The sequence below is a fragment of the Aquila chrysaetos genome, chromosome 11 (assembly GCF_900496995.4).
Source record: "Aquila chrysaetos chrysaetos chromosome 11, bAquChr1.4, whole genome shotgun sequence".
Taxonomy (NCBI): domain Eukaryota; kingdom Metazoa; phylum Chordata; class Aves; order Accipitriformes; family Accipitridae; genus Aquila; species Aquila chrysaetos.
Genome location: NC_044014.1, coordinates 4,695,855 through 4,767,943, shown reverse-complemented (window position 1 = coordinate 4,767,943; position 72,089 = coordinate 4,695,855). Strand labels below are relative to the sequence as shown.

The 72,089-nt window shown below is 41.7% G+C and overlaps 1 protein-coding gene and 1 long non-coding RNA gene across 3 annotated transcripts; both read right to left on the bottom strand.

The window, feature by feature from the left end:
* Positions 1-12,843: 12,843 nt before the first annotated feature.
* CHST15 (carbohydrate sulfotransferase 15) lies at positions 12,844-61,564 on the bottom strand. 2 transcript variants are annotated; one of them, XM_030030791.2, is made up of 8 exons: positions 61,476-61,564; positions 32,276-33,358; positions 31,178-31,517; positions 27,140-27,286; positions 22,115-22,271; positions 17,879-18,035; positions 14,690-14,837; positions 12,844-13,475 (listed from the first exon to the last, which is right to left on the bottom strand). In XM_030030791.2, exons 2-8 carry the CDS (start codon positions 32,861-32,863, stop codon positions 13,285-13,287), a joined length of 1,728 nt encoding a protein of 575 aa, XP_029886651.1. In that variant the 5' UTR covers positions 32,864-33,358; positions 61,476-61,564; the 3' UTR covers positions 12,844-13,284. The 2 variants fall into 2 exon arrangements, with proteins under 2 accessions (XP_029886651.1, XP_040983346.1); XM_041127412.1 differs by lacking the exon at positions 61,476-61,564 and adding an exon at positions 35,929-35,949.
* A 1,339-nt stretch (positions 61,565-62,903) lies between these two features.
* On the bottom strand, positions 62,904-67,842 carry LOC115348252. Its single transcript, XR_003925775.1, has 3 exons — positions 67,768-67,842; positions 67,383-67,541; positions 62,904-63,169 (listed from the first exon to the last, which is right to left on the bottom strand). It is a non-coding gene; the product is annotated as an uncharacterized LOC115348252 (long non-coding RNA).
* Positions 67,843-72,089: the final 4,247 nt, after the last annotated feature.

The following is a 72,089-nucleotide window of genomic DNA, read 5'->3' as shown; positions in this document are numbered from 1 at the left end:
TTGCTGGCAGGTAAGAACAAGTTTCTGCTGTGAGAAATGCCCCTCCGGCAGCAGCCAAGCACCTTCCCACTCACCAGACGGCTCCCAGCAGATGTGTTGGATGCTCATCTGTTTGCTCAGGACCTGCTGAGCTGTGACCTTCGCTGGGCGCGTGGTGGGACCACCGCCGAGGAAACGCCTCCCCCAGCTGGGACTTTCTGCTCCCGCAAAGAGCCAGGTCCCTGCAGACCGAGGGAGCGGGCTTCGTGCCATCCCACCCTCGCACAGCGGTAGAGAAGAAAGAAAGTCTCTTTTCACCAAAAGAAATACCTGGAGGAGGCCCGGGTCAGAGCTTTGGAGAGCTTCCCAGGAGCTTCTGTTGTTGTCTCCACGGATGATTTTGGCACTCCCGCACCTTCTCCTGCCGTCCCTGTGCAGCCACCCCGCACACCCCGTGGTGCACATCTGGGATTTATCTCCGAAAGGGATCTGCACGCTGATGGGAAGCAATGCAGCGGCACCCTCTCTTACCCAACGTGGGACTTGCGCATATATAACACCCAGGTTGACAGCCACGGAGGAGTACTGCAGCTCCGGCTCCTAGTCCTTGGAAACCCACCGTCTGGTTCTGCCTGCCGGGTTTTACCAGCCTGTGCTCAGAAGGGGCAGAGGAGGATTTTATTCCTTTCAGTGGATTGCCAGTAGAATTATTTCCTAAGCAATAATTCCAGGGCCAAGAAGATACATCTCCACAAAGCGCATCCCAGCGTGCATAAATGTGTCAGAGGGCAGAAACAGACTCTGCAGATCTTGGCCCTTCACTACGGCTTGTGTCTGTAGGGGTAGCATGTAGAAGAATCGTCTTTTTCCTTGTTTTACTGTGACTGCAGTACATCTTTTCATTTTGCGGTGCACGCTCTGCAATGTTACTTTGTGTAGCCTTTATTTTCAGAATGGAAGTTCAAGCGGTTGCAGCTGAAATACTGTCTTGTGATTTTGATTGAATTTTTGTTTAATCCTTAGCCAGTAAGAAATCCTTTGAAGTAACAGAACTATGCTTCTCTGCAGGTTGATCTGGACACGCAGCATTCAGAGACAGATAGCAGGCGAAGGTACCGGAGCAGAAATCACAGATTTGCTGCTAGGTCCCTGACAGCTCCAGGTAGATACTCTGCTTTAGTTTTGCTTGCTTCCCTCTTGCTTCAAAGAGAGGGGTAATAGAGAGAGGACCTCACTCCATTAAGTCCCCACTACTACTGGCCTCAGACCAAGCAACAAAATCCTTACTACAAGGGCTGCCGACCAGCCGAGTCGGGGTTTTGTCTGCACAGAGCCCTGCTCCAAAGCATTTCCACAGCTCACTGCTGTCGGAAACCTTCCTACTACTCTCCCCCTCCCCAAAAGAGCTCCGGGCCGGGACCGTCAGAGCAAGAACCAGCTCCACTCAGCCCTCGCTGTCCCCAGGTCCCACTTCTCTCTCCACCAGTGGGGGTAGGGGTTGGCAAGCATTTAACTGGAGCAGCATGTGCAAACGGAGAGGAGAAAATCAGCTCGAGGTGCGTAAGCCTCAGCTGTGGCTGCAGGGCGGCAGCTAATGTGGTTAGGATCCACGACGGGATCGACCGGCGGCGTGCTCCGTATCGGCCGCCTCTCCTAAGAGTGCCTTGAAACCCAACCGTCCGTTACACAAGTGCCGTAAAGCCTGCAAACGCAAAAGCACGACAAATAGCTGGCGCTTTGAGGAAACGACACCGGCCAAATGGATTTTCCCTTCGCTGAGAGAAAAAACTCGCAGCAAAGGGACTGTTTGGATTAGGGGAGCAGCCTGAAAGTAACGGCTCTTCTCTCGTTTCCATCCCTCGCTGAGGAGCACGGTGCCCATCACGCGGGAGGATGCAAGGTGGTTTTGCGCTTCCCTTGGGCTGCCTTGCACACCTCAAGGAGGAGAAAGTTTCCCACGTGCAAACCAGCTCGCTGCAATGCAGAGGAGAGTGCAGGGCTTCAGCTCCGCTGTGCAGGGATGGGTTTCACCTAATTTTCACGCTGGAACAACCTGAAAACAATTCTTCTCCCAAATATATTCAATAGATTATAAAAATGAGGTAGTAGATGTTGGAAATAAGTGTTGCTGCCCCTTACAGTCCTATTCAAATTGACTTTAAGCATGTGAAATGATTTTTAAACTGCAGTGAACATAACTACATGTACATTTTAGGCATCTAAGTTTCCTATTGTGACTCACTCAGAGATGCTTTTCTTGTGTAATATTCTCTGGGCTTGCAAATCAATGTATACATTTTCCTTATCCTAAACACGGAATAACTTTGAAATACTGTAATTCAGGGAAAAAATATTTATACTTTAATATTCTTCCTGATGTGTTACAGAGTGCAGGAAAAGACTTTGGCATTAAAACATGCTGTGCGGTAGCAAATCCAGGTCCCCATCCAGGCATCCAGCCTGGCTGTCTCGCAGCCGTGCTGGCACTGTCGGGAGTCTTCACATTCACCTTTGGGCTCAGTAATCTTGGGTTTGTGTTTAAAGAGAGTTTACACTTTATTTAGGGGATATTCATCATACTGAAGATTTCTTCAAGTGGCATCTTGAAGAAAGGCATGGTGCAAGTATTTGCACCAGCCTAATCTGCAAACCTGAGCCAATGTTATTTGTGTTACATGTGTTCATCAAAACTGGGCTAGTGTGAGAATGCTTTGAGGATAACCAGGAACCAGCTCAGCTTATTCTGGGGACTTGTGTGAGCTCCAGAGCAGAAAATCTGCAGCATCGGTCTAGAAATCAGTCGCTCTGAGGAAAAGTAGGACAAACCTGTTAGGAAAACCAGGCCTGAATGGGGCTAAATAAAAATGTGATATTTCTTCATGGTAAGACTGACAATATGTTGTAAAATCCTCTAGTAAATTAAGTTTTTTTCTTTGTAAGCACATGGTAGATAGCGTAGCATCATGTCAACTGAAAGGCCTCTTAAAGGACTGCATAACATAATGCTGAAAGCTCCTGTATCTATGTTAATATTGCACAGTATCTACGTTAATATTGCAAAGATGTCACAGAGAAAACTTGAGGTGCTGCACTGGTAACTGATGCTGTTAATCACAGCACTAACTCTGCTATCCAAAAGCCTGGACCTCGGTATGGAAACTGTTTCAGAGCTTTGCGTTCTTTATAGATTTCTGGTCTTCTCCACTATTCATGCAGAAAATTCCCCCTTTTTTTGCCATAGACCCAGTGCGATAGCAGACATTTATTTTTGAAATGCAGTGAGGACCTAGTTCAACTGTTTATCAGTCACAGGAAAAAGAGGGGAAGGGAATGGCTGTAGGGGAGAAGCACACAAAATTATACTTCCTAAACAATGTGCATGTTTCCAAGTATAGAAAATAATAACACACACACACACACCAATGTTTTCTTAGTTCTTGGATTTAGAGACAACCAGGTTTTGGCTACCTACACAAAGCTTTATAAAAAGCTCCGTGTATTAAAAAATCTCAGGATATTGTTCAAGCTACTTATTCTAATCAGTTACATTCCTCATATTCCCTTTTGCCTTGTCCTTTTAAAGCAACCAGTCAAGCAAATACCAGGCTAGTGCCTTGCAGCAGAGCAATTTCTCTCCGTGCTTGTAGGCAAGAACTGCCGAGCTCTCTAGACTATCCTTCACCATTCTCACCCAGAGCTACGTGTGGTCTCCTGCCCAGCCACAGGCTGGGTTTCCTAAGTAGCCTTCTATTTTTCTTCCAGTGCTAGGTTACCTCATGAGACAAGGAATTTTTGGTGACCTTTTCCTCTCAGGGCGAATATTAGTTTAGGCGTAAATGCCAAGCCAATGTGGCTGGTTTGCCTCCTGATGTTTGCCAGGCAAGGTGAGCCCAGGTCTATCCTGTTAGAGGTTTCCTCCAGGTCTGATGGGGGTCTGGGGATGACACGGTCATTAAAATCTTCTGAGTCCCAGGGAAGGGCATTAGCTGCAAGATCATCTTCTTTTCCTTTAGGTTTGACGACTACAACAGTGAGCTGGGTATTTTATTGTCTGGGGCAAATCCTTGATGCAGCATTCTTGAAAGTAAAGGAAAAAGTAAATAATATGCAACTCTTCAAAAAAGTAGTCTTAAGAGCAGCAAGAGATTTTTTAAACACCCACAGCTGAGGGCACTTCAAATTTTAAACATTTACAGTCTAAAATTTCTTAGATACCTGCCAAGACAACAGTGAACATTTCTCTCTAGTTCATTCCTTTTACAGTTGGAGGACCAAATCACTCTGGCACAAGCCACAGTTTCTCTAAAATAAATCAACTTATCCCCACCCCTGCTAGGGCTGCACTTGGAGCCTTTCATCTCTCTCTGCCCCAACTTCTCCAGTTCTCCAGCACTTCAGTTCCTGAACTTCAGTGTTAAAATTCCCAATTTCCTGGCTCTGCCAGCAGTTAACTTTAGCAAATCCTGCCTCCTGCGGTGCTGGACACCTACAGCTTCTGCCTCCTGAGGTTTTATCATACTCATGCTAGTATACTTATGCTAGTCCAAGTGCTTTGAACCTTTTGGCTTCAGAAGCTCAGGATTTTGATTGCTTGCTGAATTGTTCTGATTCAAATACCTGTCTTAGCTCATGCTGTGCTGCTTTCAGCCCCCCCCCAGCCTTTAATTATACAGCAACGCGTACCTACCGGGGTGTTCATTAAGTAATATACACTTCTGTAGCACATATAGAAGAAAGGAAAACTATTGAAAAGCAGCTCAATGTAAATGTATAAATTCAGTACTTCTCAAATACAGTATTACAAAAGCTCAGCCACAGTTAGGACAGGACTACTCTGCAGCACCATCTGCTGAAATGAAATACACTTTGTAATCCAGTTTCAGAAAGGCACACAGTCACTCTTGAATCAGGCCAGACATCATGCACGCTTAGCTTTCGGTTGGGAAAAAATGTTCCAGGATTCACCATGGGCCATATGACACAGCACCGTCAAGGACTGACTCATATGCACCTGTTTGGAAGGTGTTACTTAAATATAGGGTTTCTAAGAAACTTTTTTTCTTGTTTTGATAGTACTACAGAAGCAAAAGATGCTTCAACACCATTCAGTTTGGTAAAATCACTGCGAGGCAACACAGAACTTAGCAAATGTTGTTTAATGATGCAGTAAATATTGACCTGACTGGACTGCTTAGTGTGCAAGTCTCACAGAAGGATTTTTCAGTGGGGGTGAATTGTTTGTATGTCCTTTTCATGATATACCATGCTACAGGATAAGTAAATAATGCACTGAAATATTAAACTTAAAGAAGTTGGGCTTATTTTTGCCCATTGCAATAAGGAAGTGGGATTTTCACTTGGTACTTTCAAAATCCATATTAGCTGCATTGAGGTTTGAGAAGGGATTTGTATTGGGCAGCATGGATCAGAGTGATTTTGAAGGTGTGGGACTACTGCAGTCCTGGTAGGCTCATGCAGGAGAGAGAAGGGGGATCATGATGCCGATGACTCTATGTAAATAGCATTGCTGCCATGCTGCATGTAAATTGTACTGCTGGGCATGGTTCGGTCCTTTTGCTCCCAGTGCTCTTTTTGTTATATTGAGCTATGTTGAGTTATTTATGAGTTATATTGAGCTATGTTGAGTTATCTATGAGTTATACTGAGCTATGTTGAGTTATGTTGAGTTACATATGAGTTGTTATGTTGAGTTATTTATGCATTTGTGCCATGTAGCATGAGAACCGCTTTCCCTCCACCGCTCGGTGCGATTCTGGGGAAATCTCTGATAAAAGCTTTTTGTGAGAGGACCGCTGGTAGTCTGCGAGCCAAGGCAGCAGGCTTTGCCCACCTGGCTGCAGTCACCATCAGACATGTCCCTCCTTTCCCCCCGGGTTTCTTTTGCTCCCTCCCGGGTGTCCTTCGCTGTGGCTGTGCTGCAGGGCAGCGGAGCTGGGTCTGGCCATTGCGCACCAGCTTTTCCAGCTGCAGCTGAATTTCCAGATATGCCCTGCCCTCTTGTGGTATGCTGCTGGCCTCATCACGCCTCATTTCTTCCCGGTCCTACCTACACCCCTGGAAAATAAATGCTTGGTGACCCCTCAAAGCTGCAGCCGGAGGGGATGGGGTGGCAATGTGCAGGCAGCTGGGTTTCGGCAAGTGTCGTGCTGCACCCCACCTCTCTGCTCCTGCCCCACATTGCTTCCATCAGCATCATCACACCCCGCCACTTAAAATCACCGACATGGTTTCCCACAAACAGAGCCACAAAAAAAAAAAAAAAAAAGGCAGAATATAGTTTTGCCATCTGTTACACACCCTCTGGACCAGAGTCCTGCTCTCGGATGGGTCCTCCCATCTAGAGCCTGCACACAGGGACGGAGGATGCCTGACAACTCTCCTAATGCCAGCCCTTTTCTCTTCTTAGCTATAAATGCAGCATTTAGCCTCTCTTTCAGACTCTTAATCCAGTCAAGTAGCTCCCGTTCTTATTTTAGCCCTTTCCCCTCAATAATTGTTCTATTCCCTTTAATGTAGTTTGCTCCTTCCCAAGCCTAAATGAAGCGTTGGACTCTGTTGTATGAGCCGGGCAGAGGGAGGTGAGGAACCCGTTTCTGTGGATCCCATCCCCGTTCCTCCTGATGCTGAAGTTAGACCTCCCAGTGCAACACACAACAAAAGCCAAGTCTCCAGTGGGCTCAGCTGATACCTTTCCAGCCAAGCCAACATAGTTTCTCCACTTTATCATTATTTTCCTTTCCTAAGCCTTTTCAGATGGTCAAAAATAGCCATTTTTTTTTTCTTTTCATCTGATAGCCATACATCTCTTTCTGCTTATTTCTCTGTCCAATTTCTTCTATTTTTTGCCTACCTTGCTTGGGTTTACTTTCTTCCATGCAATTTTGCCCAATCGATTTGTCTCACCGCTCCAGGATTTCATTTGACTCAACTGCAGGATTTCTTCCTTATTTCCCCCGCCTTCTCCCTCCCTTTCTGTAGGTGTTGTATCTCAGCCTTTGCCTCCTTGCCCTGCTGTAGGGCCACGCTGCCCGGGTGCCCTGCTTGTACCAATGGAGAGAAATTTTCATTGCTTTCTATCTCTGATTTCAACATGTTAGAGAAGAGCTAACGTGTAGACCCAATTAACCACCCAGGTAATTGGGGCCACGTGGGCAGCACAGCACAAAGGGCAACCCTTGGCTTCTTCCAGGCCTGGGATAGCTTGGCTGGAGGTATCCGAGTGTATTTCTGCTTTAACGCCTATTTACTGGCAGTGTGACTGTTCCCTGAGTGGGGAGCTGGTAATCGCTCTTCTCATAGAAGACCCGAGAAAGAAATAGTCACTTAAATGAAGTCAGTTCAGGCCCGGAGTAGTACCTACAAATAAATATACACATGCTGTGTGTCACCATGAGGGCTGAGCTGGGAAGACAGAAAATCTGTGAATGATCTAAATTATATTGTGCACTTGTCTGCCTTACAGATGTGTTCAGCAAGTCTATAAAACCAAGAAAAATTTAAACACTTTTTTTTTTTTCCTACAAACTCTTTTTTTCAAATTTTCACTGTGGAAGAAGACCCAGGTTGCTTGGTGAAACTGCGAGCAGTCACTGATGAATGACATCTCACTACATGTGTGATGCAGACAGCCCCAAATGGTCTCTGAGAAACCCAACATTTTCAATAATCAGGATGCACTGGGTTTAGCTTCCTCAAAAGCTAAACCCCAAGTTATTTGCAAGTCATCTGTGACTTAGGCCTCTGTAGCTTAAAATAAATAAAGTTTTGGGAGGTGCTCTGAGGCTGTTCTTCCACTGCAATCCTCTGAGTACCAGCACAACCCTTCCCTTTCCTCATTCCCATTCATTAGTAGGGGAAAAGATTATTTGTAAGTGTGCGGGACATACCCAAACTGAGGAAAGAACTGTGAATTATTCTGTCCCTCCTTTTGATAGTAAATGACAGTGCTTGCCTATGTTTTCCTCGGGGAAGATGTCCTGTGCAGCAGATTTGCAGTACCACCACTGCTGTGCAATAAGTTATTACCGCAGCAACTGCTACTTCAGTAACTCAACAGCAATTTTAAAGCTCTTAGAGTCGTATTTTCAGCATTTTTCCTCTAGATCTTCCATGCCTGTGACCCATAGCCGAAGGAGAGCGAGTGGGTGGGGAGGCAGGGAACGGGGAGCGTCGCGGCGTGTGGGATCCTGCCGCTGGCTTGGGGATTCAAACAGAAGATGAAGGACGTGAGTCTTCTGGAGGTCGGGAGCCAGGTACCAGCTGCACTCCCATCACCCGTTGGGGCTTCTTTCTCCGGGGACTGGGACTTCTCACCCCTGCGAGCATCAGAGGAGTCATCGCGGTACAGATGTGCGCACAAATCTTACCGCCTCTTCCTGCAGCCGTCGTTGGAGAAAAGTACGTTTGGTGGGTGATACCAGGAGAAGGCAGACGGACACCTCGGGAGCCCAGTGTGCCCAGTGCCCCTCTGCCCTGGCACAGCCCGGGGGTGCGAGCAGCCGCTGCCCCTGCCAGCCCAACACACCTACACCCGCTCGAAGGGGCAGCTCTTTCACCGAGCAAAGGGATGCTCGGAAACGACGAGGGTGAGGGACAGCAAGGGTGTCTTTCCTCTGAAATGTGATACGCTGATTACTATTTTTGTCTCTTCCAAACCTTATTTCCTGCTAACCGTGGCTTAATTCGTACACAGCAGGCCTCTAATGTTCAACGGCAGCTTTCAGCCCGGCAGTCCATTAAGCCCCTGCCACGCCGGCAATCATTTTAAGGGCCTTTCTATTGACTGAGGGAGCACAGAGAGCTGGCAGAATTTTCACAGAAGCTGTGACTTAGAAGCAGGGGTCTCCAGTAGGACCCTGCCGTAATCATCAGAGGTGAACATCTCCCCGGCCTCAGCAGCTGATGACATCATTCCCCCGACGCAAGCAGAGAGCTGGTATGGATCAAAGCCCTTGGTAGCATCTCTGCAAACTGGGATTCCCAGGCCACCGCCTGAGAGCGGTTTGGCAGGTGCTCTGAGCTGACTACTTATTAGTAACTAGAAGTACTACTGCAATAAAGTGACCCAACAAATTCCCTCGGTGCAGAGGTTAAGTGCTCACGATGGTCTGTGCTGGTGCTGGTGAATCCCTGGGGGAAACTGCAGCACACGCAGGACCCCGCGGCAGCTCCCCGGGAGGGACCGCAAGGATGAGGTTGTGGTGAGGTGGGATCCCAAGTAACAAGCGACAGGACAAGAGGAAACGGCCTCAAGTTATGCCAGGGGACGTTTAGATTGGATATTTGGAAAAATTCCTTCACTAAAAGGGCTGTCAAGCATTGGAAGAGGCTGCCCAGGGAAGCGGTGGAGTCACCATCCCTGGAAGTATTTAAAAGGCGGCTAGATGTGGTGCTTAGGGACATGGTTTGGTGGTGGACTGGGCAGTGTTACATTAACAGTTGGCCTCAATGATCTTAAAGGTCTTTTCCAACCTAAACGATTCTATGATGCTGGGGCTATGCAGAGTCAGTGCTTCTCTGTTGAGTCCCTAACTCCTGGGCTGCACTGGAAGTTTTATTCCTGTGGGCATCTGAAAAGAAGTGGAAATTATTTTTTTCTTTTTGCACCTGCCTTTTTTCAATGTCGAAAAAAATCCATGCATGTCCACCGCACAAAGTATTGCCCGTCTTGACCACAAGATGGTACTGCAACACAAGCATTTTTGTTCGAAACCACAGCTGCTCATGAAATGTCTCATTTGACGTGCCTGTGTCAGGGGTACCTACCAGCAGTAGCATTTCGTGACACTGTTGTGCCTTGTCTTTAATAAAAGAGCGTTTGGCTTAGTTGGAAGATGGATTAATTTCTTGGCAGAAAGATATATTCAGAACTGTGACAACTTCACTGTTTATCTTCAGTTTATTAAGCTGAAGCATACAAGCCAGTGAGTGCACTGGACTCAACAGATAACAACATACCATTTTCCATGTAAACCAGTGCTTGTTTTTCTTAGCAGGAGATCCTTTGTTTTTACTGTGCTTCTTCCAGCCAGCCAAGATGCTTGGCCCAAACACACAAGGTCTTACAGAAAACACATTTCACATTCTTCTGCAGTAGCAGTGAGAATATTTGGAAACGACCCTTTCCTCAGTGCCTTTGCACTCAGGAAAGCTGCACCTTCGCCTGATTACTTCTGTTCAGCAGAGATAAGAGTAAAAACACAGTATGAGACACACATTTTCTGTGGTCTTTGCAATGAGCCACTGCCACACTTTGGCAAACATGAAAATACGTTGTCTTGATAGTAAGTCCAATTTCTTAGCAAAATACTGTTCTGGGGATATAGGTCCACTCAGTGCTACAGTGAATAATAACAATAATACTGAATTCTTTCACAGCTAGAATTGTCAACAGAAAGGTAAAGGGAACTGGAAGAACTTGGGGGTGAGCCTTATCCTATGTAGAGATTTGCTGGGAGACTGGAGTGAAGCCACTGAATGGCAGTGGTACACGGCTCTGTGGCTGAGGAAGAGGGGTCTGACACCCAGCGCTGCCACATCACTCAAGAAAATCAAATGCTATTTTATTCTGAGTCAACAGATCAATACTATTTTTACGGTCTGGACTAGAGAGCAGCATCCTTACCTCCAAGATGCCCTCTTGACAGTAAACGTGCTACTTTTTGATATTTAGTCAGGCCACAACCCGACAGTATAAGGTTGCAATGTGTTAAATCAAGAGATCGTATTTTGGAGACATAAAAGCAGCCTCACTGGAGACTTCACTTTCAGAAGGACCACGGGCTTCTAACTACAGCTATAGCCCCTTCCCCGAGTGTTCCTGTGCTACAACACAACATGATGACACTCAGTGGACCACCAGCTCTCTCTTTGATCTCAACCACCCTTGGGCACATGTGGTCACCACTGTCCATCTTTGTACAGGGAACCTTCAACTTTTCTCCTTCCTCTGAGTCAGAACTAGGCAAGGTCTTGATCTAGCAGGGTGGTGGGTATGAGTCAACCTAAAACAGAAATTTTGACCGTGAAGAATGTTTTGATTTAGATTATATACATAGACAAAGGGCAGAGAGAATCTCCCTGAACAGTGGTGGGCTGCTGAAGTCTGCAGGCAGAAATTAAGAGTTCAGCACCATACATCAGGGTGGCACAAACTAGTGTGTGTGTGATTTGTTCACGGAATTAATGTTCACACTAAATGATAATGGCAGATACATTCATTAGCTTTTAGGGCTGGTAAGATATTATCATTGGGTCATGGTTTTAGCTGATAACTAAATGGAAATATTTGACCACGGCAGATCAGGTTAGCAAACATTCTGTATAGTTATCCTGACCACACAGTGTTGACTCTAATTCAGAGCACAGCTGGCAGAAGTCTTTAGTTAAATAAATTGTTGACTGAAAATTTTACATTTGCAAACAGTGGTGAATTCTTTCTGATTTTCTGATTCGTGCTGCCACGATACTTTTTTTTGTATTGCTAAAATAGTCCATTCTCAGTTCTCTAACCATTTTTGGTCTGTAAGCATTTCTGAACTAGAACTAATCTGTTCTGGTTGTCTAGAACTACTTCCCTAAATTACGTATTTTAGGCTTTCCAAACACCAGACTGAATCCTTTTTAAACAGCTCATTGCTAGTTGGCAAAGGACCTAGAAAGGGACTTCTGTTACAAAAATCTCCCATCATCCATCATATTTGTGTGTGAAATGTTCAGGATTCACAGAGTTTTCAGCATTACTTCTCAATTTAGAAACACAGGAGGTGAATAACGTGTCCCCATGGAGGAGGATGGTGAATAGTTACCCTTTAGTATTTCTAAATGTATTTGTGAATCTGTCAGTAAGCTGTATTGTGGGGTCCAGCATAAAGGTTGAAAGGGCACATGAAGCCAGTTAGAGATGATTCTTTGGGCTTTTGATACCTGCTAACTAGATACCAGCTTCATTTGACCCACTCAACATGCATGCAGGGAAGAAACGATCAGTTTAGCCCTTGAAAGGAAATTATCAACATGCAGCATTTTCATTTGTCTCTTAAAAAAGTCCCTAGTTTATGTAGACAGGCTGGCCAGTTCCACCTGCAGGAAGACTGCAGACTGTAGCTGACAGTCCCCCTAACCAGGTGTGTTTGAAATCAAATACTGAATTACTGTGCGTTTATATAGAAATCCGGCTGTTTTAGTCAAATAAAAAACTTGCAGATAGACCAAAGTTTCTCTATAACTTTTAAAATGTTTTTTTCTCAAGTCTGCATATCTCAACTGTTTTAACTAGATGTAGACATCTTTCCTGAAGAGGGTAACACATAATGTGCAACTAATTCATTAGGTAACACATCCTTTCAATGAGGATACAAGATACTTTGCATCCTGTCCATTTAATAACAAGATTTCATATTGATTTTAAAATGCATATTTCTTTGCAATGGAGAAGAGTAATTGTGTAGGACCTAAGACAAAACTCCGTAAAAGCTCTCCATGGCCAGCAATGGACTTTACATCAAGCCCATTAGTCGTTTCCTGGGAAAAAGGTGTGAATGATATGAATAAATGATACGTATTCAAATTTACATGAACAAAATATGTAAGACAATGGATTTGTTATACTAAACACTAAATGTGGCCTGTTGTTTAGATTTCAATCATCCATTCTTACCTGGAATATAAAATTTTCTTTTACAAGAACTGTGCCTATTTATCTTGATGATATAAATTAGACTTGGAAATTTATGTAAATGCGATTATCCCTTATCTTCATTTCAGAATTAAGGAAACATTAAAACCTTAGTGTGAGTGAAGACCATTTGTGAATATGCTGACAAAAAGAAACAAAATTTTAGGTTGAATTCAATTAAAAATTTTAATGACTAAATGACATTGATAGTTTGAAAAAATGAATGAATAACGTATACTGAAAATGAGATTATAAGCGTAATTGTAGGAAACTGATGCTAATTCTGTGTTGCAGCATCTTAGAGAAGGTTAAACTTCAACATCCCCGTGGAGAGTGTAAGACATCATCTTTGTACTAATGCTTTTCCACTCTACTCTTTTGCCGGGGTAAAAGAAGTTGCAATAAACTGATAAACAAGATGCTTTACATTCTCACAAGGAAAATGTGGTATAACTGTCGTGAAGTGTGCTGACTGAAGGTGAGACTCTCAGCTCATCAATTGGCTTCTCTTTGGAATGGGAAAAAATGTAAATATCCACGCACAAAAATAGAATTTAAAAAAATAAAAACTCCTTTAAGCACTGTATTTGTGGCACTAAATTTACATATTATGTCCTCTTCCATAAAAAAGCATCATCAAAAAGAACTTGTGCCAGTTTTGTATTAAAAGGCCTATAGAAATCTCTTAAAATTGCCTTCGTTGTTGGTAGCATAGGTCCCAGGCTTCTGTCTTCAGGTCGTCTAGTGTTTGATGCAGGACTCTTTGTAATCAGAGCTTCTTGTTTCTCACTTAAAGGTCCTGTGGAAAAACAGAGTATTACCTTAAAATATTTCACCAAAAATGCCCATGCTAAAGAAGACAAATGACTAAATCAGAAGGTTTGCCAAGGGAAGACAAATGGGATTTGTGTTGGCAGTGATGATGTTTCAGAATATTGAATACAGGCTTAGATTAGTAAAATAAATCACTGTTAGTAAATATGGAAATAATACATTTTCCTTTCACGTTAATTAATCGTCTTTACAACAAGCAGCATAAATCATTTCTGGCGGAAAAAAATTGTTTTTAGAAAACAACTATGACATTGAATATACCTTCCTGTCCATTTTGGAGTTACAATTATTTTATACTGTTACTTCATTTTATGATGCGAGTTGTTTAATACCTGGTAGAAACTCCACAAGCCTCCCTCATGTAAGCCCTTTTGTTTGTTTGTTTTTGAGGTTGTCAGTAGGATCAAAGTGCTAGACAGATATAGTGGTGCCCCTATTCCAGGAATAAATGTAAGCCCTTGACAATGTACTTCAGCAAGATAAAAATCCACAGACTTTTCCAGCATAAACCATATTCAGGAAGAAGATGCCAAGCTCTTCATCTGCTCAATCTGCTACATTCAAAACTTTCTCATCATCTAGACCAGTGTTTGGACCAGCCAGACTATTTTGCAGCCATATTTTCATCCTCTTGCTACTGTCAAATCAACATTGGGCAACATTTTGTCTGCCAGCGTTTCTCTGAGGATTAGCAACAGATGTCTCAATCAACACAGCAAAAACACAATTTCCCCCTTCTCCCCGGCTAGAAATGCAACCTTTCATCATACTCAGATTTAGACTCTGGATTGGTGCACGCTGGCAACAGCATGCACATCACAGCAGCACTTCCATTTGTTTAAATTGCGTGGGATAGCTCTTGCACCTATGCAAGCCCACGACAAACAAGCCCCGACCGCCTTCAGAAGCAGGACTGGCTTCCGTGTGGTAAGATATATCCCTACATTCTGAATGGGTTTGATTTTTTTCTTGATGTAGTCTTATTAAGTTCTTCTAACGCCAGCCTTTCTATGGGACTTTGGGAATTTTAGTTTTGCTTGACTCCAGGCAACAAGATTAATGCATCCTTCAAGATGATCCCCATGCTTCTACTTCATGTCTTAATAAAGCAAAAATGACATAGAAGGAGGATAATAATGATTTTTCACACTTTTCTCAAAACAGCCAGAAGACACCTACCCAGGTCCAGAAACTGGAATACCATGTGCATGGTGTATTTCACATTTGATGCATGATCCTCCAAGCGAAGAACGAGTATCTGATCTTTGTCAAAAACTGTCAGCCAGTCCAAAAGATACACAACATAGAGTCCAACCTGTAACCTTACCTGTAAGCACAAAACCCCCAAAACAAATAAAAATTAATTCATCTTACAACCTTCTAGCAGTAACAAACCAACACTCATCTCCGCCTTCTGGGCAAAAATCCCAAATATGTGCTGTCGAGGAACCATAAAAAGACAATATCTGAATATTTTTTAATCTTCCTCTTGTTTCCAGCGCAGCTTAAGGAAGTCTTTGCAAATGGCCTCTCTGCTGGTTAAAGATGTGATTTTTACTAAGGGCTTGGCCATGCGCTTGCTGCTTCGGCCACAGGTCTGCGTAAAAGCACAGAGACGAGCGCACGCAGAAGGATGCTCGGCCACCTCACGTCTGCGCTCCTCCGTGCTTGGGATGACCCAGCCTTCAGAGAGAACCTGGGGGCTTTCAGCCCCTGCCTGAACAGCCGTGGAAGGGGAGATGCTCAGTCCTGCTGCCTTCTCCAGGTCCTAAGGCTGCTTATTTCACCTTGACTATATCAGCTGCGCCAGATCACACTGCCGTGAGTAGTACAAATACTCCGATTTAGTGTCAGGAATTAGATTTGGGTGTATTTGCTTTATCCTCTGATTGCAATCATCAGATTTAGATATAAGCTGCAGTAGCAGCGGCTGCTAGACGGTGTCTGAGTACGCAATGAGAGCGCCAGGCTACGTTAGACCAGAGATGTGAAAAGGCAGTTTTTCAGCCTGTCCTGACCTAATCTCTTGTTTTTCTTCCCTCCTCAATTTTACATAACAATTTGAAACATAAAAAGGGTAGTCTGGTGTTCTGAAAACTCCAACCTCCGACTGCACTTATAAATATTTTTCTAAATCCCTTCAGGCTCAGAAGAGAGAAACATGAATCCCAAGTCATAAGCATCTTTCATAAAAGAGACTTAACATCTTCAAGTCGCATTACCGCAGAACCAATGAAGTCAGATAACAATAGACTCTTTCGCTTCTTACACTGACTCGTGACGTACATTGACACTTAAATTCCAGTAAAATAAGCTATATTTTGAATTATTGCTAAGTCATTATTATCATAATGTATGATTCTGATGTGTGTCTTTGGCTGCTTATAACAATAAGCCTCCATATTTAGCAGACTTCTTTATACATGTGCTACAGAAGAATTTGAAAGGTCTTATTTGATTAAAACACCAGCCTAACATGTAATAATACTGGCAGGGCAGCACTCCAGCCCTCAGTCAATGCCCCAGTTCACGAAACACTGGGGCAAACGTGCAGCTTAGTGATGGGTTTTGCTTTTCTTTCTCCTGGGAGATGGAGATGAGGGAAAGGCAAGCATCAGCTGCGTGCTATAGTTTGGGATTGCAGCGCTTTCCCACACGGGCTTACAATCTTTTTTAAAGCTTTTCACCAGAAAAAGGAATTTAACTAGTATGTCCCCGTAATCTTAACTAATATGTCCCCGAAATTTTCGGTTTTCTTGTGATCAGCAAGACTCTTGATTTTCTTCCCTATACACTGTGTTGTACTGACTTCTTCTTCATCGCTGTTCTTTGGAACCAGATTGTCTCCTTCCATAAAGCTCCAGTGCTTCCCCCTATACATCAAAGGTATCGGTAGAGTTTCCCAAGCCATTCTCCCCTCAACAATATCCATTTTTGCACTTTCAGTTTGATGACCCTGGCTCCGCATGCCTTTCTCTGTGTAATATACTTTTCACTGATTCTAAGTGAGGATAAGCTGACGAACACCACTTTCTTTACAGGTTAGCGTCTATCAGCAGCGACAATGTCTATGACAGCTCTCCTTTTTCAGGAATATATTAACAAAATAAAATTCTTCTGGCGTAGTCGCACAATTAGCAATCTAATGAGCTCGCCAGGGAAAATAACCCCTACCTTTTCTGTATGGAGCAAACCATGCACATAACAGACTTTAGCAACTCGGCTGAAGAAACAGCTAAAAAAGCCCGTTGAGGAGCACAGTTAGCATTTGTGTTTTATTATGAACACCTGCTTGTGGCTCTTTGGAAAGAGGCATCCTCTGCTCATTTTCAAAAGTATCTTTTTCAGAGGGCTGCCTAAGACAACAAATGAAGATTAGTTCTGCACCCTAGGGATGAAGATAAAGAGGACAAACTTTCCTTCTGGTTTTCTCTCTGCCTTTCTCTCCCCACACTGAAAGAAATGCATTTGTGCAAGCAGATGGCTGGAAAGTACTGTGATACCACCCGGCAGCAACCGGTGTCTGTGGAGGTCCTGGAGGCTATCATCAAAGACGAGGAGCTCCACTCTACCTGCCAAGGTAAGTAAGAGGAATGTCCTGTTTGCCCTGCTGCTGCGGGGCTCAAGCCTGTGCGATACACTCTTTTATGGCTATTTTATCGAGTGGAGGAGGCAATTAACTTCACCTCGGAGACAAAGGAGGGAAGTATTCCCTCTGAGTCCTTTACAGCCTGAGCAAATAAAATAGGATTGAATGGCAAACCGGCCCGACACGATACTTCAAGTCAACCTCTTCCATATTATTCTCCGCCCTCAAGCAAAATCTGAAGTCAGTTCTACACAAAAGATGTGAATTTTGGAATAGTGAGCCTGTAATACTTCTCCACTCCCCTGCCAGCAGTTTCTGTATTTCCTTTTCTCATTTTCTGATGTGCACAGTTTAAAAAAGAGAAAGGTTTTATCTAGTTATTGGTAGTCTTTTCTTGAGAAAGAATACATAATTTATTCTGATTTTGAGGCAATTCTACACCACAAAGATCCTTGCCAGAGCTACTTTTTGGAGAGATCTGCAAAAAGCTTACACATTAAACTGTAATCTTCACTAAATGTGCTCTCCATACGCTTGCACAATAGAAAGACTGTATTATTACTATTGGCATTCATCGGGGAACAGACGGAGGAGACAGCTGAGCCAGTACATCAGCTTTTACATGCTTACATATATATGTATGTCATCTGCTTTACAAATGAAAAGGGAAAAAGTTTTATTTCTTGATGCTTATTTGCACAGTATTTTGGTATTTTAATAACCTTGACACAACGTACCATTAAACAAGCAAGGAATCAAATGTTCTTGGAAATACGTACGGGCATGGCATTGTTCAGGGTGTTGTTGTAGACACAGGCTCTCAGTGAGTAATCCAGCATGCAATTTTCAAACAGCTGCAGTGATTCTGCCACTTTTTCATGGAAATCTTCCACAGATTTATTAGCACTTGCAAAGTACAGATAATCGGAGTACAATCTGCGAATGGGATACGTGTAAGTAAAGGACAGAGGAAATGAAAGAAGATTTATTTACATGACAATGGCAATCAGTTAAGTGAATCGAGGGAAAGGGTGCATGTGTGTCACATTGCCCCACGGACAGCCTGTTCAGCCAGTGACACATTTGCTATTCATTTTGGTGGGTTTTGGCTCAGAGGAATGGAGTTGCTAAACATCACCCCTGCTTTCAAGGTCAGCATCCCTTGGGAACCTGACCCTAATAATTGTGCGAGCCACTATTTTCTCCTGAAGGTAAATTTTTCAAGTGTAAATACTTTAAATTTGTGTTACCTACGAACAGTAGGACTGGTCTCAGCTGACATTGGCAGACCCTCTATATTTGGTGCTCCACACTGCCATGGATAGAAACAGTCCTCATCTCAAAAGCTTTAAGGCGATTTCAAAACCAACAGAGGAATGGGATGGGTTAGAAAGAGTGATTTTTATATGATTACCAAGCTGGCCACCATCAAGAGTAGGAAAGAGTCCAGATTTCCTAGTTTTTTGCAGAAAGCTCCACCTCCAATCCTAGATTGACTTTCCATCAAAACCTTCCAATTTACAGCATTCCACCTCTTGGGTTTTTTAAGCTGTAATACTACAGCTAGGTGAAGGGTTCACATTAGTGCTGCAGTCCACAGTGCTGCATTCCCCAGGCAGTCCCACCTCTGCTTCGAGGACCGCGGCACGGGCGCCCATGCATGTTTGCAGCTTGCAGGCAAGCAGAGCCCCTGCATCAGCTCCTGCTGGGAGCAAAAGCCACCAGCAACAGGAATTTCTGTAAGTTCCAGCAGAGGAGTATCCCCTCATTGCACATTTTTAGCGCAAGTTTTACAATTGCTTAATATCACTTAAAAAAAGGTTATCTAAATTCAAATCCCTTTGGGGGGTGGGGGTGGTGAAACAAGCCAAAACCTACAGGCAAGTAAAATATCTACTTTAGCATTAATCCCTGAAACCTTGATTAAACTTTTCCAAGATAAACATGGTTCAGAGATAAAGGAAATGCTCTGACACGGCATAAATATTAGAACTGCTGAACATGGTATTTTAACTTTTTTTTTGTGTTTAGGCTTAGAAACTATGACCAGAACCCCAACAATGCCACAGGGTTTTAATTTTGTAACACTTGAGAAGGAGTCACTTCCCCAAGTGTGTTTGCAGCACAAATATTATGCCTCCATACCACCCACCTCTCGACAAAATCCAAGAAATCCTAGATATCTTTCAGCCTTTTTCAAAAAATGCAGGTGTCTAAGAAATGATCTAAAAAAAATCAATTTATTTAGGTCTCATTTTATTGCTGCAGTAACCTTTTGTATTGCACTTTATTTATTTTTTAACTTCCCTAGATTTCCACAGGTACTTAAAAATTCATCATTTAATTTAGAAAGCTTAGGCCCTAATCCAGCAAAGCACTTAAGCACAGGAATAGCCCCTCTGCACTCATTATTTATGTTAGTGTTTTAAAAGAACAGGATTTTAATTCCCGTATGAAACAAATGAAGACTGTCTCTTCACTTTGAAAGGAAGAAAAGGGATACATTTGTTAGAGGATGCCTTTAAATCAATTTTTACACACTTTTTAAAAAAAAATCATAGCGAACTATAGAGGATGAGGCAGAGGCACCCAGCACTATCTGTAGGAATCACCAACTAAGAAAGAGAGAGACTCTGATTTTTATCCCGTTCTTCCCAGTCTGGCAAATGCACTTCAGACAGTTTTCTTTAAATGAAAAAACTCCATCTCAGAGCGGAGGGAGGGTACCAAGCTTGGACCAGACCGGTCGGGCAGACTATTTCAAAGTGATGCCCACCGGTGCTTGAGGACCACAACCACGGCATCACGTGTGTCCTCTCCCTCTGCCATGGCAGACCTTGGATCCCTCATGCTGCACCCATCAAGGAGCCACCCCACCAGCGCAGGGTACGAGGACAAGCTGGGGAGAAGCTAAGGGACAAAGCCAGCCGCCTTCAACTAAATGAGGCACACAACAGTATGTCCTGCTTGCAGAAAAATGTGTACATCAACAAGACTCGGGCTTGCCCAGCTTGTCCCAGGGATGGCAGGACCGACTGCTCCTGGCAGAGCAGGTGAAAAGCTTCTTGCTGGGGGGAAATTAGCCGGCAGGCATCACGTACAGAATGGGCCCGGCTGCAATTTTATTTAAAAGGTTTAATATGACTGCCTAGTATTTCTAATCATCCATTAAAATAAATGCATCATTTTAAAGACTTGATGACATCTTATGGAAAACTATGTTCTCGAAGACAAGTTCTCTCTCCACAGGGCAGTTGAGATTTTCTATGTTTCTTTCCATCTGTTTTTAATTCTGGGGACATCTGCCTGCAAATAAAACCTTTGCTGATTAGGATTTCAGCTATTCGGGCTACTTGAAATCATTACCCTCAATCACCATCCACTACAATGAAATAATGGCATCATTGACACCCACCGTCGCAAACCTTGACATCCTCCAAATATCCCCCATTGGGGGATAGACCAGACCCTGTGCAGGTTAGATCAGACCTTGTCCCAGACCCTGTGCAGCACCCACGTCCTCCTGGCTACTGCAAAGCAACTGCCTCGCTGCCCTGCATCACCGATGAAGCTGCCACGGCCGCTTTTTCTCCTTGCGGTTCAGATGAGTTATCAGCAACAAGGGCACAGGGAATCATAAACAAGAAGAAACCGATTTATCATAAATACAGTAAGGGAGATGAAGCTGACTTTTTATCTCACCCTTATTAAAGCTGGCAAAGAGCTACACCCACATTACAGAGGGTGGTTAAAGCAATCAGGGAATTTGTCGGTAATTTACGTGAGGAAGCCACTTCAGCCAGCTCTCTCGCATAAAATTACCATCTGTTAAATCCTGAGGTCAGGAGATGCCATTAGAAGTTGAGAGCTGTATTTCCTGACATGGGAGACGGGAAGCACTCTCACAGCTCTGCCTCTCACCGGTACCACGTCCTACCCTCGGGGAAGCTCGTCAAGGAGCACCCGTCCCCGGGCAGTGGGGTATGGTTCCCTGCACGAGCACCCCACGCCTGCTCTTCTCCCAGCACCCAAGCTCTCACCAGAGCCTGGTCCCCATCACCATCTGCATCTCCTTCTCTTTCCTGGGTGTTGCTGGGGCTTTGCCCTCGAGCACTGACCTAGCCCGAAGTATCCGGGATATCCCCACGGAGCTACAGAGAGAAGGAATTCACAGCCCGCCTTGGTCTGATCCTTTTGGACTCTGCCTCTGTCCCCTCCACCCTCCCCGTTACCCTCATCATTATCATCCTCCTTCAGAGGACACAGTGGAAAGAAATGCGCCAGAAATCTGGAGGAAGACTGGAGGGAAAAAATAAAATGTGACTGGAAAGAAGGGCATTCCTGGTTAACACAATGGAGAACCATTCAAGAACAGCCCACACCTTCAGAAAAGCAGAGCCCTTTCACTGCAAACAAAGTCAGGACGACCAAGGATGAACTCCAAAGTAGCTGTTGGCTGCGTAAGCTAAAATTGCCTAGCGAAGATTTATATGAGTGTTGCACCAAACATTTTTAAAATTAAAAAAAGTTTGTATCATTTGCTGACTCTGGAGCTATTTGCAATCTTTTAGTCATTTTCAACAGTATGCCCCCTGAAGACATGAACCCTATTATTTAACATGAATTGAAGCACTTCACAGGACCACTTATGCTGAGACCTGTAATATAGTGCCATCCGCTGTCTAGTCAGCCCTGCTGAGAACCAGGGCATATTAGCTCAGGTAATGGAGTTATATTGCATTTGGCAACATATAAATCCTTTTTTTCAGAGAAAAATATATCCATGCATGGCACTCACTGTGGCATTTATACTCACATGCTCCTCTTTAAAACACTATCACAATTACATAAGCCAAAATACACAGAATAAAACCCCTTGGCAGCTCTCCTCATAAACCAAGTACCTGTGTCAAATACCATGTGAACATTTATTTGCATCCAAGAGAGCGAGAGCGAATAAAATTATTGTAGTAAGAAAATTTTCTTGCGTATTTAGCAACGTGATCCTTACTCACCTTTCAACAGGGTCTCTCAGCATGATGATAAGTTTGGCATTCGGTTGGAAGGCATGGATAAAATCCTGGATTAAGAAGGGAGGTTCTCCTTCAGTACTGTTGTCATAAAAGAAAATCCAAGCGTTGTTGTCCCACATCGTCGAGGCACTGGCCTCCCCTGGAAATTAAAAGCATCTCTGCTAGTAACTCATTTCATTCTTTGTATTGGAGTGGATATCAGCTGAGTTTTGAACCCATGTAGACTGATTAAAATTGACTCTATTAATTTCAACATACTTTGGTTCTTGCAAATTGATCAAGTTAATGCTCCCCAGAGCCAGATTAATCACACTGCCTTGTACCTTTGTCAATGTAGCGATGGTTAAGGCAGGTTTTATGTAATTCCACCTCAAATACTACTGTCCGCTAACCACACTGCTTCCTGTTAGCGGTTAACACATGCAAATATATTTGATCTGGGCTGGAACAGACTGCTCAGGGTTTTGGCCCACCCTCCAGCGAGGAGGCAGGAGCTCATCGCTGCCGAAGACCTGCCGTGCTCTCTGTAGCACCCCAGGGGTTGGTTGTAATGCTCCTGATCTCAGAGAAGTAACTTGCTAACAGATCGTACAATTTGACACAAACTAAAGAAAAAAGCCAAAACCGCCACTTCAGCACATCAATAGTGTTTAGAACATAAACAGGAGAGCCAGTGAGCACGTGAGGACAGGCTGAGAGAGTTGGGGTTGTTCAGCCCGGAGAAGAGAAGTCTCTGGGGAGACCTTAGAGCAGCCTGCCAGTGCCTAAAGGGGGGCTACAAGAGAGATGGGGAGGGACTTTTTACAAAGGCCTGTAGTGATAGGACAAGGGGTGATGGCTTTACACTGAAAGAGGGCAGATTTAGGTTAGATGTAAGGAAGAAGTTCTTCCCTGTGAGGGTGGTGAGGCAGTGGCACAGGTTGCCCAGAGAAGCTGTGGCTGCCCCATCCCTGGCAGTGTTCAAGGCCAGGTTGGATGGGGCTTTGGGCAACCTGGTCTGGTGGAAGGTGTCCCTGCCCATGGCAGGGGAGTTGGAACTAGGTGATCTTTAAGGACCCTTCCAACCCAAACCATTCTATGAATCTATAGGAAATATAAAAAGAAAAACAACGCACTAACTAGCTGAATTGTGCCACTGCGGTTTGAAATACCCCTTTTTGAGAGTTACCCATTATCAGAGCTTTTTTATATAACCACAATTATTCATGTAGATTAAGTCAAATATAACTACTTACTATTAGACAAAAGGTCTATAGAATAAATAACACATTTGGTTAAATGCCAGAATCTGACATCCTTAGTTTCTAAAGAAGCTTACTCTAAATGTAATGCTACAGGGAGAAACACAGTCGGCAACATCTCTGCCAGAGCAAGGTATACGATGCTTCAGCTGCTAAATAAATGATCTGATACGATGTTTTGAACTGTGTAATCTTCCCCATCTTTTTAAGTAATACTGGCATTTATGTGGCACACTAGCATTTAATAAAACATATACAGAAGCTTTTTGGAAACTTCCACTCTTTGACAGTCTAATGAGAGCTAATTCTTGTTAATGAGGTTTTTCAAATCAAAAGAAATGAGATGAAAAAATAATAATGTTGTAGGCTTATAGACTTGCACATGATTTCCCCCCCCCCCCCCCCCCCCCCCCCGGGAAAGTCCAATAAAGATTTTAAAAGATGGCCAAAACACAACATGAAAAAGGTACTGGCTCCAAACTTCAGCTTAACATAATGTGATTCATTAATAAAGTCTGGGAGTTGTTAGAAAACACATTAATCTTCTGTCATGTTAATTTTGCCTCTTTTCAGAAGGAGGAGATCAGGTCCATTGGCTAAAGCTGGGTGTCCACAACAGCTCTGCTTTTCCATTCTAAATTAATTAGCCAAAGTAATGCCTAATCATCGGTGGGCTTTGACTTGTCAATTAAAACTCAATTAGCCCAGCTCCCACACTGGGTGAAGCAGAAACACAAAAGACTAAATATAGGACAAGAGCTGAGATAGCCATACCACAAAAACATCATGCAGCTATTTCTGCGCTATCAGAAGACGTGTAATGCAAATGGGTGCGAGCACTTGCACACACAGATTTACAGAATAGTGCACTCCAGGGATGAGAGCGACCTTGGAAAGTCACTGCTACATCTCTGTGACAAGAACGGCTAGACTTAAACTGCTCCCTCAAAAATGTTTGCCTAAATCATGCCAAAGATTAAAGTCTGTGACCTCATCAAGCCACCTGTTCCTCTCTAGAGCAGATTTTCTGATCTTCCTTCATACTTCTCTGCTCTGTAGACCTCTGATCGTACTTGGTGCTCTATCAGATTTATTCCAATTAGCTCATATATAGTGAGCAAACCTAAGAACATCTGCTTACACATGTGTTACCTGAACTAAATAAAATCAGTGCATTTACACATAAAGGGGCAGATTCTCTTAACATCACGGACCAGAACACTCCACAGACATTGTTGGATCAGCCGCCACCATCAAAAATCTGCAGGCAGCGCACAAGCCAGGGAAGATCACAGGCACACGACCGAATCACGCTAAAGCATTAACAGGGACTCAAGGTGCTGCTCTAATGCAGTCACTCCAGGATAGCCTGGGTTCAAGAAGGCCAATCTTCCCAAAATGAGATGGCTGTCAAGAATTAAGGGGTGTGGGGGGGGAATAAAAAACCCCCATCATTCTGGTCTCTGCTGACTCTTATAATTTTAATTTCCTGAAGCAGCCAAAAATACTCCTGACACTTTGACGGCAGTCCTTTCTGGTTTGTAAAACAGATTTAATATCTGCAAAGAGAACGAGCCATACTAAACATGAGATAAATTAATCAATGCTATAGTAATTACGTCAAATTACTGCAGTGCAACCAAAAATATATTAATTTTCTTATGAACTTAAAGAACATAAGAATTGCTAAATTGCCTAAGGAATAGATGTATAACCTCTTTACTCAGTCATTAGCGGATTAAAATCATACTGTGTTTTCACAAGACATTCCTCTGAATTTATCCTATTAATGATCACAAATAAACAAGGCCTGCTCAGAATGCCTCAGGCTAGATCCCTGTTGTCCTCTTTGGTTCATCTCTAAGAGGATGTTGGTTTTGGGGGGGAAAATGCAATTATTACCCACTAAGTATAATATACAGAGAAGCTTAACTTTTCAAAATAATGTAACATGATGAACTACTGAAATGTTTATAGTCTTAATTTGATTTTTCTTTCTAGTCATCTGAAATAAGAAAATGGAGGATTCCAAGCAAACCTGATATTCACACAGATTCATTTCAGACTACCTAGCTTTGTTTTGTTTTTTTACCAAGGTCATAAAAGACTGACTTAATGAGTATAATCATTCAGGACTTTTCCTGTAAACTTAATAAGAAAAGCGAACAGAACCTTAATGAAACAAGAAATGAGACTACAGGAAAAAGAAACACAAAGTGAACTCCAGAAAAAGCTATAACAGGAGGTAAGTAATCAAAGATGTACGTTGCCAATTAGATTAGTGAATTTAATTAGTATAAGCACTTCACCCATGAAAGGACAGGAGATATTATTGTCAGTAGGAGGAAAATCTGCAGATGTCCTTGATGGCAACATTTCTTAAGACCCCCATCTTGCAAATTTTGCTCAATGTTGAGTATTTAATAAAGTGAATGATAGACTTAAATGGAGGCTGAGGAAGTATTGAACAAATCTAATTACAGCCAAGTCTCTGGTTTAAACAACATAAGACATTGCCACCAGTTCATCCATTCAACAATAGGTTAATTTTTTTGGTTAGAATGAGGCCAAAAAAAGGTTATTCTGAGGGCATTCCCTCTGAGGGCAGACAGCAAAAGTCTTGTCTCTATTTTCTGTAGAATAGTGACTTCAGGCCTACTTGAAAAGTCACTTTTCACCAGGGAACTGTCTCTTGCACAACTAGTATTTTCATGGAATGTGTCTGGTTTCCCAGGGAAATTTTGAGGTGACAGAGTAAGACCGGTAAAATACTCTTCCTCTCAGTTTTCTGGTTTTGGCAGACAGCAAAAGCAGAATTAAGAAGTTTCTGCTGACATTCCTCATAGGCACTGGAAACTGATGGCACCATGGACCACAGTGGATGAGCACGGTGGATCCACCGCTGTGTGTCATGGAAAGCAATCCAGGGATCCCCCTCTAGACCCCAGTCTTCCATAAGGTACAATACAACCGTGAAACCATTTTTAATGCTAATCAGGTGATTTAATATCAACTGAAACTGTAAGATTATCTTCAAATAGTATCCTGTACTGTGCCTCTAAGTTCCATGCCTGAAAAGAACTACAGCACAAGATAGCTTCCACTTGACTCTCTATACTCCTGCTCTTGAAACTTGTATTATCATTGCTGTTAAAGCAGCTCAAGAGTTTAATCGTATTTATTTCAGTCCACCATCGACTACATAGGGATGGTGACATAAAAAATGGTGGTCCTTCCTACCTGTATCTTACGTTGGAGCTTGAGAAGAGCTGTGCTGCTATCGTAGAAACTGTCTCCAGTCAGCTACAAGATTTCTACAGCACCCATTGTACGTTGTAATACCACAATTAGTGTGTTATCCCAGACACATTGCTACGGCATTTGAACCTGAAGCTACAATCCTGTCACTACAGGCAAACCCCTCGTAATGAAAACAAAATGAAAACAATGTTTCAAGGAGTCACCAAGGTCATTCTCACTCTTTTTTAAAAAAAGATTTAATTAAATGCTGATGTTCATCAGACATTCATTGCTTGCTCAGGCATTTTCTAAAGATAATCACACAACTTTTTAACAAAGCAAGTAACCACCCTCCAGGAAAAGGCAAGAACTTCTGCACTATCCACGCCCACCAGAGAAAACCAACGTCAGGGGCTCTGTGCTGTGAACCATTCACATGTGGGAAAATGCCCTTCTCATGCCTGGGCTGTGAATGCTGCCAACCTGGAGCTACAGAAATGTATTTCAAAGGCTGTATTTGCCCTACCAATTATGATGTTGTTCATCTTGCCACGCTCTTTTGCCGCTTCGCTCTGCAGCACACCCTGAATCTGATGTGCTGCTAAGTCAAACAGATCAAGGTAATCTTCCACTGGGTAGCGATCATGAAATCCATCCCTCAGACGAATGATTCCTAAAAACAGCAAAAAAAGAGAAGTTAAAAAATAAATAATAATAATAATAGCAGGGCAAGATTAACCACGGGTGTAAACCAAGACGGCTTCATTGACATGGCTGGCACTGAGCCAGCTAACGTCAGCACAAAATTGGACCGATGAAGTGTAACACTCAGATAAAAGTGCCAATAATGAAGTAGCTGAGATTCGAGATACTATACGATTAAGCCATAAATTCACAGTGATAGGAAATATCTTAAGTGTTCTGTTTTATAGTTCCTGCATGAATAGCTTGCATTTATTTGTTTCTAAATTTAGCTTTTGGAAAGAATATAAAAGACCAGATTCTGCTTTCATTTGCACCAATATAAACTGAAGTAATATTGGACTCCCACTAGATTTACTATATTGAGAACAGACTCTGATGCCAAATATGCAAATCAACACACACTTATCAAAATCAGAAAACTGGGAAAACATTTGTTTTTGTCTTTCACAAGTACGAAAACAGAGCTGCACGATAATGTCTTATTTTTCTCCTCTCCTTCCCTACATCCCAGGGTGTGTTCAGTATCACCTTCTTCCCACATTTTTCAGCATCTTGAGCCACATCTGTGATATTTATACTCCTTTTCCCACTCTTTCCAAATCTAGTCTCACTTGTCCGCTGTCTGTACATGCTCCCCATGTCCATCTTTGTGTTCTCGCTTCTTACCATACCACAAGAGAGTTTCTCAAGCAGGCAGTGGTCAAGGACAGTATTGTGAAGGCAACAGAGTAGGAGCAAAGCTACGAGTATAGAGCAGGACTTCTCAGCTTTCCCTTTCTTGTTCCTGCAAGGCCAATAATTATCAATTATGTGAGAGGAAAGCTCAGCAAGGGAGTTCTTTTGTCCACTCCCTCTGATTTTCCCCTTTAGGAAAGTAAGATTTAATGAGGGTAGAAGAAAGCTCAGCAGTGTATTTTGATTTGTTTTGAGGGAAAAAAAGAGTATAAGCATAGTGCTACAGACTGCCTTGGTTTGTTGCCATGCCACTCATGGGAATAGAAATTGTGGCTAAGAGCCAGGAGAGAGAGACAGTCAAGCTGGGACAAAGTCCTGTAGAACATCAACCACCCCAGCAAAACGGGAAAGTGGTGATTTGCGAAATGGGGCCTCCCCAGGAGGGCTGTTTAGCTTCAGCTGAAATTAGTCAGTCTCATAAAAATCCACTGAATCAGAGGATGCCATAGAACAAAGAGACTTTCTTGTCCAGATAAATGTTACAAACGAAACCAAGTTAATAGCCAGGAGCATAGGAGTCATATCCACTAGCTGGCTTATAAAGGAGGCTGTCTCAGTTTCACTTGCTAGCCTATTTGTCATATTATCTTTTTTTTTCTTTTTTCTTTTTTTTTTTTTTTTTTTTTTTTAATAGTAACCATTAGCTAATGTACTGTTAAGGCAGAATGAAAGGACTGAGACACCAGGAGCAAACTTATTCTTTCATCCTCAATGGCAGACAGCCTGCGAGATCGGAAGGTCATCTCTACAGGTCTCCCTTCTATGAGATCACAAGCTCTGCAATTTTTCCTCATTCTTCAGCTTTACAAAATAACTTCAAAACATTTAATTATGCAAAGAATGTTCTCTTCAAGGATCTGCACTTGATCCCCAGTGGCTGACCACAAGACCGTGCAAGTGGAGCGTTTGTGAATGCCAGCACAGAGATAGGAATTCATCCTTGTTCTCAAATTATATGCACTCCAGCCTGATTTCTGACACTCTTCTGCCTGTTTGGTAGGTCCACTTCTGAGCTTTAGTGAGTCCAGTCTTGCTTTAGTGAGTTTGGATGCACTACCTCCTCCAATATTAATTCCAAACATTTATGTTGAGGCTAACGTAGGTGTAAAGAACTATTTATTATAATGGATTTTAGCTTAACTTATCAGTTTGGTTCAGTCTTCCTTGCCAGCAGTCTCATGGAAGACACGATCTTCCACACGTGGTTTTGCTGCCAGTCCCTGCATCTACACACCCAGAGACCAGCAGAACAGCATTAACACTGGAAGGTGTCCAAGTCCAAAATCACGTTTCTTCACTGATCTGACTTTTCACCTTCAGGTCAGGAGGTAATTCTAATCATTTGTCTTCAGTCAGCCACTGACTGTGATGAACGAGTTCATCAATGAACGATGAACCCCCTTCTCATGGGGCTTCAGGGAGTACCACGATGCTTCTCATTTGGCTTTGTCCGACTCCTCAATTCATACTGGTACCTCCAGTATTTCCTAAACTGAACTAAATTATCTCAAAAGCAAAACTGTATTTTCATCATATTGCTTTAACTCTTAATTTATACCAAACATTTAGAAAATGTCTAAAATACTTATTTTAGCCACTTTCTTACGGCATTTGTGAAGGAAGAAAATGCAAACTCTTCAGAACACAGCAAAATCATGAAATCCCAGCTCTGTGGCTGAGCCCTCCTCCTCCCCGAGTGGCGAGGAACAAAGCCCTGCCTGCAGGAGCTTAGAGGTTCTTCTGGGCTCCAGGGCACAGGGAAGGGAGATGGAAAGAGCAACATCGCATGCAGGAGAAATAAAGAATTGAAGGTATGACCCCAAAATAAAGAACAGAAGCAGCACTGAAGGTGTCCCGGTCTCAGAAAATGTCATTCCTTGTTAGCCACAGCAGTTCATTAGAAGACAGTTTCCCGTTTCAAGGAAGCTTAGAAAAGCAACAAAGGAAAGTAGTGATGCAAAGTCCTCCTCAAATGATCTACCTCACAGTGCTAGGTTTTCCCTTTTTCCAAAGGCAGTGCCTGCAGTAAAGCAACAGCAAATGAGAAACAGAAGTGAAGATGTCACCATAAAATAACCAGTATCTCCCTCTTGGGAATAGTAATATCACTGAAACGCCTCTGATCTTTGATACTGAAGTCACGTAAAGCGAGGGCATACCAGCGCTTAACAGCTAGACCCAACAGTGGGAAAATCCAGAGCCTAGGTGGAATACAGCAAGCGTTATCTGCATCCGCATTTAAAGGAAGGCACTAAGCACTCAGCAGAGTCAGGAATTGAAAATGGGTCTTCTGCGTCTCATCTAGTCTCTAACCACAAGATTGACCTTCCTTGGCACCCGGGGAAGAGAGAACAAGAAGAACATAAACACTTCAGATGGATAAAATGATGCGCTCAGCCCCACCGCCCTCAGACACCCTTTAAAGGTGCAATCATGAGGGGTGGATGCATTTTGCTCCAGCAGGCCATAACCTCAACTATTCAAGTCTGCCTTCAGAGACAAAGGGTCACTTCATGAAATATTGATGTCACCCAGGCAAAGAGCATCAAAAATATGTGCAGGTTCCTCAGCGTGAGCGAGCTTTCTCATGCAGAGCATCTCTACTGCTCAGTGCTTGACTAAAGCTGCAACACTAACAAAGCTCCTACCGCAAAACACAGTTGTTTTTATTGAACCGTAAGGACTGAAGCCACCACATTTCAAATACTGACCCATCATTTATTCATGTAAGAAAGGCTTTACAGAATTTTGCAATACAAAACTATCACTGCTATTCTTTAAATCTCCCATCACAACCTAATAGTTCCTTTTCCTGCTTTCACAAATTCACAGGGTTGGTTTTATCTAGTGTTTTTATTTTTTTCCCAGATTTTCCAAACCACTGAAAATGAACCAAATGAAATGTGCATCATCTTGAAAAGTTTAACCCAAAACATTGTTAAACAAAAGCAGGCTGGAACTTACCGAGCATACATCACCTGGATTTTTAAAAAATATTAATTTCAGTGGTTTCAAGGTAAGGCAATATGGAGCAAATCCATAAACTTCAACCCAAATATATACAAGAAATGTCAAAGTTTAATAGAGACAGCTCGCCTGGATACCAGAGGACACGTTTACTCACCAAACCGTTTTCTTGTCCACCAGTGTGGCTCTTTGATTGCTGAGAAGCGAACGTCAGGGTGCAGCCTGAGCCGGTCGTACAGGTCCGTTGTCCCACACTTGGGCTGGCCAATGATGTAGAAATGGGGGAGACAGCGCAGGCGGTAGTGTTTGTCCTTATAATGGTACAAGTGGTTCCAAAATACCTTCCTGAGGTAATCAAATATGGTTCGAAAGCGCTTTGAATACAGTGCATAGGAGTTTGTTGCATAAGGATCTGTGGTTGTGTTTCCTTTGTACTCTTCATACCAACAAGGATTCTTGCTATTTGGAAGGAATTTATTAGGAATTACCGAAAACATCTGCAACATAAAGAACAACAATTTCAGTCAATGCAGCAAAAAATTGACAGTTATACTTTTCCAGCTTAGCACAGTAAGAGAACACAATAGACACGCTATGTGGACATTTTAAACCCTTATTTTTTGAACGACAAAGTTGACCTAACTTATTTCCTCTGATGACACCAGAACCAAATCCTGTACAAACAGCTGGACTGGGAGAGGAGTACCTTTACAAATCCTTTAATTTTAAGGCCAGAAAGGACCTCAATAATTCCCCAGTTCCCCTGCAACCCCAGGAATTATTTTTTAAAGTCAAACACGTAATACTCAGATCAAATTAACTTCCAGTTTTTAACTCTGAAACACAAGGTTTACAATGACCGGATTTTCAGGAAGGCACACTGGTATTCAGTTATTAGAAAGGCTCTTTTCTTATTTATCATTTAAGGTGACTGGCAAATATAAGTCAGAATCATTTTGCATGAGACAAGGTAAAAATTCAATGAGATTGTACAGCTATCGGAAGACTGTCTGATTTTTTGTTTCAGATGTCAAGACCGTTTATATAACCCATCTATTTTGCCCATGACTCAGAAGGACGTGATCTACAACATCAACTTTTCAGCTGGTTTAAATCAGGAGGCTCTAGATGGTGTAAATCACTGTATGAACCTCTGAGCAGTTGCATTTTTTTTAATCTCAGTAAAAGATTGACCCAAAAGTCTTGAAATAAGCAAGTATACAGCAGTTTAAGACACACTTCAACTCATACTTACATGTGGCTCTTGTTTCCTCAGCTCTTCTAAATCAGGGCGCTGTCTTGTCATAAACTCTATCTTTGAAGTAATAGTGTCAATAATTAATTTAATGCTTGGATAATCCTTTACATATGAAATATTCATTTTAGAAGGCTGGTAATGGTCTTTCATGTCACTAAGGCTTTCATTGTCCATTAAGCTTGGATTGCTAGCAAAAGCTCCATAATGGAAGGGAGACGATATTAACAACAGGCCATGTTTGGCTCCAGTCAGTATGTAGGATGCCATCACTAGAGTCATTATAATCAGCCCAAATATTAAGCTGCATAGCTTCCCCTTCCTTAAGCAGAAAAATCCATTCCAGCTTTCCCTGTGATCAGTCCTTACTTCCAAAACTGCAAGCAACTTCATCTGCTTGCTGTCGGTGTACAAAGGGATCTTATTTTCTCCTTTGCAAACAGGACACTTCTGGTTATTATGATTAGGTCCACGGCATCTGAAACACTGTCTGTGCAAGTCATTTGGTAATAAATGTATGCAACAATTAATGCAATACCTCATATTACTACTGTTAAACTCTTGTATTAATGAGCCAAGCACAGCCATAAAAATGTTTCTGAAGCATATGAGTCATCTTCTGTAAGTCTGAAATTATTTAATTCCTTGAGTGATTCTATGACTACTCAGCAACACAAAAGGACAGGTTCAAACCAGAATAGGTAAAAGCACTCAAAAAGTGAAATAAGTCACATAAAGGGGGCAAAAAAACCCCAACAACAAACACAAACATAAAAATACATGTACTGTGATGTGGTTTCCAAGAATTTGGCTCAGAAAGAGGAATGTGGCGAAGTAAGAATCAGCTACACAACTGGCTCAAGTTTTTCCCATTGAACAAAATGAGAAGGAAGAAAAATTGTTATGTAGCGTGAAAATATGCAAAAAATAAAAATAACTCATTGTCCTCTGATTTATGCTGGAATAGGCAAATATGGGTAGAAATTCCCAGGTATTCTTAAGACAAGCGGGTTCCAAACCAGACTGCTGCTACTGGAAGCTTCATCTTCCCAGAGATGGTTTCAAAGATTTGCATTGTACAACCTAAAGAAACAAAAACATATATATAGATACACACAGAACAGCAGACATAATATCTACATTGACCTTCATTCAAAGCCATAGCAAAGTACGATCTACCACAAGTAATTTCACAATGCTATTTGAAAGGTGTCTTCTATTTGCCAAGTATATTAATTGCAGCGCTCATGATATCAAACCCAGGAAACGTTTGGCTTCAAGTTCACCGTGAGCTGCCCTTTCTTTTCATTCACCCATCTGCTCACATCAATGAACATTTGCTACCACAGGTGACACTACACGACTTCCTTCAGCTGCTCACTAACCTATCTAACAGATCTTAATCTGCTTTTTATATATGGAAGCGTTTTTGGACTGTGTCCAGTAACACAGGTTTAAATATTTACACTCTATCTGTACATGGGGACCTTAAATTAACTGTCCTGAAGTGGGGTAGGACCCTAGTTAAGAGAACAAGGCAGGGATGAGATAACAGTCTCCCTTCAGGCATATCAGACAAAAAGCCAAAACAAAAACCCCAAAAGCCAGAAGTAAAACATTCAGCAAATTGAAGGGATTAAATAATGGACACGAGCGAAGGCTCATGACAGAATCTCTGGTTTCTGGACCAAATGATTCTGGGACAAGAGTAACCACCCGCGATGTACTCCCAAGTCAACAAGATGCTTTCAGCATTGCTAACCAAACGCATTTTGAAAACATAGTACTCACTAAAAATGGCAAGTTGGGTTACTTAAATGAAATGCACCATCAGTACTGCAACTTCAAGGCAAGACCCTGGTTGCAGCAACTCCTCTTAATGGTGTGCACTTTGGTACCGGAGAAGTTGTGCAGAAAACGCAGGTGTGGATGTCCCCTTGCTCCAAGGCAGGCACCGTGGGCAGGGACTTGAGCCCTCGTGTGTCCCATGAAGGTCTCCACGTCCACACAGACCAGGGGCTGAAGGACCCTGTGGCACAGGGTGTGTGCCATCCTCCTTTAAACTCTTCAACGCCATGGCTGCTTACAGCCAAAAAGTGACCAGAGCTCTTTAAAGTATTTATGTCAAGCTTTGGTCTTGGTTTGAGCATGTCCGTGCTTGGCTTTCCAGGCAGCATTCAGAGCAGAGACACTTAAAGTCACAAACAAGTCATCAGCTTAAGGCTGGTCTTAATTAAAGCATATTTATGCATAGTTCCTCTAGAATTTCTGTTTTCATGGTTTATTAAATACCTTACTGGAACTACCCACATTTTAAGGTCAAAATCAACTCTCTATTTTCAGAAGCCAGATTATCAACTCCAAAAGTTCACAGTTAACATACCTTCTTCCATATACTAGAAAATTAGCATTTTTATTTTCTAGAATTACTTTTCTGGGGGAACTAAAGACAGGAAATGTTTTAAAACAAACTTGAAAAGTCAGAAGCAAAACAATAAACTGGCATAGGATGAAAAGGAAAAGAAGAAGACGGGGAAAACCTAAGGGACAGTAGTAATATATGGCTCTGACAGGGAACTTCTATTTTGGCTTTTGTCACCTGCTAAAGACAGAACTTCCCTTTAGCCCCTGGGAAGGAAGATACCTTAAGGCTCCGGTGCTGTGATGCTCCTTGTCCATCCCAATGTAGAGACCCATGAAAGCAGCAACCCAGCTCCCCTCTCAACATCTCCATTTCCTCAGCATCACCCCAGGACCTGGTCTGCCACAACCCACTTCTCAGCCCTTCCACCGACAACCCCAGTATTAACCCGGGTAATTGCCCTGAAGGTTCAATACAAACAGGTTTAACCATATTGTGACTAAGAGGCTCGATATTGCCTCTGAAAAAGAGAAATAAAGGACTGTCCCTTTTGTGCGAGGTCAATAAAGGGCATACGGACTCCACGCGTAAAACGTAACACTTTATTGCAGATAAAAGCAGCAGCTAAAGGAGTTGGAAGAATTCAGGCGCACAACGGCTTTACATGAACAGAACGATATCTTTTGCCCAGAGGACTATAGATGATGAAATGCTAATTAATTAAAATTATTTTTCAGATTAAGTTAATCTGTGTTATAATTAACTTCACTAGACCAGAGAACCCGCTCATTGCGTATGGGATGTCTAAAGGTCTAACATTCACTTTTACTACGTAAATAAAAATGCATTTCCAAGTCACCTTAATCAAAATACAAAAGAGAGAGATGTTTGACAATTCACACTTATGAAAAATTAGTGTACTATCAGAGTAACACAAAAAAAAATCAACACCATTATAATTCTCATATAGGTACAGTTCTCCTAGTTTAAATATACTTTGGTAACCACGTACAAATTTTTTTCTCATTACTTTTTGCCAGTGGCTCCCTTCTCTGGACCCACAGTAGTTGCTCCTTCTCTACAAAAAAACTCTTCTCTTTCCTTTTAAGGCTCAGAAAAGCTTTTTCTCTGTGTTGTTTCCAAACATCTTTCTTTCCTCCCTATCCTACAGTGCTCTTCATTCCACCCAAACCCATCTAACTTAACTCATCCTTTTGCACATCTCTGCCTTCAGCAGAAATCTTCCTGTCTGACTTTGTCCCTTGGCTCCTAAGAAACAGCACAGACTTACACATTTCTGAAGTGCATGTTTGCGTAACGTCCAAGACACCAATAATGAAAATAACTTCTCATGACGATACAATGGATACACAAAGGGTCCTCTGATTACTCCTACAACACACCAAATCATAGACGTATAATCATTACTAATTATGAGTCCCAGAATTTGGCTATTTTGCCTTTAGCTCTTTCAACACTTATTTTTAATTCTTAAGAAACATTGCTACAGATCAAATGGGGCAGTTACTTCAGATCCTGCATTAATCACCGTTCTTCTAGCTTCAATTTTTGTATGAGACAAAGTGCTTTTGTAAAATCATTTGTATTCTTGATTTTTCTCCCACCTAACACTGCCACATATTGGAGGATTTCTGCAATCAGAGCAAGCAGGCTGTGTCTCAAGGAATCAAGAATAATTATTTAGATAAATACCAAACAAAAGTATTTGCAAAATACCTCCCTACAAAAAAAAATAATTTCCTTAATGGGTTTATTCTACAAGTCAGATGAGGCAGACAGAAACTGTAGCATAATCATTACTGACTATATTTAAACCAAAGGGAAGAAAAACAGTGTAAGACTTCTCAAAGAAACTAGTCTTAAAAACTTCTCTAAAGAAATGGACCTGTGATGATTTTGACAGAAGTTTGAATGACTAGAGAGACTAAATCAGATTCATATGTGTAATATTAAACCCAGAAAGTTTATGCTTTCTCATATCAACCCCCTGCCAAATGAATGTCCAAAAGAAAAAAAGAAGCTACAGAAAGGAGCCAGGATTTAAAGCAGGAAAGAGCTTGTCCGTTGTCCAAACACCACCAATGGTCCTAATGGCTGGAGAGAAGGAGGATGAGAAAGGGAGGTCCTGACAAGAAGTGAAAAGTTTCCATCGTGCAAGTAAACATTTCAGGCAGCAATAAGACATCTGAGCAAAGATCTTCAAAGAAGAAAAAAAATGAGGCAGGAGACAGAAGTACTATCAGGGCAGGTTTGGACATCATCCACGGAGGAAATAGAAGAAATCATGAAAACAGAGATAGTTCCAAAAAACAGACTGTAGAAAAAGAGAGGATGGAGATGAGGGTCCTCATAACAAAAGATAAGAAAAGGGAGGTGAGAAAAGCACCTCTTCAAAAATATGCACAAAGAAGGGACTGCAGGTTACAGTGGTAGCTATAAAAACATCTGGTAACCAGAAGGTACCCTACAGCATCACTTCAATTAAATTTATCATGTGCTACACATTTGTTTTCATGTAATCCTTCCACCTTGAACTCCTCCACTTTGACACCCAGTGAGTATCTCAATATTCTCCCAGACCTCTGCTCTCTAGCTCCTTGCTGTTTATTTTCAGAGGGACCAGTCACTGTGCACTGTCTATTTAGAAAATGAAAAAAAAAAAAAATCTGATTTATTTTCCAGTTCTCTTCTAACAGGGATCTGAAACTTGCTCAGTGATACTGATTGAACAGATTTATCCGACATAGTCTTACAGAATCAATTCAAGACTTGTGTATTTGACATTAATTCTCAAATTTTTAAAAAGAGCCATCAGAGATACATTAATGAATACAGAGTGCAGGACCTTAGAAAAACCACATAAGCTTCTCTGTCCTATCTTATGTCCATTTGTATATTAATAAAATGGACTGGAATTTATCGAACCCCTTCCAGGTGCAGACACTCCTCATGAAACTCCATTACAAATATTACAAACTTAAGGAAAAACTATGTTAACTACATCTTTGACAGCTGAGGGAAATGCTTTATCAGGAAGCTGATACAAGGGAAAGAAAAAAAAAAAAAAGAAATATGCTTAGGCTACAGTAAAACTGAGATCTTAATCACACCAGTCATGTGGGAAAATTTAAAGTTCCACCAGCAACCATAACTCTGCCAACTTATGCATACACTCTACAACAGACTGCTTAATTAGATGATCAGTCTGACGACCTACCACAGGGCAGTATGACATATTACTCAGCTAATAGAGATGTTGATTTTATTTTTTTTTTAGTAACCGCTAGTTGCAGACATAGCATTTTACATGATTTTCTACTGTCATGTTCATGTAATAAAAAACCCCAGTTGTAATAAACACAGAAAAGTCAGGATATAATTCCCTACTACCACTCTCTTCTCTTTACCAAGAAGGTTTTTAACAAAAGTTCATTCCCCAACCTTTTACCATGCGATGAAAGATGCTCACCAGAAGGCCAGGATCTTTCCCCAGCATAAGCAGCCCTCGTTTTCCTCATTCACCCCACGAAATCAAGACATCTACTGTATCTTTTTTTGTTGTTGTTTCTTCCATTCAACATTTCCAGTAGCGAGAACCACAGCCACAGATACACTTCACCTTTTTTGTATTTCAATACTGAAAGCAGAAGGATGTGAATTGCAGGCAGAGGAACGGCTATGAGATTTGAGTTGGTAATAAACCATTTATGCCTTTTTATATTTAGTTGCAAAACTGCTGTCGGTTCACTGGCAGAATACTCTCTTTACACAACAAGCAGTGTCTTTGTATATTGTTGAATAATGTAGCATGTAATTTCCTTTTGTTGAAGTGGATGGTGAATTATTTATAAACATGTCTATACGGTATTTGTCTGTTGTACATAAATGTATACCAGCTCTAACCATAAAATCAACATAAACCTTTTCAAGCTCCTTGGCCAAAACCAATCCTCCTCATAAAAATGAGGATCTTTGGGAATCTCCTAAATAGGAAACATGGCTATAAGATATGACACACAATGGAATGGGAAAAAAATGAATAGCTATCTTAGATTTCAGTATACTCCCGCTGAAGCCAAGGGGACCTGCATCACTGTCTCAAATTGAAGCTGACCCAAGCTAACAAATATATCTATATACAACAGAGAACTTAACAGCAAACAGATGAGACCTTTTCTTTGCTAGTTTCCCCACGCAATTCCTTCATTATATAAAAGGAGGAACCGTTGGGTACAGAGGCTGCTGGATGCGGGAGAGAAGGCTGGCAGGTAACACTTGCAGGTACCACAAAAGCAAACAGCACATGGCAGAGCCGCCTGCTAGAGCCTTACAATAATCTACTGAAAATGCAGTATCCACCATGTCCTACTCATTGCCATACGGGAAGCTGAGTAGGGTAAAAAGATAAATTCCACCACAAATAAAACATGCAAGATTTTTCATCATTCACATCTTTTTGTTCACTATATAGAAAATATTTGAAATTCTGTTTTATTTCTGTTAAATAAACATTTCATAAAATTGCTCTCCTTTGTCTTAAAGGTTTGTAAGGGAAGACTGTAATTAAAATAGTGATAAAAAGAAATTACTTTCATATGCTCAGTCATATAACTAAAATTCTCCTCCTCTATGAATAAGATAAAACAGATGGAATAGATTTTACATGCACACACATCTTCTGGACATCTAAGTGTATGTCTTATTTTTCAGGTCACCAGCCTTAATATTTAATGTGCTTTCCTTTTTTTCATAGTTCTTTAAAAGACAGATAAAACAAACTTTTGCTTGTACTCTTAAGGCTAAATTTTATACTAGCCTTGTTACTTTCAGTCGTATTCAGCTTTTCCTACTACCACTTGAAAGAGCGGCATGCTGTTAACCTGTTATAAACACACTTCAAGTACACCAGCAACACATTTCTCAGCTTGATGTATAACTGTTTCTCTGTTTCATGTCAACGGAGCTACAGCACTTTGTTTCAGCACTTCACACAATATCATTAAAATGTGGAACTCGTTGAGGCCAAAAGTACGAATGCATTTGAAAGACGTTAAACAATTAATGGAGACTAAATCTATCAATGGTTGCTATCCTCAATTCCCAGGCGCTAGAAAGGGATGGGGTTTGGAGAAAGCTATTAATAACTGTTCGTACACTCTTCCACTGAGCATTTATTACCGGCCACGGCCAGAGGCAGGAGAGAGGGACAGAAGTATCTGTGCCAGTTGAAGATTTGCGCTAAGATTGTCCTGTTGGGCAGGTCACAGCCTAAAATACGGATGTCTAAAACAAGTTAGAAAATAATCCACCAGCTCTCAGGTGAGATGGGATGAAGCACAGCCAAAGCATGCTCCTCAGCTACAGCTCCCACGGACAGGCTCCACGGTCTCACAAAACACATTGGCTTTTTTCTTTCTGTCCATTTTCCTATTACCACTCAGGCATCACATCAAGGATTCGTATGTCGATGTGCTTATTAAAGCTGAGAAAAATGGGCTTTTTTTCCCAAGGAATCCTGTTACTTCTCAGCAAAAGTAAAAAACGAGAACTATTAATATGTGGAAACGCAAGAGCACTTCATGTTCTTGCTCTGTGGCTTCCTTGCCATGGGAAGACCTTCAGCTGCTGGGATATCTGTTATTTCTCCATGTGACGAGAAGCAGTTGCACCACGAGAAGATGCTTCAGCTGAAGCATCACCCAAAGCAGACACGTGGAACCTGTCCTCTGCAGCAGGGAGCCCTTGCCCCCCCTTCTTCTTTTTAAAATGAAAGCTACGGATGCTATAAAAATAAGGATAAGCACCTTCAGCAAAAATTAAAAAAAAAAAAAAAAAAAAAGGATAAGGCAAAAGATAATACTGCTGGATCTCATCTGGTCAGTAACTTCTAAAGGAGCACATGGCTCCTAATTTAATAATATCTAATGCCATTCTTTGAGTAACAGCTATGTTGTTTTATCCATAATCTCCCAATTGTTTTCACTAATCTGGATAAATATTCTTACTGCCGAAGTGCCTTCCCTGTCAAATCAGGAAGATTTGTTTAATTCAAGTTCTCTTTTTGTGCTGCTAATGTGTCTTGAAATCTCAGAGCAAAGCTGATCCCACACCCTCCATGAACACTCCAGAAATGAACTTCCCTTTGGTAATATTTCACTCTCAAGAGTTCCTGTGAAGACAGGGCTGTCATTAGTCACAAAAAGATCAAGGTCTCTAAGCGAAACGCTGCCCACAACTGTACCGTGATAAACTTGCCATGACTCACATGAAGAGGAAAGGAAACATGAAAGGGCAGAGTGAGGATGGTAGAGGAAAAACCTTCATAAAATTTTCATATGAAAAAAAAAAAAACCAAAAAGGCAATATTTAGTAGCAGTGCAGCACAACCACGTAATTCCTCTTCCATTGCTCCATCAACCATTGCAACATGGCCCATGGCAGCGGGGACCAGCTTTCTCCCCGTACAACAGCAATTCTTCAGCCTGTGCAAGATATGTTTATGACCTCCAGACACATAAAAAAACCCTGCAAAACTTTACCATTATGGATACTTTTTAGCTATCGAGCTTACTGGAAGGGATAAGGATTGAACCAGACTACAGGCTGCATGATGATTTTGCTCTCAGACATGGTCTCTTCAGAACAAGCTGAAGTATTTGTACAAGTGTAGTGAAGTATTTGTACAGCCTGAGGAAGTTCAGCCTGTTAGCGGGCAGGTTGTACTGTTTTAATAAATAAACACTATGAGTAATAAAAAACTGACCAAAAAAAAAAAAAAAAAAAAAAAAAAGAAAATGAGCTTAGGAAAGGAGAGGAATAATCGTAGATTTTCTCTATCCTGCTTATTGTACACATTTGGCTCCTCAAGTTAACATTTTTGGAAATAAACTTTGCCTGAACTCACATCTATTTACCTCAGAGAAATCAACAAGCTGCCAGAAAGAAGATATGTCAATAAAATGAGAATCATGAATCACCGACCTCTGCAGCCTCCTTGCAAAAAAAAGAAGGAAAAAAAAAAAAAAAAAGAAGGAAAAAAGCTATTGCAGTGGTTTAGAAAAGCAGCAGGACTCATTACAAAGCTCAGCAACCTCCTGCAGACTGAAGTTATGTAAAGCACCACTACTTGCTTAAAAAAACTAATTTAAAAAAAAAAAATCAATAAATGCAACTCCCAAGAAATTACATAGACCCACTGCAAACATTTTTAAGGCAACTACTTGAAAACCATATTTTAAAAGCTAGAATATGTGGGCATAATCCATGATTATACATTCAACCTGCTGAACAACTGCTGAACCCTTGTTCATGTGTAAAATATTCTTTAAAGGACCCAGTTCTGAAGTCTTTTAAAGCCAAAGGAAACCTCCTGAATCACCACTGAATCAGCAATCTTGCCTAAATAACTGCAGCTTATTCCATAACCCAGCTGGTTTCTTTCTCCAGATCTAATCCAACCACGCTCTGCTCCTTTCTCATCAATATACTTCCAAAGAAAATGTGAGAATGGAACAAAGGACACCCTCCATTTGCAAAAAAATCAGCAAACTCCCCTAAAATCAGCGTTAACGGTAGTCATTTCAATCAAATAAGGACCCACTCTTATGATTTGTGCTGCAATGCTCAGGAAATAGTTACTGAACTTGAATCACCACTCAGTTGGGGCATAAACACTGCCTGAATAAACAGATTATTGGAAACAAGGAAAAAAGGCAAGGGGAGAGGGAAGGGGAGCAGGAGACTGTCCTGGATCAGCTACAGCATGGTCATGCCTTCCCCCAGAAACCAGTTACGACACCTGAAGTCTTGTGCAGGTTCCCAGAAATTACGAAGGTCCAGCTTCTTGCGCTCCTAACATGCCACATCTGCATGTTCTGACGTGTTATTGTTTGACCTGCCTTGAAAATGTGAAAATAATAATTAAGCTTGATATTAGCCATTTTTAATTTAAAATGTTTTTCAGGAGGAAAAAATATCACTAAAAAATTTAACGACTTCTGTGTTGTCTTTTCTTTCTATTTCACCTGATTTAAATCAGTCTCAAATCAGACTCATGATTTATTTTGGGGCTACTTGCAGAAGAAAAAGTCCACGCAGGAAAATAAAACAGAACCAAAGCCAGCCAACCTCCGGCCTACTGATAAACTCCAAACTATCTTATGGTCTCCCAATCAGATCTAAACTAGCATACAGGTTTAGAAGACAACGGACTGGTTCCTCCACATTTAAGGCAGGGATGAGATCTCATCAACAATTAATCCACAGTCACACCTGCAGGTCAAGGTCATTTTCCAAAAGCTATTCCCATGCAAGTTTTATACTGAAGGTTTTATGAGAGCTGAAGAGAAGCGTAGGGATGTGGGGCATCAGCACTGTAATGACTTCTCCAGAAACGCAGGTCCAAAAGCCCTGGAAGAAAAAAAACCACCGGTGCCAGCCACCCAACCTGTGGCACCACACGTCCCAATCACCGTGAATCCATCATCCTGCGTCAGGCTAGAGCTCACACCAATGTATTTATGTCCTTCCTCTTGTACAAACATGGAGCACAATTTTGTTCTCGTGTATTTATAAGGATGCTCAGAGCAGAATTTTGCCTACGGTACACACTGGCTTCTCAACTCTTGATCAAAACTTGCTGCCTATGATGTGCAACATCTCCAGTAATTCATCTTTTCACTTCACTTAGTTTCTATGCATCTCACATAGTGTCTTGCTACAGAAACACTGACAGATTTATATTGAATAGGAAAAAACTGCACACTGTAGAAAAACTTTGTCTTTACATAAATTACTCCAGTGCGTGTCTTGTCACAGAAAAGCCATTTTAAGCCAGTTTCAGAAATCATTATGCATGGTTGAAGTTTAGTATCTTTTCTTTTTTTTTAGATTCTCATAATAACTGTGAGCAACCTCCCAATATATCCTACACAGTCCTTGAGGTCATCTCACGAAAACAGAGATAAACTGATGCATCCATTCTGTGGGGCTCACAGATTCCTTTCCCCAAAATCTGGAACCAGATTAAAAAGTTCTGGTATTCAGAATACAACCAGAAATCACATCTATTTAACAAAAAACAGTCAGTCCCTCATTAAAATGATCAGATCACTAAAAGCCAGAACAGATATAAAATACCGATGCTAATGGGAGTTAACTTTTACCCCTTGCTAAGAAAAAGTGTATTTTCTTAAATCTCCGGAAAGACATCCAATGTCAAAAATAAGATGAAGACAGACATAGAAAGTTAAATCACTTATTCGGTGATTCAATATCAGTGAGAATTCTTCAGGCTGAATTTGCCATATTTATGTTCTTTTGCTATGTAGCAAAAGAAAAAGAACCGAAGAGCTCACAGTAAAGGTAAAAGGATCACCTGAAATACAACTTGAGGTGCAGAGAGGGGATGTGATAGGGCTGGTCTTGCCACAAATGTTTTTATTACATTTTTAATAAGATCAAACAGCCGTTGAAGTTTCATTCCCAACACAGGATATCACATTACTTTGCAATAATAGAAATTCTTACCTACATGCTCTTTCAAGGAATAAATCACACTATCAACCCACAAATCAGCCAAATTCCTGTTATAAGTACTAATGCAACAGGGAAACATGAAGCATGAAGGCTGAATCTGTTAAAAATATCTGGAGTGGAAGATCTTCATATCAAACAAATCCAGGGGGTTTGTGGGTTGGCAGGTGGGAAAAAATATCATATCTAAATACAGCTCCCATACGCCCTGCAGTCAGGCTGTAACAAATAAAAATAAATAGGTACTTATCTTCAGAAAACTCCAGAGGCAAAGAATTGGTCTAGTATCGACGGAGTTCACTTACAATATGCAGGCCATTTTTTGTTACGCATTTCTTTCTGACAGCTGCCCATCCTGCTTTATTTTCAGGCTTCCAAGCCTGCTTCATTGTTTGAGTCTCTGGACAGATATTGCTGTAATTTACTCAAATAGCTCTCCTGGAGCAACTTGCTCAATAGAGATATGGGGTTTCCCTTCATGCAAAGCTCAGTTAGGTGAGGACAGCACGCTCGTTTTCATCACCTTATCTGAACACGAGGAAATTGCTCTGGACGGCCAATTTCTCTGTGTCAGCCACAACGTGAGGTTTGAGTGACAGCCTCAGATTTAGGCATCCGCCATCCACACCTCTAAGGTTAGGTGAGATGAACACCAACGCCTCACTGTGCTACAGAAAAATAAATCTTCACATTCAGAGTGCCAGCTGACTCCTATTTGGGGAAGAGATGGAGAGCTAGTGTAGCACAGTTGAATTTGCAGGAAGAGATCTTTCAGTGCTGAAGATTTATTTTAAGCAAGGGTCATTGTGTCTTGTATTGATTACTGGTCCAGCACCAGCACGTGGGAGAAAAATGTTCTGAGAGTATTTCCAACGGTCCTGCCAAGCATTTTCAGCCTCGGCATGCTGCAAAATAGTGGGCATTCACAGTTATGTTACTCTGATTACCATCTTGTTCTTTTTACACATTTGATTTTACTTGATTTTAGCAGCTGCTACCTCAAGTTTATTTAAAGTGAGAAACATATTCTTTCCACCATCTGAAATCTAATACTTACTGCCACTTTGCAAATTGCTAAATCTTGTGGGTTGTGAGAGATCAGCTGCTAATTTAAGGCTGCTTTTGAGGGATGAATAACATTATATGGAATAAATAGAATATGCATAACGTAATGCCTTCAGTGTCTGTTTATCTCACGGTGTGGTAAAATGTTTTTGCATGCACTAATGTGGCCAAATGGTATCTACTAGAATTCATTTGATATACCTTCACGCTTCATAAATAAGCAGTCTTTCTGCAGGGGATCGGTCTACGTGATACTTAACATTGCTTTAAACACAATATTGTTGTGACAATTCTAGAGCAACGTATATGCTAACAGCTGCTCATTTGATTTTTAGTGACTGAGAAGGGATTTTCCTCCACCTCCAAACTGAATTTTCTCCATAAACTTTACTATCTTAACACAGTCATCTGAAATTTTTTGTTATGACTCATATATGGTACCTTCTCCATGAGACATACATTAAAATGGATGGAAAAACATCTCTCATCTGTACATAAGTACCATGTTAAGTGCTTTTTCATGAATAGGGCATTTCATCTTTCATCTAGTGCTGAGTGGGTGAAAGGAAACATACACAGCTGCGTCCTGAAAAGACAAACTGAGTATTAGAGTCTGTCATTAAAGTTTCTTGTAAATTCAAACAAAAATTAGTCAACAAAAACTATTCATTGATGCCAAATCACAACTGTGGCTTTGTTTCAATACTTAAAAAAAAACCCAAAAACTGTGTTCCAAGCTTAGTAGTAACTTTTATAAATGTTCAACAACTTTAATTCTTTAAGCAACAACACAGCAGATAAATCTCAGCCCATTAAAGTACAAAGAAACTACACACTTGTTCCGAAGCAAAGTAGATTCAAAGTCCGAGTGGAGATACCCCAAAAGGTCTAAGTATCCTCAAGAAATTGCTGATTAGTTATCTCTGTAAGAGTAACACAGTATCACCAGATAAAATTCCTGCAGGTAACTTCTGGCTACAGTTAATTAAGCAAAACCCATCTGATGGAATATAGTATATTGCTTTCAGCATCTTAGGAAAGTGTTTATTCTGCATAAGTCAAGCAACATTTACTTCCAAAGTGTCCTACCACTATTCGTAAGTGTTTCATCGAAGGCTTAGACTCCATCACTCATCCGTATCATGTGCTCTTTAACTGCACAAAAGTGCAATAAATTTTTACTAACCAGCTTACAAGATACCATCATTCTGAAGAAGTTTCTGCATGGCTATACTCTGTTTTCTGTTGCTAACAACATATATCTTTATAGGCAGAGCACGTACTTGATGTGGAACCTAATGCCATTTGATAATGGATTAAACACTCATTACTGTCCTTTCATATCTTTAGATCATCACAGCTAAAGAACAACACTTCTATCACAAACTTCAAAGAAATTCAAATATTTTCATTATTTACTGATTTCCACTATTACAAGAAAGAGAACGTGTTGCAATCTTTCACCAGCCTCTCAAAAAAATACAATTTTCATAACATGGTAAACTCCAGCCCAGTAATCTTGCAACTGCACGAAGCCCCCCATTTACGACAGTAGTAACAAAAAGAAAAAAAGCCATGCTATGTATGGGACCCAGTAAGTAAATACTGTAATATCCAGAACAATAATAAGATAAATCTGTTCCTCAGCCACTGAGTCGCTGACTCCCTTGACTTGACTGCGTATTCCTGCAGGTTTCGCCCGTGTTTGGCTTCAGTATACTTGTTTTCCACTTGGAATGAACACAACCACAAATACCTTTTCATGCTTTACGTTGCCCTTAGCTGGACTGCAGATTGTAAACAAACAAGATAAAAATCTGAGAACTTTCTTTACTGAATTTCCATGGAAAGAAACCAGGAAAAAAAACCCCAAGCCCAACCAACTCTGCATAACGATGAAGGCACCAAGAAAAATTTGGCATGCGCTCCCTCACACCCTGCCTCTTCTGCAACGTTTTCTGCGACATAAAGCCAACATTTAGCCTAGCAAACTAGATGGTCTTTATTTGTGGAGCGGAGGCAATCTGAGGCAAGCTCTCTACGAGACTTTTTTCCCAATGGAGATGTTAATTAATTAACTTCTGTTGTAGGGAGACTGTCTCAAACTAACCTTCCGCTCTTCCTCTGCTTAAACTGCAGAGGGTTCAAAATTCACTTTTTAAGATCTTGCATTGAGAAATTAAAAAAAAAAAAAAAATCCCACCCTTGATGGACCTCCCAGATGGCACAAGTACCTAATTCACGTGGTGGTCCTTATTGACCCCTACCTGAACACCACCTGGGTGCTATGCAGGGATGCTTGGGGCCGGGATGCTCTTGCTTGCTCCGTGGGACAGACCATCTCCTGAGATGGCCCAGAGGATGCAGTTTTAAAGAGAAAGGGTGAGCAACTGTTCGCAAACTCTCCGCTCCGGCCAGAAAGCTCTCTCTCTGCTGAAAAATCCCTGTGTCCCTGGGAGTAGCAGGGCACAACTTAAAAGCGAACAGCGGGAGGTTAAAACGAGGTTTTATTTTTAAACAGCAGTGCTTATTGATGTATTTGGTTCTAGACAAATGGAGGAGGACATGGAGTCGCTTTAGGACTTTGCAGCTGAAATCAGATCAACACTAGTTCTGAAGCTCAGGTTCCACTTCTTGAAATAAACCATTTACTGAAGCAATTCACAGAAGAAATCTAAAATGAAACAAATTCCATCAACTGCAGTTGGCAGCCAGCTGTGCAAGAATAGAAGCATGACTGTTAATGATAACCCAAAAAGCTTAGTTTCTAATGCAGAAAAATTGAGATAGAGCATTAACAGTATTAAACTCTGCAGTGAACTAGACACATCTCCAGAATATACCCCACAAAATACTTTGCAAGCACCTGTAAGCTCCACATTTAGCAGGATTAACATATCTAACCAAAAACCATCTCCAGCAAAAATACCTCCCAAGTATTGAAATGCATTTCCATCTCTTAAATTTCTCTGTTGCCAATAGTGTTTACTTTACCTTGCGTCAAAGACATGAATCTTTGACTTCATGTGATTAATGTAATAACTTGGTTTAGGTTACTAATGCCTTCAAAGCTTTCACACACGCAGGAGACTAAGATGACATCAAGAGCGTACAGATGCATTTGGAGGGGATATTTTTTATGTGAAATAAACTAGAAATTCCTTAATATATGTCTGCAGCAGGGACTACACTGAAATAAAAGCTTACTGGGGTATCTTAGGCCGGCAGAGATGGCCTCCAAGCCCATTTATGGTTTCTAAGCACTACTATATAATATAAAGAGTAACACCAAGGAAAACCTCTAAAACTCTATCAAGTAAGTGACAACACAAGCATTCTAGGAAAGCAGTGTTCATTTCTCAAATGTGAGAGACAGCCACTACAAAACAGTGAGAAAATATGCACTTTATATGCAGATAATGGCATAGAAATACGCTGTATTTGTCAGCAGAAGAGCTTGGTCCAAACTGCACCAAACTGCAGCTCCAGAGACAATGGTTCTTTCAGTGCCTCAGATCCAGAGAATGTGAAAAATGGGTCTATACTGACCTGTTGTATCAAGAATGCTATTGAGTTACACGTATTTTTTCAGTGGTCACCAAAAGGAGCTGTATGGTTTCAGAAATAAGACGTTGTAGCAGTTGGCCCGTGCTCAGTTTCCTTTAACGCTTTCCCCCCTCAAGAACGGCGTTAACAAAACACAGCAGTTGCCGCGAAAAGCCATATCAATCATTGTCTTCTACAAAGATCGCTCCACACCCACATCTAAAGACAGCAACATGCAAGGAAGTGCCACGAAATGCCACGTCTTCCATCAAAGCTTCAGGAATGTGACTCAGCACCTGGCAGGAGCACTTTGGGACACTGCAACCCCTCCACCCTGCTTTACGTCCTTTACAGTGGAGGTCCCACAACAGCAAAGCTGCTCCCTCCCCAGTGGCTCTGGCTTGCCCTGGCTTCAACAGAAACAGCTCCAACACCAGTTCAGCAGCCTCATCACCCAGATGCGAGAGCCTCCGTGAGTCTGGGCAAGGAGGTCGTCCGCCAAATTGGTTGTTTCGGTTGGGTTTTTTAATCATGAATTGCTGTGGTGCTCTCCCCATGAAAACCCTCCACCCTTTGGCAACGTAATTGTTCTACCAGTTCATCTCTCTGCTTACGCTTTCAAGGGGGAGTTGGCATCCCCTTCTGCATCTCCCATGTGCTTCAGGAGAGCAGGTCCCGCTTTGCACGGCCGGAGCAGAGCTTCGAACCAGGCAGGGTCAACAAGGGAAGGCGCCCAGGGATCGGCTTTCTGGCCCTGATGGACAAACTCTTTCTAGTGGACAAAAAAGAAACCTACCATGTGAATAACTGAGTCAGTCCTGCTGCTTTTATAGCAGTTACTTCACCAGTACGCGGAGAAATTAGGCATGCTAGAAAACCATTCATCCTAGGTGTGTAAGAGAAATGATAGTCTCACCACTGACCATTTGATTTAATTTACAATTTTCTTGCATGTTTAAATCCTGAAAAATGCCCTCAGCATCCAAAACATTTATATCAAAGCAAGTGACTTCAGAAGTTCTGCATAATCCATAAACTCAGAAAATTTCACAGTTCTTCTCACTAAGTGAAAAAATAAATCATATGCTGATAATACACCTCAGTTTCTTTATTGCATGGCTCAGTGTTATAAACTAGAGTTTGATAATAATAGCAAATGAGAAGAAAACCTCACAATTATATGCTTTTTCTTCCTTTACATGTGAAAACTTGACTTTGAAGTTATTCTTACTTTTCCTCCTACGAGTTACTTGTACAGAGCTAAGCTATGCCAACAAAACTGATTTGGAACAAAATGTATTCTCCAAACGTGAACATTTAAATACAACATATATATCATTTCATTCATCTTTTTATATAGAAGCTTCTGTCCAACCTGAAAAACTAATTAAATGAGTAAAGGCGGTAGTTTCATTGCAAACATTTGTGCCATATGCAGCAGACTCGGGGGGATGCTAGAGTGCACTCAAACGTATCTCAGAGCTTGATTAACGTCTATGTGTATCAGATCCTTGGGGCACGGACAGTGCTCACTTTCTTGGAGTAACTCCCCGTGGCAGATGTCAGAGCGCTTTTCAATTTGTGGATGACAAAATGACAGGGTACTGACATGTGTTACCTATACTACCATATGGCATGAAATGGTAGAAGTCCAAGAAAAATCTAAATCTCCTAACTCACCATCCAGAATCCCATTACACGGCGATTGAGGCACTTTGAACAAAATTCAGATATGTATTGTACAACATAGAAAGTCACCGGCAATCCAGTTAGAAATAAACCACCTAAGGCAGACAGCGCTGAACCTGAATTTCCCCCAGTAACCGTATTAAACGGAGCGACTTTCAGTCTTTCCATGAACTCAAAAGACAGAGAAGGTAATTTTTCCAACTTTCCCAAGCTGCCATTGCATTCCCCATGGCAGAGCCGTGCCGGGACCCCGCTGCACGACGGCGGCAGCGAGCACTTGCCGGGGCCAAAGCTGGCAGGTGGCATTTTCGGGAGCAATGGTGTAAGACCTGCAGCTGGGAAGTGAAACCCTCGGTCTCATAAACAACCCTCAGTTAAGGCACTGGAGCCCTCATTAATATAATTGGTTTCATACTAGCTGCTAAAACACTAATTTGCTACATTTAGAAGTCAACACCATTTCTATTAGTTAAGGAGGGCTTTGCCCACCTCTATTTTTGTTCAAGCATAGAAGAAAAGCGGGGAAAAAACATCTGTGTCAAACTCTGCCTCCAGCTAGTGAATGCCATGCTAGAGTACATTTTTCACCGCAGATGAAAAATGAAGGTAGGTAGTCTTACAAAACAGCTGCTCCTGAGGACTCAAAGGGAAAATAATTTGGAGAGCAACCCTCATATCATTCACTCAGAGCAATGGATTTACATCCTCCAACCTGCATGAGATCCACAGAACGAGTATGACTCCATCCCAAACTGAAATCTGAGGTAGAAAATACATTTAAAACATAAAAACAAACTACATTACTACCAGTGGAAAAAAAAAAAAACAAACCACTAATCATTACCCTTCAGGAAATCACTCAATTTTCAGTCTTTCTGCTTCAAGTCCTGAAAATTAAATTTCCCCTTTCTAACGGTGCTGCCTTTGAGTACAGACCAAAAAATAAATGAGCACAAGGCTTATACGACCATGGAAGAGGGTCTGCTCTCAATTTAGCATTGCGGGTAATGGGAGGAAAAAACCACAGCTGAACACCGTGACCCAGATCACAAGCCCTTTTCTCGCTCTCACTGGTGAGCAATTAGTCGTCTCATCCTGCTCACTGATACTGTTCATGCTCATTGGGGTCGGGAAAAACAGCTTTGTGTTGGGTACCAAGTGTTCCCTTTCCACTTTAGAGATAGATCCCCATCTATCTATCTTTATTGACACTTTTCTTTGAAGCCTTTAAACCCTGAGGATGAATTGCATGTTCTATAAGTGGATGCTGTTCTCTGATTTTAGAAGTGGTCCTTCCCCTGTCGACACGTACTTCCACCTTGCTTTCAGTCCTGCATGACTTTAAGACTCATCTCACTGCTTTTAACTTGGCTGAAGGTGAATATATAGTTAAGCCACTGGTTAATGTGTCTTTAATGATAGTACAGTTCATAATAATAAAACTGTCCTTTCCGTAACATGTACTTTCATCCTTTTGAAAATTTAGTAAGCCTATTAATTATTTTCTTAAAGACAGAATTTCAAAATGTCACTGCTGACATTTAAGGCTCATAAAAAACGCAAGTCTATCTTATCTGTGAGAAACGAATCTATACAATCTATTTTACGATGAAAATATTTATCAAGGAAGACAGTTGCCAATTATGAATACAAACAGAAACAAACCCACTTGTAGCAAGTTGCTTTTTTTTTTTTTTTTTACCTTTTACATACCAAGGGCATATTTCTCCCCAGCACCGTGGTGTACAAAATAAGTGACATCTGGTGGCTATATGCTGTAATATAATAAGGCAACTCATTTCAATGCCGCTAACTAATTCAATTTTTAAGTTTACTGCTTCTTCGTAAAGCTTTTTAGATGTTTTATTTATTCATTTTGACACAGATACTTCTGAGACTCCTAGGCATCACAATCCCTATGCATGGTGACAACTGCTGTTATCTGATTAAAGTGGGATTGTCATATTCACATCAGGAAAACCACAACTCCAAAAAGGAATTAGCAAGGCATAGCAAAACAGCACTAAGATTTAGTTGGGCAACACCAGTGAGAATCGTACCGAGCCAGGCTGTAAGAAAAGGCTGCACAGGATTTTGCAAAGGAAATCCTTCAAGTGCTCAAAGTCATGATATCAACTCAGCTTTCTCCGAATTGTTTTTCATTAGATTTTAATTAAACAAAAAAGAAACAGCTGCAAGTTTCATTCTGAGCTTAGCAGCATCCTGGTGACTAAAACTTTTACAAATTTGAAACAGCCTTTCCACTTTTCCTACCTTATTGATCCTCAGCGATGGTGACATCTAATCCAGCCAAGCCTTCTGCACCTAAACCTGCACTCCAGACATGAAGCAATTACAGCTCCCCTTCTAACACCTACAGCCCAGAAATAAAGTTCTCTTTTAGAAAGCTATAAGCCTCTCTTGGATAATTAATAAATATACTGTCAGTCAGCTCCTGTTAAAATTACAAAATTGCTAGCACTGCAATTTCAAGGCTTGTAATGCCAATTTCTTCAGTAATAAGTATGTACGGAAAAAAAAAACTGTAAGCACTATCTAACAGACATCAGATGAAATATAAACAGACTCTAAATATTTACCAGCAGAGGAAGTTCAAAAATATCCCTGCAAAAACAAAGCGGATGGCAGGCTAAATCCAGAGCCATTGAGCGTTCTTCGAAGGATGTGCTAAGAGGAACTTCATTTTCAGTTTGACATCGCTAAGTCAAATTAATTCCTTCCTCCTATTCAATTGCTACATAAAAATCCTTGATGCCAAAAGGACAAAGCTAAAAATGTCCCTAAAACCATGCCTGAATGCTGCACTTGATGCAAAAGACCATCCAAACTCCTACCCACACAATGCAGTAATGCAATACTTTATTTAAAGAGTTAGACTTTGGGGCTTTCCATCACTTTTAAGGCCTAAATATCCTTAACAGGAACGTCGACCCGCACGGTCAGCTTCCCTTAGCACTGAAATGGGCACACGTCTACAATATCTCAATAGAAGGGGACCTCTGGGATAACACAACTACTGATAGATTATTTCAAAGACAACTATTATTTCCTTTTCACATACCCTCATCCCCACCAGACATTATCTTCACCTTAAGACTTCCTGGCCGAACTAAAGAACATATGCACAGAAAAGTATGGCTGAATGACTTTAGCTCCAGTCATTCATCAAGAAGAAAACTTTTTAAGATCCCATTTCAATTTATTTTTTTCAAATCCTGGCATGCTGAAGTCAGCAGGAAGACATTTCATTGACTTTAATGAAGCCAGAGGTTCATCCTGAGAATTGCTGTTTGGAATGAACACAGCATTTATATTATCTCATTTGAAACACTCAATTTTTGTGTTAAATGCAACTTAATGATATTTGCTATTTCGGAATTATTTGTTATCTTTAAAAATACACAAAGAAGGTTATTAAAAATACTGCACTGTAAAATTTTTAGTGATTATGGTTGGGATATTTTTGTTTCAGTAACAGGCAAGTATTTTTAATGCACAAATACACATTGTCATAAAGTTTCAGTTCATTTTCTAATACTGAAAAGCCTTAGAATCTAGGACTTGTAATAGTCCAACAAAAATCACTGTTGATATTTACGTGCTTACCTGTATTTTCACAGTACATTTTTTAGTGCTTTTTTTTCATTTATTACCCAATGTACTAGTACAGCAAGATAAAAAACTGGAAAACCGGATAGATTACTACACCCACTTAATGGGTACCATTAAAAGAAGTAGCTATCAAAACTCAGCAGAAGCTTTTTATGCATTCCCCTGTATCACGCCAAAATGAGTTATTGCAACACTGGAACTCTGATATCAAACAACACGAACACTCAATTTTTAAAGCTGTAAGCAGAAATAAACAGCAGGTGATTTGAAGCCATCTAAGAAGCATATTTTACCCAAAGAGTTACTGAAATCTATTTAAAAAAAAAAACCAACCCAAAAGCAGTGGGGACTTTTAACCGACAAGCTACTCACTGTGAAGTACTAGAGTGTTACAGCAAACCACTGCTTCAAGACCGGTTTACCAGTCTTACCACTACAGCCACACACTTCGTCGAGCAGAGGACTCTCAACTTCTCCAAAACAACCGGAAAACATTTGCAGTGCCCACAGTTTGGAGGAGCCAGATTCTGGTCCCCCTTACACCACTGAAAACCAAGAGCTGAATTACTCTTGATCCACCCTAATGCAAGAGAAATCCATGTGGGATTTCCATGGATACCAATATATATTCAATTTTACTATGCTGTGTATTTTTAATTTTGCTGATCTCCTCAGCAATGTTCAAAAATCTTCTCTGAAGAGTTAAACACTTCAGTATTTAAAATAGCCTGATGTTAGACAAATGAATTTTTCCTCTTTCCTATAATGAGAGGGATGAGTTTAGGTTCCAACGTTCCCTTCTGTTCACCTCTCACATCTCATTTCTTGTTGAAACTGTTTTAAAGCTGGTATAAATAGCTTTGCAAAGTAATTCTACTACTAAATGTCAAGAGCAATAGTGGTTTCATTCTGATTTATCCTTATCTGTTCCTCAGGCAAGTTAATCCTCAACCTGAGATACTGTTTTCATAGCTCTATAATTTATGAAATTTTTCATCTAAATTATTTACTTTATGAATGGCTCCAATGAGTTGCTCAGGGTGTAAAGCTGTAATACTCAATGCTGAAGTGCTCTAGAACACGTTTTTGTCTTTTTAAATGAAAAGACCACCACTGTATCTCGTGTTGTAATTTCTATCGGTAGCCTTTAATGCACAGCAGTGTTTCTACCCAGCCTTTTTATCTGACCTCTGCACTTGCAATAGATGCAGTTACCACCCAAATATCGCCATGTTATCCCAGGCTAGAGCTCCAGGGAGCCACAAAACAAGCAAAAAGTCCCTGAATCTGAAGAACAACCTCACAGCATGAACCCATATTCCTTCGGGGAGCTGAACTGGCATCAGCTCTGCATGGGCTCAAAACCTGATGTACACGTGCAACCTGCTCCTCTTCCACTTCAACGAAGCAGCATCCAAAATACCTTCCAGAAATGGCCCCAGGAAATTTCCTCAGGCTTCAGCAAAAGGATGAACTGTACAGCAGCCCTCCTGCAAATGCACTAACCGGGGATGGAAGACAGAAGAGGAGCACAACCGCTAGCCTAACATGGTGAAATAAACCTATGAAAAGCTAAGAAAAGCTGACCTTTCAGAGTGTTCCCTGAAAATCCTAGAAATTTCAGATTCATTATCCATCTAACTTATTTAACATTAACAATATCTGTTGAACATTATCTATTTAATACATACATAGCTTAGTTGGAAGACAAATTTCTCAACTAGCAAGTAGACAAAATCAAAGAGGCTGGAAAGGAATATTAGATAAGGTGTTTGATGGACTTGCAAAAACATGTTGTTTTTAAGAATTTTCAGGAGATTAAGGTCCCCTGTGAAGAGCTGGCCCTGCAGGCAAACCCATCTTATTATGTGAGATACGCTCTTAATATTCTATAAACTACCCTTCTCCATTTCCTCCCATTTCTAGCTTTACACAGTCAAACCTCCTGGCTGCACCAGTCAAAAAGAGTCCTTCTCCATCTTTGGAATAATAAATTCTGGCACTCACAGGCCACTATATCCTAGCTTAGGCACAGCAAGGTTAACACTGGGCTCTTACATTTTCTTCAAATCATGTGCAAAACCTTCCAGAATCCTGATTTCTATTACTTTTTTCCTGAGGTCTCTCCTATTTGTTGGTATCTCAGTACTAACTTCATGCCAGATCTAAAGCACTTTAATTACGTGCTTTTTTCCCCCATACTGCTCCAAGACCTGAACTTCTAACTGGGCATGTAGAGCATATAAGGACATTATCATCTTCAGTCATCTGAAACCATCCAATATTGCTAACTCACATCTAACATGCTGCCCACTTTGATAGCACTCTTTCAACACGAGCATCTACCAGGCTTCTTCCATCCCCTAAGTACACACGTTGCAGATAAATCTTCATTATCTTTCTTATGTATCTTACAGAAGTTTGCATTTTTCAAGGCAGTCTTGTCTTGTTTTCTCTGTACATCTTTCAGCCTTACATTTTACCTTCACTATTTTTGTTTGATCTCACAGTTCTTCCCAGTTAAAACTCACCTGTAACACAACTGCTGTTATTTGAAAGAAATGTCCTTCCCCATATTCCATGCAATCCTGAGAAGTTACCAAGTCTAACTTAAACTTGGCAGATTTAAGCCATGCACCAATATATGAAAAAAAAAAAAAAAAAAAAAAAACAACCCCCAAAAAACCCCCAAAAGTCTTTTTCAATCTTATCAGTTTTTCTAATTTTATGGTAAGATAGCAGGGTACATTCACCCACACTGAACATCAAGGTTTTTTTACAGGAAAAATATCTCCTTGTGAAACATATTTTTCCCTACTGGAAGGCGTGAAGCAAAGGAAAAAATATCAGTTTTAGTATTTTGCTATTTAGGTACAGATCTGCACCTTGTACAGTGAGGAACGACCTGCCTTAGATATAGAGCTGGCATAAAAACCCCCATACTTATTTATAATATGGTGTGCATATTTGATGAGTCCAAACGATGGCACATTAAGTTTTAGAATAAAACGTGGGTATTTAGTAGCGCTTGGTATATAAAAGAATAAAGGTCTGTGTCACTTGGCTGCCTCTCCATCACCACATTTCTTCCCATGACTGCATTCATGTCAAAGGAAACCCACTACACAGAAGGCAGGCACCTTGGCAGCCCAAGTGCCTTTTTCACCATCCCTAATGGTGTAGGGGCTTTAGCTTCTTTCTGCAAACCACGGGAGGAAGGCTTGCTGCACCAGGAGCTCCAAAAATCTTTCTGGAGCTGAGTTAGTTTATGTATACTACCTCATTTCTGGTAAGTTCACAAGGAAACCAGCAGGCTTGCCACTTTAGAGATTTGGAAAACATGCGTTTCAGCCAGTTCAAGCTATTGTGGGAATTTTAAGAAGCCGGATCTGGGAATGAGAAGAGGCAGGGCAATGGGTTAGGGTTGGTGGGACCATGACCTCTGGTGTGCTGCCACAGGAGGACAGAGGGAAGGCATTGGGGCAGAGCCTGCCATGGACCGCTCACTCCTGTTCACACTCGCCATCACATCTGGGCTCTCGCCGCCAGCACAGCTGCCTCGTCACTGCCATCAGCCACCGGTACCCAACTGGACATCATCTTTCTGTTTCTTCTCGCAAGGTGTCACGCGCGTCACCTTCGCAAGGTATCGTGCGCATCACCTGGTTATCTCTTCTTACAGAGGACGCCACGCTCCTTAAAACTGGTTCTTACAAGCCACGTTCAGCAGCTGCTGGAAACCAGGTGTAACATAAATTAATAAATATTCCATGGCAAAGCTACATTAACTGCTTGCCCCTAAAGTGCTGTTTAGTGGCATGTCAGGCACAGCTGTGTAATCAAAGGATTACAGTGCTCCCATTGCAACGCGCCTGCCGCACTCCAGCTCCTCGGTAGCTTTCCTGTCTCCCTCGCATGTAAAAACCAAATCGAGTAACCGGGACAGAATTGTAATCGTGTCTTTCAGCCCGGGAAACACAAACGAAAAGGTCGCACGGACAAACGGGCAGTGTGATTGTACAACATGCTTGCTGTTAGACACATGGACAGCCCTACATGTTTTCAAGGGAATGGGTCAGCAATGCTATACATAATTAGTTAATTTTAGTGAAATTGCAGTGTAAGTGGAGAGATTGGTGTAATTCAGGCTGCTTTGCGATAAGAACTTGTAGAAGCTTACAGATCCCTTCCCCTCGTGTGAATAGCTGTATTTAGACTCCAAATCTGGCACCACACTTCGTCAGTAAGAAAAACAGTCCACTTCACTAAAACACATAAATAAATAAGGAATACTAATTTGTGCGGGAAAGCAGTGAAAAAAATGCTCTCTTATTGGAAATCTACCTTGTTTTTCCACAGCACTTTGGATTCTTCCAGCTGAGCAACATAACTCCAGCCAAGGAGTACGGTGGGAATTCAGAGTTATCCCTCACTGTGCAAGGTACAGAGGAAACGAGGTGGGTTAAGGGAGGAACTGAAGCCTGCAGACAGCAATTAAGGAGCCCAGTTCAAACTAGGGTACAGCTCCTGCAAACTCTGTAAGAATTTGGAAACAGGGTGATTCACATCACTTAAGTATCCAGAGTAGCACTGAACGATTTAACAGCACATTTCCTTGGAGTTTCTGACTGTGGGATATACGGCCTTTAAGGATACAGTAATGGTTAAGAGTAATTAAGAGTTAAGAGGGAGAGGGAGCATATTGGCACCTGTTTAAGTCGTGGCTTTCTTCTCCTGAGTGATGTATCTGTAGCGAAAGAGAAACACAGTTGGATGTTCTAACTTAAATCAATACGTCATTTAGGCAAGATCAGACCACTGCTGCTAGCTTACCTCTAGAGAAATATCAGAACATGATTGTAAACACAACGGCGAGTTATAACTTCTTAAAATTTCGCTCCCATGAACATACAAGGAAGCACTCAGCATAGGAGAAGTAGTTAACAATAAGAAGGATTCCCTTCCTAGTCAGCAGAAGAATTCGATAAGAAATCCTTTTTGGGGGGTGGAGGGATTGTAGTATCATAGCTAGCAATACCTCATGAAATTTGGAAGAGTCATCCACCTAACAACTTGATCTTAAATATAAACCAATACTTTGAGAGATACTTTAGTATTGGGACACAGTCCATCTTTAAAAATGTGTGCGATAACACTGAAATCACCTGGGCTACCAACATAATCTTTGCCCACTGAAACTCCTGGTTCTCATAGAGCTCCTGCCGCAGGTTGCTTAAAATAATGTTAAAATATAAGCGGTATCTTATCTGCATCTCTATGATTATGCCTACTTAATCCTATCCTTGCTAATGCTGCTAGTGGATTACATAACTTCATCCTTCCACTTCAACCACATGAAATAATTCAAATACGAGAGTCTGCTTCAACCTTCTCATTTATACAGTTTCCAGATACCTACTTTTAGTTTAGCAAAGACGGCAAAATCCATTACTGTCTCCCATTGCATTACTGGAATGAAGTGTTTTGTCATGTAAATCTCCACTGTTTCACCATGTTCCTCTTACAAACCACCAAACAACACACTCTGAATTTGAGATTAGTTTTCCTGTTACAAAATCTGAACCATAAAACTATTTTGTTATTGATTTCAGAAAAAAAAAGAAGGTAGTTTCACTGCTAAATCATCATACAAGTGGTTTCCTCTTTTCTGCATTCAAATTGATTTTCTTTCTTTTGGCATGTGAAGAGCCAGATGAATACTTTGACTCAATGCCCAAGAGTGAAATGGCACCAGCAGCAGCAGAGAAGCTCTCAGGGCAAGAGACATGTGACAACATCTTAATCACTGACAAAATAAAAGCTTCAAGACAACTATTCCATTGGTATTTACTGTTTATAATTGAGTGTGTGTATGTGTATACAATCAATATATATAAATAGCATAGATATAAATGCATATGTATAGTTCATGTATATGTTGTGACCTCTAATTGATGGAAATTTCCCTTTTTGCCAGAGCTCAAGTAGTCCCCAGTTAGTATCAAGTGCAGTGCTGTTCAATTAGGCATTTGTTTACACAAACGAGCGCATACGATTTTCAGTCAAACCTTAAAAATATTTATTCTTCATGAACAGTTCCAGCAAACTTTGCATTTTAATCCTTAACCTGCTCAGCTGACTACTCTGCTTTTTCTTAGTTACAAAATACAAAAGGCACGTGTTTATTCTACAGGAGATGATAATGATTTTTTGTCTGGCTAATGCTTCAAGAAGTGAAACCATTCTTATGTCATATGCAAGCAAATCAATATGAAGAGAACTTTAGGCGATAGAACCATATGATAAAAAAAAAAAAAATTACAAATACACTTCCGTATCTGAAAGTTTGGTAGGTGTTTAGCTGCACCAGCCTAGAAATACTATCATCTATCCTATTAACCTACAAATCTAGCTGTGTCTAAGAAAGTCAATTCACTGCAGAGTACGGCTGTAGTATTACAATGAAGGAGCACAGGGAAAAAAAAAAAACAAACAAACAAACCAAAACACAAAACCGTATATGACACCACCAAAGTTCAGCTGGTGAATTGTTGTTTAACAGACTCTAACCATAATAACCCGTCACTGAACCTTGACTGCATTCTCAGCAAAAGCATGCTAGGAAGCTATTTTTAACAGCCAACAGCTTGCATTTAAGAAATACCCCTCTTCACCTAAAAATATGCATCAGTGACTGGCAACATCCATCCACGGCTTAATTCTAGGCAGGCTGCGCTGCCGGAATTAAACGAACGTTTCAAAGCAAGCCGCTTTACAAGTACCTTCTCTCCCAAACCACGGTAAAAACCAGCGCAATTAGCCCAGGAGCAGTTCTCCGGTAAGGCAGCCCGGCGAGATGACAGCAAATTACATTATCTTTGTCATCGTTCCGCCCTCCCCGGAGCACTGACCTGCTCGGGGGCACGGTTTAAAAGAAGCGTGTGTGTGTCCCCCCCCTTCCACCTCCGCTCCGAAGCACCGGGGGATGCTGCACCCGAGGTGCCCGGTACCCGCCCGAGGAGGAGGAGGAGGAGGAGGAGGAAGGCTCCCGGCCCCCCCTTTTTTGCTAGGGAAAACACCACCAGCCTTCACCCTGGAGTAAGACTTTGGGGGGGGGGGGCAGCCGGAGGTATCCCCGCACCTCCAGAACCGGCTACCGCGGGGGGAGCACGGCGCTCCCGGGGCGGGGGGGGGGGCTCTCCGCCGTACCGAGCCCTACCGAGCCGGCTGCCCAACTTCCCGCAAAGTCCCGTCGCCTTCCAACTTGGGGAACCACCACCACCCCCCCCCCCCCACCACCCCGGTATTTCCCCCCCGGTATCCCCACGGCCGCCCTCCCAGCGCACCTACCTCCGCCGGTTCTGCCCCGCACCGCGCTCCTCCGTCCTCCTCCTCCTCCGCCGGCTCTGCCCTGCGGGGGGGGGTGGGCGGAGGAGGAGGAGGAGGAGGAGGAGGAGGAAGAAGAAGGGGGAGGGAGCAGCCCCGCGTCGCTCCCCGCCCGCGCTGCGCAGCCCGGGAGGCGGCGTAGCTGCCGCTCCGCTCGGTGCCGCGGAGGGAAGGGGTTCCGCGGGGAGGGCTGCGGGGGTCCCGCCGGAGCATCCCCCCCCCCCCCCCAGCACCGTCTGCCGGTTGGGCTTGCTTGAAAGCTTTTGGAAAGAGATGGAGCTCGCCCGAGCGATCCTACAGGGAATTCGATGCGTCCCATGCAAACGGCGTTCGGGTGGAACCAGCGGCATCCCAAATTTCGGGGGGGGGGGGGGGGGGACACCGACGCCAGTCAGAGGTCAACCCGAGGGGACCCATTGCTCATACGCTGCCAGGTCTCCGTGGCTTGAGCAAGTCAGACTTTTCATGCTGCGTACCTTTGCAGACCACGCGCAGCACGCACCGCCGTGGTCCAGTTTTGAAATGGCAACAGCACAAACGTTGGCTGAGAAGCCAAAATCTTCCGCTCAGTAAGCGCAAGGTTCATTCCCAACCGAGAGGATCCTACCACGTATACATAAATACATGTATGTAAAACTATAGTCTGCTTATTAGGTCGTTCGTCTGATACACGCACGTACCTTCGGTGATGTAGCGCGCAGTTTCACGCGAAGGTTTAATGCAACGCTCGCAGCGTTGATGGTATCAGAAGTTGTTGTGCAGCTGTGACTGTCCGCAGCTGGCGTGTGAGCACGCTGGAGGAGAAAAGCTCTTCCTATTTCCCTCCTAACACTAAGTCAACCCGCTGCTGGGCTTAGATCTGCATGTTTCATATTCGGCAACATTATTTCTAAGAAGTTGAGGGGATGAAGCCTGAGCTAAGTATGAAAGAACGGTGAATACTGTGTTTTAGTATTTTCCTTTCGTGATCAAGTCCATCGTTGGTTAGAAGCGTCTAAAATTTACACAAATTTGTGGCAATCTGTTCTGAAGTGAAACCATATGTAAATTAATAGTAAAATACAAACCAGAAGCTTCCAAATTACACATCTATGATTGGGAGCCAAAGTTTAAGGATTTCAAATGGGTCATTATACACCTGTAAGACCATATATAAATAAGAGACTGACTTAAAAATCACACAGGCACAAGTTTCCTATGGCACAGAGTATGTATCTCTCCTCAGGTCACATCTGATTCTCACCTAATTCTTAGCTAAAAAAACCTCACAGAATGACACACCTGACTGGGTGAAACCTGTGATTTATAGAATATTCACTCATATTCAGTGTTTCTGGTCTGGGTTAAATATGCTGCCCTCCAAGGCCTTTTTAGGCCTCCTGGGATGCTCCAAATAGCAATTATGCTTAGCCAGATTTCTGCATAATTATACTCCCTTCCTTTTTATGTATTTTAAAAAAAAAATTTGGAGAAGCTGTCACGAAAACAAGATCTTCATTCCCTGAGGAAGTCTCTGTTCACACTATTCCTCACCAACCATCAGCTGGAGTAGAAATCTTGATGGCGGTATCTACGTGTGGTAGCTCAAACTCTCAGGCACTCCATAAAGGTTGTGTCTGTCCATCTCTCAGACACGTAGAAACTATCTTCAACATTACCTGGTGAGATGGGGAGGGAAATACAAAATAACAAATCACTGTCCAGGAACTAATTGATTGAACAATGATAGTCAGAAGAACAGTCAGAATAAATAGTCTAAAAAAATCTAAAAACTAAGACCAGACTTTAATTCTCATTCTTCAAGATGTTCAAAGAGGGAAGAAATTAAGAGATTTCAATATAGAAATTATAGTAAAACTTTCTCTGACTAGGTTGGTTTTCATGAACGGAAGCTCCTGACCTCCACCTCTGTAAATATGATTTCTGCTGGTTGCCATGCTTACTCTGCAACATATGAAGGATCATCTCACTTTTAAAAGGAGTCGGTACATATTTCTTAGCTCTGAGCAGGCTTATCTGGTAAAAAAGATGGGAGATCCCTTTAGCAGTGTTGAAAAGCAGGCACGCAATTAGTAGTGCAAGCATGTGAATTTTAAAGGTGATTTTTTTACGCAGGGGAGTCATTCCTTATTGCTGCTGACGGCGGTTTGGGGCAGAAGTCTGGCGCAGAGGGCCGGTGGCTAGGTCTGACAGCAGCAGAACTGTACATTTATAGCCAGATTTAACTCTGAGATAAACAAATCAGATTGTGTCCTCAGAGCACCGCTGTAATGGGATGCTAATCCGGGGAAACGAACTGCTCTTCCTCCATGTGCCTATTTCAGCATCAGCATCTTTAGGTTATTCTCACAGAGAGGGGTTAGAAATGCAGACAGATGTTTCTGCTTTGTGCTGCATCTCTCCCAAACTCAAAAACCCGAGGAAGAAGTTCATTGCCCGCAAGCACCCGGGACGCTTTTACTTCCCACTCCTGCTGCTTTTGGGGAGCCCTTTTCCCATGACCTCCCATCACCAGGCACTGCTTTCCGAAGCTTTTCTCGAGGGATGTTGTTACAGGGTACCCGCATAAACCGATACCCTTACGCCAAATTGTAGTAGCACCAGAAACGGATGTGGGTTGTGACAGGAAAAGACAAAAAACTTCCCCAAAACGTCTCTGTCCCCCCTCTGCCATGAGCTGTGAGGAGCAAACGGATGTGCCGAGTTGTCCAAGAGAGCTGCCTGAGCGAGCAGCTTCGGGATTCCCCCTTTGCCCAGAAAAGCAGAGGGGGAGCTGGAGCTGGAAGCAAAGAATTTACTGGGTGGGGACCTCTAAAATTCAGCCGGGGAGTTTCCATGCAGTAAGTCTGAAAAACCACAAGGTGATATATATGTTGTACTTAACAGTTTTAGGATTTACACTGCTATGCCGCCGAGCCGCTCTGCTGAGCAGAGACACAGCAAAGCCCAATTTCACGCAGACATTCAATCCTGTTGAATGCACGGTTGCTTTCCAACACAGGCTGGGGTTAAGATGTGCAACCACGGCACCCTGACACCCGTGGAGACTATTTCGGCTCTTCCTCCAACTCCGACGCTGGGCTCTGAGCTGTGAGTTGGTGCTATGAGAAAACTGCAGAAAGATTTACTAGTCTTAGTTGTCTGTTCTCCCATTAAAACACTGGTATAATTCTCACTGGAATTAATGGAATGTGTGTGTTTTAAGGAAATGCATTATTAGTTTTATTTTCCCCACGGTATCCTGGCAACAGACACATTCCTAAAATACAGATCACTGATTTCATATCTTATACATCCTTTGCCTCTCGTTAAAGGGTATATCAACCTTCAAATACTCGGAATGCTTTTTTGCTGTTTTCCCAACTTGGATTGGGAATTATTCTTCTTGACATGCACATCCCTGGAGAGCACCTGGGAGTTCTTGCTCGGTCTGTAATTGAAGACAATGCCTTTTTTCCTAGAGTAGGCAAAAATTAATACTGAAACGTGATTAGAAAAATGTGTCAGAATTCGGTTTCCCACAAATGGTCTGTTAGATTTTAATTATGTGTGTCGAGAGCCAGTTTCCTTTTGCCTAACAGCCTCCTTTTATCCCAAGTTGTATGTCCTTCAGCGCCCTAAAAAATTCCTTTTTATTCGTGATATTTATGCCCTCCAAGTACTTGTTGAAGGGTATCATTTCCCTCTTAGTCATCATTTAGCCAAGCGATATATATTAAGTTCCTTTAATCTTCACTCATAACTCAGTCTCTTCAGACCCTTAATCATTTTTATTGCTCTTCTATGAATTTTTTCCAATTTGTCTGCATCTCCCTGGCAATGAGGTTACCCAGAATTTAATGCCTTATTTTAGGTGTGATCTCCCTGCAGCAATACAAAAGATGTTACCTCCTGCTACTTTTATCTACCAGTGATTTAACAATATGCTGGAATCATGAAGTAGCTGGGAATCAATTAAAATAGATTTTAAATGGTTCAGCGCACAGAATTACCATAATGCTTTTGTGGCACCGTACGCAACGAGGCGGCTTGAAGCTGGTTGAAGCCTGCTGCTTTTAGAAATACATGTATGTGGCTCCTAGGGCAGGCAAAGCTTTTAAACCTGATGCATGCACAGCTCCGTGATTCTCTAAAGGAATATGAACGAGGAGTTACGATTTAGAAGACAAATGGAGACGGGTTCAAATTGCCACCAGAAATAGCTCACGTGTGCCCACGGCCTGAGGGTTTCACACTGCTGCTCCTGTAACTCTTAGATATGTGACACCATCCAAGGGTTCATCACAGCAACGGTAAAACTAGGTGAGCCAGCAGCCAAGGACCTTGAATATTAGGTTCGTTCAGGATCTTATTTAAATTGTTTGCTTTAATACAAAAAAAAACCCCAATCAAACAAAAAAACCACTTTAGAAATCTGTAACTCATCATGAGATTTGATTAAAGAAGAGCTTGAGATAGCTAAGAAGCAGACAAAATGGGGAAAGATGCTCCAAGACCTCTCAGATCCCTGCTAAAATGATCAGGGGGCTTCTTTGTCGCCGTTGCGTGTGGTTCCTGACGAAAGGCACTGAAGCCAAGGGGAGCTCTGCTCCTGGCTTCTCCTTTCTCGTTTGAACAACCCTGTTGTTTCGTATCGCTCTTGTGAATAAGGAGGGAAGAGTGTTACTCTTGGAGGCGTTTAGTTTCTGTTACAGAATAATCTTTTCCCCTCTGTGTCATATATTTAAACTGTCACTCTCCAGATCTATTATGTATGTTAATATATTTCGTCTCTGAGCCACTGGTAGAGAATTGTAGGTCACTGGGCCATTTTGTGTGCACTCCACTGCCCGGAGTTTCTACTTTCATGTCATTTATTACTCCTCCTCCAGCTCCTGAATTCAAAATGAAGTATTTAACATTTGATCAGGGATGTATTTTAATGAGCATTTGGATTATATGTGTGCCTTATTTCCTTAACTAATTTTGACCATTCTTGCTACCTCAAGAAAAATCAGATTAACTGTATTTTAGAAGCTCTTTTCCCTGCACACTCCAGCCTTTCCTCTTTCCCATCTGTTGCTTCTCATTCATGCCTAAATCTGAAGTTCCCTGCAAACCCCAGCCTTCAGCAGGGGCTTCAGAGTTGAGAAAAACCAGATTGTGGCATGAAAAAAATATACATATAATATGCGTGCATGGATGTGCATGCACATATGAATCTTTCCTTAAGAATTATTTACATTCTGGATAAACACCTCACATTGCTGGACAAAAAAAATTACTGTCTCTTTTAGCTATAATGTATAAATATTTCAAGTAGCAAGGCTGATTTGTTAATGTTGAGTTTGTGGGATGAGTGCTTGCCGTATGGACTTGCCATTTGTTGCAACAGAAATTCATGTAGGAAGAGCAAACCCTGGACCTGTACGAGAGGGGATCCAAGGGGGACCCCGGGCATCCCTCACACCTGATAAGAAAAATCTGGAGCCCAGCTATGAGGTCCCACTCTGGCATGCTTTTGCACGCTCCGTTTCAGCCCAGATGGTACCTGGTTCAGGGAACAGCGTGGTCAGCAACTGTTCCCGTAGGTATGACGTCACCAATGAGGTCAATGCATGAGGTCAGCCTGCTTTTCAAAGAAAAGGTTTTACTTGTGCAGAGATGGCCCATGCCATGCTTCTTTCCTTCAGGACCAGAGGATGGGCCCTGATCCTGCACAGCTGCAGAGGGATGAATTTCCAAGCATGCTTATGCTAGATTAGCCTTCATTTTAGATACACAAACAAAGTCATTTAACTTGCTAGATGTTATATGAAAAATACCAAGATAGGTCAACTGTCTTTACCTTCAAAGTTATGAAAACCATTATTACAAAGATAAATCACATACCTCCTTGCTGACATAATGATAAATGTTTTCTCCAAGTGTTATTCTTTCTGCTAATTTCAGAAAAATGAATATTCCTTTTCTCTTCCTTTTTTTTTTTTTTTTGCTAACTCAGGCTTCGTTACAAAGTCATTTCAATTTGCAATCATTCTTCCAGTACACCTGCAATGATAGAACTGATAAACACTTTCTTCTATTATAATTTTTAATGACTACCATAGTTGCAACAGAATTTTGGCTTTAGGAAGAATACCAGAGATGGCGGAAAACAGAGAGATAAAATTCAGTCTCCATCACACAAGCTGAAGAAATAGCATGGGAGGGATGAATTTCATACATATATTATCTATTCTTAATGCATATTTTTTTCTGATAAGTTTCTACTCACATAGTTAAAACACTGCCATACTTGAATCTGTAAGGAATCTCTTAGTTTCTCCTCGTGCTGCTTACTTCCTCTCTCCCGGTGCCTAAAAGCTGAAACATAACAGCAGAGCTTCTGCACACTGGTAATATCTTGCTGAATCAGGCAGTTTGGTGCAAAGCCAATTCCTGTGACTCCTGTGGTCTCGCATGAGAAATTACTTTTGTTGAATAAGCGTTGACCATTTAATATACAGTGCTCATGACTCACCATATATTCCAAGAGCACTTTGAGATATTTCGATACTGTCTCTGTATTTTTACAACCTAAACATATTCCCTGGAGATTTATTCAGCTTTGCATTCTTCTTCTCATACACATTTCCAGGGGTTTTATGGGGAAGCAAAGAGGAAGCCTAACCATTGCAGGCAGCTCACTTAATTTAGCACAGTCCTGTCCTTTCCAGTTCACCCACCTGCAAAATGGGAATAATAATAAGCACTTAAGGGAGAATATTCACATGTCTAGCTTGAGACCTCTAACGTTAGGCTATCCAGAGGCTCAGCAGAGAGAAATAGCTTCTAATTCAGATGCTTTGAATGGGCTTCTAATGGAGCCTGCTTCTCTCTGCTGGCAGTAAGGGAGACCAAGTGCTCAGCTCAAGCAGCGCTACATCAGGCACTTTGGTCACACGTCGAAAGCCAGACGCTGTGAGCATCCTCTTTCGTGCCTCACCCTGCAACCATTTCCATGCTCAGCTTTCCGCTGCCGAGCAGTATCTGGTTAACTCAGTGGATTTCCACATACGCAAAGTGGAGTGGGTTGCAGGATGAAGACCGTGCTATACCCCCAGTGATCAGCGAGGGTGAATAAATTAGTATTTCAGCAGCACTTTACATGTATTAAGCTCAGTGAAAGTGCTATTAATTATCAATATGGTCAGTCGTTATTATTCATTAGTGGTTAGAGCAAACTACCGAGACTTAAGATTTTGCGTTTCAGTCTCAGGGCTGCAACTGGGTGATATTGAGCAAGTCCCTTCGCTTCTCTTGTTCTCATTTTTCCTGTCATTAGGATATCTGCCTCATTCTTAAGTGTGATGTGAACCTTAATTAAGCTTGAAAAGAGCTTTGAGAACTTCAGGTGGAAAGTGAAATACTAATGTCAAGCATTACTATAAAGCAGATGAGACAGAGAGATAGTCTCATCCCTATTCAACGAGCTCGGACCGGTGCCATGGAGCACTTCAATGGCTTGTGAATTCTACCCAAAAATACTGAGGACAGAGAAGCACACCGAGCCAGCTCTCCTCAAAGTGAGAGCCAAGAAGCACCACCAGGGAGTTCGGATTTGGAAAACCCATCTCTCTACTGCTTTTCTTCTAGTTGCACAGGCAAACTGCCCATCGGTATACACAAATGGATATTTAGGCATCTAAATACCCGCTCCTGGACACAAAAATACAATTTGTGAGTGTGTTTCACATAGAAGGAGTGGCACAGAAATCAATCTTTATTTCAGAAAATCTCCTCTTCGGTGTTTAGTCTTTGTGTTGATTATATGAATTAGATCCCTATTACAAATGAGCCTCATGTCCCAGAAACTAATGTGCTTTGCTCAAGAACCAAGACTTTCTGCATTTCATCATCATTCTGTTCTTTAATGATTCGGCTTTCCTGGCAATGATGAGAAACATTTATTTCCCTGGAGTATTTCTGGATGGTAAAATTATCGTGTTAGTTGTGGGCAATTGATGCAGTATTAACTCACCAAGATTATATTGCCATATTTAATCATGCTGTTTGGAAAGCTGGACACCTTCCTTCACACCTCTGGTTGCCACGATACCCTTTGGCCGTTATTAATTCATTCAATTCACTTTTATGCTTAAGATGGTGGCTGCCAGCTTCTGACTGCTTGAAATCATAATAGCAAGACAAAATGAAAACATGACAGTGACATAAACACTACTGAGAGGTCTTAGTCTGCATTTTAAGGACTGTTGTAAATCAGAGTGGTGGAGAAAGACAGATTAGCCATGCCAATGTAGAGAGGTGAATGTGCCTGCTGGAATCTACATATTCCTATAAAATGCATCTACATTTCATTTATACTCAGTTCTAGTAACACTGCTGTAAAAGTGTGGAAGAAAAAGCCTGCGTTGATAGCGAGGTCGAGCTCTCGCACAGTTCCTTAAGCTCTCCAGGGGTCATGGACTGAGTTAGTACAGGTTCCCACAGAGATACAGCCACATTTTCTTATTCATGTCTACCACCCAGTCAGAAACAGAGAAATACATTATTTAGGCTGTCATGTACAATAAATTCTTCTTCATATTGAATGTCTCGTAACTTCTGTCTCCAGGTGTTTGCTGATACTCTCCATCCCATTGTAAAGGCCAGCTACCTTCCCCAAACTGGAAAGCCAACCCCAAATATCTGAGATGAGTTACATATCCGCACATACATACTTTTTGTCGAGACGTTATTATCAGTGAACGTTTTGGATAACGTAACAGCATCAGCTAATGCAGCTCCTCTGTGAATGTGGTCACACGCTTCCCTCCACCAAAAGACTGCACTCAAGAAAGTTACATTAATGCAATGTCAGGCCTGAGATCTGCCGTCTGCTAAACCAGGAAACTTTAAAGTTCAATTCGCTCTCAGAACCAACGCTTGCCTGCTCTGCAGTTGCCATCTGTAGTTTTTTACATTACTGTTTATTCTGTTAAATTTATGCCTTAGCGTGTAAAAATGTCCACAAACTATGAAAGCAAATGAGCAACGTGACAGGGTTCGGTGCAATGAGGACAATAACTTTACAATTATCAGATTTTGTAGACTTAAAAATCTCAAGGCTTAACCTTACATAAACCCATGGGTTTAAAATTTAAAATCTCTGTGCTTAGTATTCAAAATCTTGCAATATCCTTATTCCCTCTGACTGCACTTTCAGCAAATTGGCATACCTCTTATGTTAGACTAACAAAGTACCGTATGTTTGAGCGCTCTTTGTTCAGAACAGATTATTCTCTCTTTTATAGAACATAGTACTACTGGTATCAATTGCTCCTATAGGAGTTTTTAGGTCAACACAGCGTATGCTGTAGTAAAATCATGCAAAAAGCTTTGGTACTCAGTTTCATGCGCTCCCAATCTCAAATTCAGCCTATATATGAACAAAGAAAAATGCTTGGGTAATATACAGGGATACAAAAATCCCTGCAGTTGATGACTTACTTGGAGGTGACTCTTTCTAAAAAGGCAAAGTGATGCAATGTAAGAGGGAGCAAACTTCTGTGTGGTTGACTCCTTTATTAAATGAGTTCTGCGATGCATTTGCTTCCACAAACTTTCTTCTCTGGTGGGCTGCAATTTCAGGATTTTGTCCACTTGTCCAGGATTTCCAGCGGTTCATACCAAGCAGCGAGACCTCTAGAAATGTTTGATGTGTCTCCCACAGTAACGGAGATCAAACGTAGAGGTTGTTCACAGCCAGTTCCGTGGTTCTGGGCCGTGGCAGGCCAAGTGCTCTGGCCTTGCACAGATGGGCTGGAGACGTGCAGGAGGTCTGATGTGCCTTGGGCCGCCTGAACTGACCGCGCATTTGCAGATCACCTGCGGACAGGACGTCTGTGCCTTTCTGGAAGCTCTCAGCTCCCTGGGCGTGAGGCTGTCCTGGGACATGACCTCTGGCTTTGCTTCATTTTGCCATACGGGAGCAAAATCATGCGCTAGCATCCTTTTCCATCTCAGCTGGCATACAAACCATAGGGGAAAAAAAGATGGAAAAGGAAAGCTGTTCGGATGAGAAAATGCAGAACTGGCTAGAAAGGCTGCTGTAGCACTGTTGCTTTTTTTTTCTTCTGGATCAAAAAAGAAATGTCAGTCTGACCCATATGCCGGGATCCATGCGGAACCCCAAAAGACCTACATACATGCTGGAAGACAAGTGCCCATATGGTGCCTTCATTCATTCATTGCAGTGCTGGTAGGCAGCAGAAACACCTCAGGGAAGAATTGGGGCTGAGAGGATATTTTTAATAAAACAAGCTGCAGTGATCTATAATAGGAAATAATCATTGAGCCTTTTTCACAGATATCTAAATTTCTATCTCATATACTTTTCCTTCCAATGCCGGCAGAGAAAAAACAGAAAAGAAAGCTTTCTTGTACTATAAAACACTGAGAAAATTTCCTACTTACTGGTGTTCTACTGTATCAAGGTTACTGTTAACTTTATTAATATTCATTTTCATTTACACTACTGCAAAGTCATTAATGTGATAAGAGTGTTATTATCTCTATAACAATAAGTATTTATTAAAAGCATGTACAGTGAAAATT

Excerpts from the sequence above, each read along its gene's own strand:
- CHST15 (XM_030030791.2), bottom strand. The coding sequence starts at position 32,863 with ATGGCTGTGCTTGGCTCATTAATACAAGAGTTTAACAGTAGTAATATG. Across the intron at positions 27,287-31,177 it reads GTGGACAAGAAAACGGTTTG|GAATCATTCGTCTGAGGGAT; the intron begins GTGAGTAAACGT and ends TGCTGTTTTTAG. Across the intron at positions 18,036-22,114 it reads CTGAGAGACCCTGTTGAAAG|ATTGTACTCCGATTATCTGT; the intron begins GTGAGTAAGGAT and ends TCCCATTCGCAG.